The sequence below is a fragment of the Eptatretus burgeri genome, chromosome 15 (assembly GCF_056783735.1).
Source record: "Eptatretus burgeri isolate ZD-2024b chromosome 15, Ebu_testis_v1, whole genome shotgun sequence".
NCBI classification, from domain to species: Eukaryota; Metazoa; Chordata; class Myxini; order Myxiniformes; family Myxinidae; genus Eptatretus; species Eptatretus burgeri.
Window position 1 is genome coordinate 58,553,767 of NC_140975.1, and position 64,951 is coordinate 58,618,717.

The window sequence follows — 64,951 nt, forward strand, 5'->3', positions numbered from 1 at the left end:
CTTAATTTAGACCCAATTTAACATTGGGGGAGGGGGGGTTGAATGGTGGAGGAGGGGAAGGGGTCAGAGATTAAACTCCTGGTCCGAGCTTTTGAGCCTTGAGACAGAGTTTTTTCAATTCATTTGTATTATGCCAGTCTCCTATTTAGGGGTTTAGGGGTTAAATAAGAGAGCCCCCCCCCCATTCATTTGCATGGGAGAGGGGTAAATGGGGAGAAAATCAGGATCCTGTTTCAGGCTTTTTAACCTTAAATCAGCGAGTTTCCCCCTTTTCCCCCATTTATTTGAATGACTGCACTAGAAACCCCATTAATCTACTACTCACATCAACAATTATAAAAAGCTCATTTGTCCATCGTTTAGTATAACCTTTTTCAAAATGAGATTTCCATCTATATATTCTGACTATATCACCAACTTTGAACTTAGGCTTTTTGACATTAATCTCTTTTTCATATTTTAATTTTGTAAATGTTTCTGATGGTTTCGTATTCGTTGACGTGTGAATCGTGTCATTATACTTATCTACAATACCCTGAAGAAAAGATGACCATTGTTGTGAACCGAGTTGTGTGAATTTTTTACATAGTCTCTCTTTTAAAGTGCGATTAAAGCGCTCAATAACAACCGGTTTTCCTTCATTGAAGGTACTGTATAATATAATGCTGTTATTTATTAGAGAATTCATAAATATCTTATTATAGAACTCTCTACCCTCATCAGTCCACAATTTTTTGGGTTTTCTCTTACTTTTATTAAATGTCTGTTGAAAGGCTAACATGAGAGTATTACCTGTTTTGTTTTTTAAAGGGACAACCCACGCATATCTACTCTTCAAATCAATAACGGTTAAAGCATACTTGTACCCCTTATCATTGTTGAGTTCAATAAAATCAGCGGACCAGATATAATCAACTTCCTTGGAATAAACCTTCCTTCTATGAAACTTTGTGAATATTGGTTCGTGGAATTCATCAGATAATTGTTCTTCAGTCTTAATGACATCATTAGAGCCTATAAGTTTTTTGAATTTCCAAGCCCAAGTTTCAATTTAGTACTGATCATCTTCTTCACGATGAACCAATCAACTTTTTCTCTCAAGGTTGGATTTTGTATCAGAGACAAATTATACAACATTTCTCTATCGGCTTCATGTTTTTCTTCCAACGTTGTACTATTTCCATAATCAATATCGTGCCTCATGCACACTTCATCAACCCTATTGATAGGTTTGCTCCATGATTTAGGATTGTCTGCCTCATCTCATCTTTTATCCAAGTTTGTGCCTGGACCACAGAAAGAATACCCTGGTAGATGTCATTCCCCTGGCATTCCAGTAGTTGTAAATTTACTTCCTGATAAAAACTTTTGTATATCTCCCCGTCGTTTGTGTTTGGAGATAAATTGACTCTTTTTTTGGTCCACACACCGAACATATACCTTTTTGTATCACCCTGTTATTTTTACTTTTAAAATATGAGATATTTTTAGTGTTAGTTTTCTTTTTACATTTGAGACAATAACTCATTTATTTATGAGAAAAATTCCTGCAGAGTGAAAAAACCTTTTTGGTTTCCAACACACACATTTGAATCTTAATTTTTAAAACATAAAGAATCCTCAGAAATGTATTCACTCTCTCTTCCATTTATTGAAGAAAAAAATGAAAAACTTTAATCAGTCAATCATGCCAACATCATCTATCTTATCCCTGAAAGCAATGTTAATAGTCTTGTCGAAAATATTTCTAATAGTCTTGACAATTCTTTGTTTTCCTCCTGGGTGCGTTGAGATTTATTTATTTTCTGTAATACCCCCAATCTTTTTTTAATCTCAATGGTTTCCATATTATTATATTTATTTATTCTGTCTCTTTCCTCCCTCTTCTCTCTTTCCTCCTTCTCTCTCTTCTCTCTCTCTCCTCCTTCTCTCTCTTTTCTCTTTCCTCCTTCTCTCACTTCTCCCTCTCCTCCATCTCTTTCTTCTCCCTCTCCTCCTTCTCTCTCTTTCCTCCTTCTTTCTCTTCTCTCTCTTCTCCTTCTCTCTCGTCTCTGTCTTCTCCTTCTCTCTCTTCTCTCTCTCCTCCTTCTCTCTCTTCTCCCTCCCATCCTTCTCTCTCTTCTCTCTTTCCTCATTCTCTTTCTACTCTGTCTTCTCCTTCGCTCTCTTCTCTCTCTCCTCCTTGTCTCTCTTCTCCTTTTCCTCCTCTGCTCTCTCTTCTTCTGTCTCATTTTCTTCAACTCCTTCCTCGTCCATTACTATCCTTGAATCACTTACACCCCATAGAATATCATACATATATTTATCAGAATATCTTGTTATTCCTATATCCAAAATATTTTTTTTTACAACAGGAAACCAATAAAATTTATTCTGAATTTCTAAAAGAGCATTACGTTTTCTTAACTTTATAATTTTTTCATCATTTAACATTTTAATTAAATCCAAAGTTGTTGGTTTATCAACATCAGTATAAACCAATTTTTTATTGAAAATACCTCATTCTTATGTTGTAGAACATATTTATTAAAATATCGAATACCCTTTTCTTGAAGGTATGCTTGGACACAGAAATGATAATTTTCTTGAAGCTTTCTTGCTGTCATTTATGTATTAGAAATATATGTTAGAATAATATTGTTGTAGATTTCCCGCCCGTCGGCGTGCGAACGACCGCGTCTAACCAATAGCGGCCGCTTCGCCCACCGAATGGACAATCCAGTCGCGGCTTTCCGGATCAACGCCGGAAACCAGCCATGGGTGTGTTTTTAACTACACCACAACCTTGTCCGCACTCTACTCGCGCTACAGGGTCCGATCGCCAAATCTTCAATATACCTAATTATTCACGCGGGTAGGTTACCGAGAGATTGTACCTCAACGGGACCGCTTGGAAACGAGCCGATTAAGCAGCTCGCTTCCTTTTGGGATAACCGAGCGTGGTATTATCGCGCAGTCCCGTTGGACCTGATCACTTTACCGGCTATTTAAAAACCAACTATATTCCGAGTGCAAGATGGGGCAGTTCAATGAGGGAATGGACGCAACGAACAGGTTTACATTCACACAAGGACATTTATAATAATAAAGCAAGTATGTAAGTAAACAAGGCAAAACACGTATGCAATTATACAAGCATCAAAAGCACGACAAAAGAACTACAACCGTCTACTTATTATGTGCAGTCACTTGCACTTAACAGCAGTTCCTACTTATTAGACGGGCCCACAGACACACGTACGCACACACACACACCCAAGAAATGGTGACAGAGGCCTTTAATAACGAGCTCCAGCTCGGAGGACAGGTGAGCTGAAACCCAGAGCCTATCTCGAACCTCTCCACCTCGTGTGGTCTTCAAGTTGTTCGGACCCGGGCTCCAGCGAGAGCGAGCTGGATCCAAATCGCCGTGAGCTGCGATCCTTCCCGAGCTCCCGCAAATCCTCCCGCGCTTCTCAACACGTGCTGGTCGATCCTTCCCGTCGATGCATCGCTTCCCCGATGAACCACCTCCAAGAAGAGGTAGATTGTCTTTCCTCCTTCTCTCCCTTCTCCCTCTCCTCCATCTCTCTCTTCTTCCTCTCCTCCTTCTCTCTCTTCTCTCTTTCCTGTAATACCCCCAATCTTTTTTTTACTTCCTGACAATAAGGGTAGATAGATCGACGACCCAACAAACAAACAAACAGACAAACAAACCGGATGATTACAATATCCCGCTCCCTCCCTCTGGGGGGGGTGGGATAATAATATTTGTCTTGACTATTAAAAATACAAACCCACTGAGAACCGTTCCCATTGGAACGAATTTGGGAATTCGATTGCACACAACATATAGACTCATGCCCTCGTGCTCCATCCCCCGCTCTACCACAGGTGGGAGGGAGTTGTTGACATCATGAGTCACGGGACGGCAGGGTGGTTATTCCTCTTCGCAGAAGAGGTGGGGGATGTCTCCATTGTTCGTTCCCTAACTATTAAATCGATCCGCAGCGCATCTAATCGATTTCTGAACATTTAAACGATGAAAAGTGAGCTATCAAGGGAACAAGCACTTATCGACATAGCTGACTAATATAAAGGAACCTGTAGGCCTATGTTGTGTGCAATCGAATTCCCAAATTCGTAACAATATTATGACACAAAACACCTCCCCATCTTCCCATAGTTAAATCATTTTGTATTTCCTTAATTATTACAAATAATCCTGTTTTTTCGGTTTTCGTGATATAAACTAGGGCAAAACCATTATTATATTTACCCTTATTATATTCTTTTATTTGTTGTTTACTAATCGTGCTTCCACAAAGCTCATTCTCAGCACCAAGTGGATAATATTCTTCCTTAAGAGACTGATTTAATTGTTCCAGGTATTCTAGGTTAATTTTAAATGACCAATTATACCCTAAATCATTCATATCATACCCCCATTGTTATATTCTCATACAAACGATACACCCTTCTTTATAAAATTTTTTTTAATTGGAACTGTGAATTTTGTATGACCTGGAGATGAAATCAACACTTCTGTATCTTTGGAATACACGGCTGTTTTATTTAAGAATATATATTGTGATAAATCACTTAATCTCACCAAATCATTCGCGTCAGTCGGGCTTGGATAATTTATTAATTTAGAAGCATTTTTCATATTAATATTTTTTGTTATACTATATTTCTGTCGTTCAGCCTGTGCCTTTGTGTAATAATTTGATAAATCAATATCCAGTTGTTGGGATACACCAAAGATAGAACCAACTTTACCAACACAAGTCGTTTATATTAGAGTATAAATAGTCATTAAAAAACTTATTTTTTTTGAGTTGAAAAAACACATATAGACATCATTGACCACAACACTTGGAATTTAATTATTGGACTTGAAATGTTTGATAAACACCGTTCTGTAAGAATTTTATGACTTCAACAGGTGGTGGAAGACCAAAACTATCAAAACAAGTGGTGCCAGGCACAACAAATCCTGCCCATTTAAGGAATAAAGTTATTTTGGGGATCAAATTTAAATTTGATACATCCTTAACCTGAATGTTGATTATAAAGAAAAGAATAAGGAATATTTTAGTCTTAGTTTGAAGTCAATTGAACCATTTTTGACGAAGTTATGAGAAAAAAAACTATTTTGACCTTTTCATGATCTGACCTTGACCTTTGACCTAGTTGGACCCAAAAGTTAATGGGGTCGTCCGAGGTTCATTACCCACATGTGGATACAATTTGACAGTGTTTGAGCCAGCCGTTTTCCCGTAAAGTTGTATTTTCATAACCATGTTTTAGTTTTAATGGAAAATTTGTAATTTTGACCGATGACCATGACCCCCAAAATTTTGGACCCTACCGATATTCACAAATATGCATTTTTCACCATAGGAATGGGTAGGATTATAAGTGACAAATAGAATAAGTTTCACTATAAGCTTAGTTTGAAGTAAATCAGATCATTTTTGACGAAGTTATGAGCGAAAAACAATTTTCATCTTTTCGTGACCTCGACCTTGACCTTTGATCCAATTGGACCCAAAAGTTAATGGGGTCGTCCAAGATTCATTGCCCACCTGTGGATTAAATTTGATAGTGTTTGATAAAGTCGTTTTGCCGTAAAGTTGCTAACAGACAGACAGACAAGCCGGTAGGACATGGGTAGTCGATGAAGTCGAATTTAGTCGTTTTTCAGCCGTTACTAGCCAACAAAAGCGTCCATAGCAAGGGTTCTTTCTCACACATAACTAGGACATACCATGAACCTACCATACCAGTTGAATGTATGTCTGACTCATAGTCTTTGAGATATAACGAACTTCGTTTTTTTTATTGTTTTCGACCAGGGTTCATTCAAAGTCTATCTTCTCTGACAGTTTTCATGGGAGCGGGCTGAATTTTTTTGTGAAGGAGGCTGCATGTGTTGCCCACAAATGATCATAGTTTGATTTTTGAATTTCGATATTTTTATTTTTTTAGATTTTTTTGAAAATTTCAAAGGCCCGTTGCTAGGCAACTGAGGGATCCATAGCAACGGTTCTCAAAGGCACACAACTAGGTCATGGTATGAACCCACCACCAGAGTTTCATCAAAATCGGCCTACGATTAACGGAGTTCTGGCCTGGACAGACAAACAGACAAACAGACAGACATAACGACGGAAAACCTGACAATAAGGGTAGATAGATCGACGACCCAACAAACAAACAGACAAACAAACCAGACGATTACAATATCCCGCACCCTCCCTCTGGGGGGCGGGATAATAATATTTGTCTTGACTATTAAAAATACAATCCCACTGAGAACCGTTCCCATTATTATCTTCCAAGTTCATAATAATATTCATTGTATGTTTCGGCATGTTTGTTAATTCGTCTCTCATACAAATAACCACATTATGAATTTTTAATTTCTTACAATATTTGACAAGTTGTAAATTTGATGTTGTATTCTTTCCAAATTCTTTAAACCACTCATCAATGCTCATTTATTTATTAGAAAGATATAATCTATTACCCCTTTTAGTTAATTTTACACCTGCTTGTGCGATAGAAGAAAGCATATCTCCAACTAACAATCTCGCTTTATCAGGCAGACCTTCAAGTTTTTCAGCAAAATCTACAATTACACCACTTCCACTAATTTGTTTCTCCAACTCTTTGTTACGTCTTTCCAATTATTTTTGAGCCCAGAGTTGAGCCTTCCTTTCGTTAGAAGCTTTCACCGTTGCTGAAATACCACCCGTCAATGATCCAGCCACACTTAAACCAGCAAATAAAGGAATTAGAAATGGGAGAATTCCTCCACTCGTCTCTCTTATTGAATATTTTTTCAACATTGGTTTTGACATTTTAATTTTAAGTGAGCCAGTATCGTTCAAGATTTTCACCTGCTCTCTTGTGAGCAAAACATCAATTCTTACTGCTCCTTTTCTCTGAATTGCATTAATGCTAATCATACAAGGTTTTTGATTTTGAACACAAGATGATAATTTATGAAGATTGATTTGATTAACATATACCCCAGTTGGTACTTTACCACTCATTTATTTCACAAAAAATTATGGGAGACTTATCATAACACCATTATCTGTATTAATCTATAATTCTGTTTCTTCCAAAAGCAAACAATATGTATCAACTTCTTCACTCTCTCCTCTTTCAATGTCTAGGGAAGTATCTACTCGATTAGACTTTATAGTTTCCTTTTGAGCACTCAGGCCAAACGCATAGATTGTATACAAACTTTTAAATGCTGTCATATCCAAAATAGGTTCTTTATTTCCATTACTTTCACACACCTTTTGGTAAGGCTTGTATGCTTCAGCATAATCATTTTTATATGGATTCATTTGAGAAGTTTAAAGAAACACAACTTCCTTCAAGGGAAAGTTTCTATGGAAAGTTAAATAAAACTCATATTTCCGATTGAGATTATACACAAGCTAAAAAGGTTTGGGAGAAGTTTAATACAAAGAATCTTTGAGAATATCATGATTTGTATCTTTAAAATGATGTATTGTTATTGGTTGATGTGCTTGAAACTTTTAGAACAGTTGTCATAATAAAACTATTATGGATTAGACCCCATTCACTATTACACAGCCCCAGGCTTGTCTTGGAATTCTATGTTAAAAATGACAAAATAAAATTTGGAATTAATCAGTGATATAGATATGCTTTTAATGATAGAGAAGGCTAAAGGAGGAGGAATATCTCAAGTATGTTCCAAGAGATATGCTAAAGCAAATAACAAATATCTTCCTGATTATAATAAGAATGAGGACAACTCTTACCTGATATATTATGATGCGAACAATCTGTATGGGTGGGCTATGTCTCAATCTTTACCTCATGGAAAACTTAAATGGGTTAAAGAAAAACATTTTGAAAAAGTTTTACTTGACATTGTAATCTCCTCTCAAAAAGAATTGGATGAGGCTGAAGTTGGATATTATTTTGAGATTGATTTAAAATATCCAGAAGAACTTCATAACAAACATAAAGACCTACCTTATGCCCCTGACAAAGAAAGTCCAACAAAAGAATGGTTAAGTGATTACCAACAGTCATTTAATATGAAAGGGAAATCTCCAGAAAAACTACTTACAACATTAAATGATAAAGAAAGTTATGTTTTACATCAAAGGAACTTGAAACAATATTTATCTGCTGGGTTGAGAGTGAGGAAAATTCATCGAATTTTGAAAGTTAAACAAAGTCATTGGTTAAAGAAATATATTGATTTTAATACAAAAAGGAGAACAGAAGCAAGAACAGATTTTTAGAAGGACTTTTATAAATTAATGAATAATGCTGTATTTGGAAAGACTATGGAAAATGTTAGGAATCGACAAAACATAAGACTTTCTACATCTTGGAAACAGGCTTCAAAGTTAATTAATAGACCAAGTTTTGAACGAGCGGAGGTTTTTCAGAGAACTTTTGTGCTATTCATTTGAAAAAAGAGAGTATTGAAATGGATAAACCAATTTATACAGGAACATCAATTCTTGACTTGTCAAAGTCGTTAATGTATGACTATTACTATAATAATTTAAAATTAAAGTATAAGGATAATGTGTCATTGTTATATATGGATACAGATAATTTTATATTAGAAATTAAGACAAGTGATGTCAATGGGGATATGATCGATAGTATTGATGTGTATGATACAAGTAATTATAAGTCTGATAGTATGTTGTTTTCATGAAAGAATAAAAAGGTTATTGGTAAGTTTAAGGATGAGTTGGATGGAAAGGTCATGAGTGAATTTGTGGGTTTGAGATCAAAGTCTTATGCTTTTACGTATATTGATAATAATAACATTGAAAGATGTGATCAGAAGCTAAAAGGAATAAAGAAAAATATAATCAAGGAAACAATAAACTTTAAACATTATTACAACTATTTAACCTTAAAGAAGGAAGAGTACAGAAAAATGAATACAATAAGAAGTTATAAACATCAATTATATACAGAAGAGATAAATAAGAAAGCATTCGGAGCTTTTGATGATAAAAGATATATTTTAGAGAATGAAATCAAGAGTATCCCTTATGGTTATAAGTATAAGTGTTAAGGGGCATCTTTTTACTGATTTATAAATGATAGAATCAAGCAATAACCAAACCAAAGAGTGGAGATGTAATCAGCCTTGGTATTTAAATGGAAAACATAGCGAATGTGAAAAATATCAAATAAGTCTTATTGAAAAAATAACCGGGGTAAAAGTAAATAAAACAAATAAGCAGATAAATTTAATTACAAATACGTTTGAGGATGTAAAGGAAAAAATAAATATCCTTGAATGGATTGAAAACTTTGATGGTTATCAATTGGACAATGGAAAAACAATTTACTACAATCTCAAAATGATATGAGGATCAGGAGGTGGACAAACAAGAGCATTAAGAGAAGTTTATCATTTTATTTCTGCTCAACAAAGACATATAAACCAAGAACTAAGTTCTAAAATAATATTTGTGAATATACTCGATGGTGATGAATGTAATCGGAAAATTAATTTATTACCTCGAATAGAACATGGACAAATATTCATTGGCTCACTCTTTGAGTGGAGTGAAAATATAAAAGGAAATCAGTAAGTAATGGGGCAGAGATCGATCTCTTGTTTTGACCCCATGGACTGAGAGTCAGAGGGGGTGGGGTTGGGTTTTTTGGACCCTGAGACAATTTAACATGAGCTTGTATGGGAGAAAATCATTCTCCTGTTTTGTCCTGATTGACCTCGGGTCAGAAAGGTTTCCCAATACATTTCTATGGGGGGGGGGGGTTAGGTCTTGAGACAGCTTAACATGAGCTTGTATGGAAGAAAATCATTCTCCTGTTTTAACCGAATTAGCCTTGAGTCAGAAAGGTTAGCCTATACGTTTCTATGGGGGGGAGGGGGGGGGAGGAATCAGTCTCCTGTTTAGGGTTTTCAGGGTTTAATTCGCAGAGTTTTCCCCCTTTACCCCATGCATTTGCATGGATGCCTCAGAAGTCCCATTAATCCTCTACTTCCGTCCGTCCATCCGTCACATTTCATTTCCGGAGCTTAACTACAAATCCTCTCAAGATATACTGTATATACGAAATTTGGTACACATATCAAGCAAGTGGTGAAATGGTGCCTTTTAATATTTAGAGATTTCCCCCAAAAAATTTTCTGTCACTTTCCATGGAAACAAGTTGCGTATTAAGAAATAATTGAGGTTAACCTTTGTTTCCAGAGCATAGTTGCAAAACTATTAGCTATTTCTTTATGAAATTTGGTACACACATCAATAATAAATTGAACTGGTGCCTTTTGCTACTTGTCCTCATTTACTATGGCGGGGGATACCGAAGACTTTGTCTTCAATGGATGCTAGTTCCATTTGTTATGCTGTGTCCTGATCAGTTGTGTGTTCTAGCTCTTCCATGAGCCTTGAGTGTATCCAAAAACAAAAAAAACGAAGCGTCTCTGTCTGTCTCTCTCCCTCGCAAAGCAGTTGATATGAAATGATTGGCTTGGAATGCAATAGCAAGCCACTTGTTAACAAAACACACTGAGGGAGCCCTTTACAGAATGAAACGTGGACACACACCACACACACCACACACACACACACACACACACACACACACACACACACACACACACACACACACACACACACACACACACACACACACACACACACACACACGCACACACGCGCGCATGGATGGTCGGATGCTTTTCCTTTTTGTCACGGATGATTGCAATCTAATAAATAAATAAATAAATTATTGGTTAAGGGCAATCTAATAAATAAATGTCATTTTCTATCGGTCCATGTGCCAAGTTTGGTGGCAATTGGCCCAATCGTTTTGGCATGATTGGTGTTACATGGACAAAGTTCGACCTCTTGGTGAACATGGGTTACTTGGTTTCACCAGCAGTCATGGGGGTTCGGAAGGGAAGGTTGATAAAAAATTATTGATGAAAATGTGTATGGTGTAGCGCCACCCGGTGGTGGTGGCAGAGGGTATTACAAGTCAGTAGAGGAGATGACTTGCATTTTTGCACTGTCCACATCCCCAGAGTGAGAAGCCCCAAAGCCAACCTCCACGAATCAGGGGAGGCAGGGGAAGGGGCTTTCAGGTTGGAGTCCAAAGGGGGTTTGAAGTTGGAGTCCGAAAGTGGGGGGGTGGAGTGGGAGTAGGGTGGGGTCGGAGGAGGCAGAGGGAGGAGTGGAATGAGGGACCCGGTGTTTCCTGGCTCCTGAGAGATGAAGGACTAACTGCAAGGACAACAAGAGATGTAATACTAACCTTGAGCTTGAAAAACATCTGTGACGAGGTGATCGACCGTTCGATCAGTTTTCCTAGGAGTGATGACCTCTTACAACACAACACACCTGAGCACACTGCAGGTGAAGGTTTTTCCCTGTAACTTTGAATCCCATCTTGCACTCCACAACGTCACAATAGGTACAAACAAGCATGGATGTTTGTTGCACTGGGTCAGCGTTCTGAATGAGATAGATGCTGGTCATGGTTCGAGTTTCTCAGACATACAAGGTCCAATTTTGTTCAAACTTGGCACACGCACAGTGTATGAGGTCATACACGTGGCCCTCATTTTGTTTGGCGATTTGATCAAAGATGGGCGACTGACAGCCATTTTAGTTGAACATAAATATGGGCTCGCGGTTAACTCTGAAAGCCAAAATTACTAAAACAATGGGGACTATGACATTTTATCTTTTTTACTTGTTCAATACTCGATTGTTAAAATTATTTGATTAAAATACCTAACAGGTTGGTTAAATGGGTGAAACACAAGCCAGTGATGGTTGTGAGTTTGAATCCCATCTTTTTAGTCTATATTTAAGTCTTCCAAGGTTTTTTGATGATTAAAAAAATTGCCATCAAAGGCATTGGGGTGAGTGTTTGAAGACTCGGTTTCTTCAAAGAGATGTATGGAGAGGCAGAAATGGTTTATGGGTAAAAAGTTTATTTCCAGCTGAGGTGAAACAAATCCTCCTCTTCAATGCCGTAGAGATAACCAGGTGAAGCAAAGGTGGTGAGAGTGGGTTGTGGAAGAGGTGGGGAGGGTGAGGTAACTCCAACTGAGTTTGTCCAGTCTATGACAGAATGAAGAGATCTCAGATCATCCCCCAACCAAAAGCACGATCTTTTCTGCACCTGTTTAACCCCCTTCCGCCCAAACGTAATTTTGCTTCTGTGTCTCCATCTTCTCCACCCCTGCATGCTCCCCTAAGCCTCATCCTTGTGTCTAAGCAGGATGGATGCCCTGGATGGTGCAAGCAATCCCTAACCCCTATTTTTTTTTCCCATGCTTTGTTTGTCCATCCCTGTTTATTCCCTCCATATGTCCTGCTGTTGGCATTTCCTCCCCCATCTCTTTCTGCTGTTCCTCTTCTTATGTGACATCCTGATTCCTGATCTGTTCTGTGTTCTCGTTCTTCCACAAGCCTCGACTTTGGACACAAAAAAGGGAGGAAAGACATTCCAGAACAATAATGTGAAAAAGGAAAATGGTGTTATCCGCTTCATCAATATCAATTTCGAACCACATTCACACAGAATGTCACATAACACCAAACGGCACATTTGTAATCATCAGAATCTGTTTTATTTTTAAGTCATGATCACGAAATCCCTCACATCATCACAAAGTCTGCATGAAAACAATTTTTTTCTAAATAGCACTCAAAATACTAGAGGGAGGAAGTAGAGGGGGATGGTACTGCAGAACAGTTTTACAGTTAAGGGTTTGCAAACTTCGTATCCACATTTTAAAAGCTCTCAATGACATAGGATTTCACTTCAGGCCTGTTTGTTTGTTTTTGCTGGCTCTTCAACAAGATAGGGGTTGTCCAACATTGCGTCGCCTCTCAATATTCCACCCTCATTGCACATTGCATTCTTGCTGCGCAGCAGGTGTCCACAACAGGAATTGAAGATCATGTCTGTGCCACACCTGTAAGATTATAGTTCACACACTGATGCACATCGTTTGGACATCCTCCATCAACAAACGGTTAAGGCAGAATTTTTGAAGATTTTAGGGTTTAAGATACGTCACTATCACAACAAAGGCTGGACTGCAGGTATTTTAAGCTAAAACAGGAATCAATGTTGAACTTTCACCGCACTTTGAGACAATACTTGTGTTTTTTAGTTTGTCAGCAAGTATGACAACAATATCAACAGCATAAATATGAAGATAACTAGAAGGGTATTCTGTAGAGCGCGTACCTCTGCCCCACAATGCCTGATCCATGAGAACATATCTGGCCCAATACATTTTTGAAATATCATACGATATATCGATTTTGGCCCATCTCTCAATGGTGAAGAATCACTTAATAGGTTAAATAATTCTCGTATCCAGATCAGGATTCTGATCTTCACCAAAATCGAATCAATTTGTTGTGATCACACACCCAACCTGTCCAAGTTTCAACCGAATCCGTCCACAACTTTTGATATATCGTGCTATATATCAGTTTAACCCTATCTCTCAATGGTGAAGAATCACTGAAAAAAATTATCAGATGCAGATTCGGATTCGGCTCTTCAAAATCGAATTAATTCGTCCTTGTCACACACCCAACATGTCCACCAAACTTCATCCGAATCTTTCCATAACTTTTTGAGATATCCCGCTCACAAACAAACAAACAGACAGATGGGTGAAAGTATAACCTCCTTTACCTTCGGTGGTGGAGGTAAAAATCCCAATATCAGGCAAAAAAAAGTAAATGCTGAAATTATTTTGTTTAAAACTTCTTCTTTTTTAAAGCATGCCAGAATATACTAGAACAGCACTCAGTAGAGGGCATTCCTCCGTCCGGCTGAACAGTTTATGTTTTGTATCCCACCGATTGGCCTCATCTGCATCTGGATCTGACCCAAAATCCAATCGGCTTTTTCTTGTCACCAATTGAACTCGTCCACCAAGTTTTGTCATAATCTGTACATAGCTTTTTTAAGTACCTTGCTACGTATCGTTTTTGACCCCATCTCTCAATCGTGAGGAATCACTTAAGAAATTCTCGAATCTAGATCTTCACCAAAATCGAATCAATTTGTTCTTGTGACACATCCAACCTGTCCACCTAGTTTAGTTTGAATACGTCCATAATGTTTTGAGATATCGCGCTAGACAGTGTCTATAGAAAGTCTACAGCCTCCCCCCATTTCAAATTTTTCACCTTTTGTTGCCTTATAGCCTGGAATTAACTTGCATCAAATCAGAACCTTTCCACCTTTATGTTCACATCATAACCCACAACTTCCAAGTGAAAAACAAATTCCACAAATTTCAGAAAATTAATTAAAAATACAAAACTAGATTATCCTCGTAGGATAAGTGTCCACCCCCCTTATAATAACAATTGTAAGTTAGCTCAGGTGGAACCAATCACATTCAAAATCACACCCCAAGTTAATTGGCCTCCACCTGTGTTAAATTGTAGTTATTCGGATTATTTCAGAATAATAATTAGCTGTTCCTATAGGTTTCTTCTGCTGGGTAGTACATTTCACAGCAAAGACTCAACCATGAGCCACAAGGAGCTTTCAAAAAATCCTCCAGTACAAAGTTGTGGAAAAGTTCAGATCAGGGGATGGGTAGAAAAATATTTCAAATGCTTTGAATATCCCTTGGAGCACAGCCAAGATAATCATCAAAAAGTAGAAGGTGTTTGTTATCACCAAGACCCTGCTGAGATGAGGCCATCCCTCCAAACTGGATCACAAAGCAAGGAGGAGACTGATCAGAGAGGCCACCAAGAGGCCAATGGCAACTTTGAAAGAGCTACATGGCTTTATGGTAAAGACTGGTCACTGTGTGCATGTGACAACAATATCCCAAGCACTCCACAAGTGTGGCCTGTATGGGAGGGTGGCAAGAAGGAAGCCATTACTCAAAAATCCCACCTTGAGTCCTGTTTGAGGTATGCAAAAAAAACACTCTGGAGATTCTGAAGTCATGTGGCAAAAAGTTTTGTGGTCTGACGAAGCCAAGATGGAACTTTTTGGCCTAAATGCGAAACGTTATATTTGGTGCAAACCCAACCCAACACATAACATAAAGGACACCATCCCGACTGTGATACATGGTGGTAATAGCATCATGTTATGGGGATGTTTCTCATCAGCCAGGACTGTGGTACTTGTCAGGATAGAAGGGAAAATGGATGGAGTAAAATACATAAAAATCCCAGAGGAAAACCTGCTGCCCTCTCAAGAAAGTTGAAATTGGGATGGAAGTTCACCTTTCAGCATGACAACGACCTTAAGCACACAGCCAAAGCTACACTGGAGTGGCTTAGGAACAAAAAGACAAATGTCCTTGAGTTGCCCAGTCAGAGCCTCGACCTAAATCCAATCAAAAATCTGTGGCATGACTTGAAGATCGCTGTCCATCAACGCTCCCCATGCAACTTAATTGAGCTTCAACAGTTTTGTGCAGAAGAATGGGAAAATATTGCACAATCAAGGTGTGCAAAGTTGGTGGAGACCTATCCCAACAGACTCACAGCTATAATTGCTGTCAATGGTGCTTCCACCAAGTATTAACTCAAGAGGGTGGACACTTGGATTATCTGTTCAAGATATCCAACCAAGATATTGTAGTTTTGTATTTTCAATTAATTTTCTGAGATTTGTATAATTTGTTTTTCACTTGGAAGTTGTGGGTTAGGATGTGTCAACAAAGGTGGAAAAAGCCTGATTCAATGCAATTTAATTCTTGGCTATAAGGTAACAAAAGGTGAAAATTTTGGAAGGAGGTGTAGACTTTCAATAGGCAATGCATATCGGTTTTGGCCCCATCTCTCAATGATGAAGAATCACATAAACAACCCTCCCCTGTTATTAGTCCCCTACCAGTTTCACTGGATGGGACAATAGGTTTGCTCTCTGTCTGTCTGTCCTTGCCACCTGTGGTTTTGCAGATTTTTTTTTCCATTCCCTTTAACATATTCAACTGAAACTTGGTACATGGCTTTATTATGATAAGGTACAGAACAAGTTCGAGTTTCAGGGTGTTTTGTCAATTTTTCAGTTAATACCCTTTTTAAACTTCGACAATATCACATATTATACATGGGTCAGTGCTCAGCTACCCTGACTCCACCCGACTGCTTTACACCCATTGGCTGGACAGCTGGCCTGACTCCACTCCAATAAAATCATGTGCTGCCATTGCATAAAGCAGTACAGATCAGTTGGCCTCAGGCCTTAGGCCTGGGTGTTTCTCCATGGCACAGTGCAATTCCAATGATCCAGGTATATAACCATGTGTGCTGTATCTATCTATAATTCCAGCAGTGTATGTGTGTGTGTGTGTGTGTGTGTGTGTGTGTGTGTGTGTGTGTGTGTGTGTGTGTGTGTGTGACCACTGTTTCTCGACAACCACTGGTCCGATCTAATGGAAACTTGCTAGGTATATTGCTGGGGACCTGAGTATGTGCCTTTTCAAGGTTTGATATTAATCGGACAAGTGGTTCCCAAGTTATGGCCATTTATTTACCAAACCAATGACAGGACACGTTTCTGCGTAGGTGTGGCCGATGGGGAAAGGGCGCCATTTAGTTACCAATGACAGGACACGTTGCTGCGTTGGCGTGGCCATTGGGGAAGAGATCCTCAGCTGCGTTCCCCATTACGGGTTACAACGTACGGACTTCCGGATAGTGATGACTTACTGTATTCTAATAATTTCTCGATTTCTTATGCGCATTTATAGATAAACACAATGCCCCAATCCAGTCGTCGTTTGCGAGAGCAAAGGAACAGCCTGTGTATTTGTTTGAAAGTTTTTTTTTGTTTTTTTTTGCACGTACGGCCACCACGTATGGGCACGCGAGAGCGAAGGAACGGCCTGTGTGGTTGTTTGTAAGTTTTTTTTTTTTGCACATACGGGCACGCGAGAGCGAAGGAACGGTCTGTGTGGTTGCTGTTTCTGGCACGTGGTTTGAAAGTTTTTTTTTTTTGCACGTACGGCCAAGCACGTACGGGCACACACTAGTATTATAGATGCACATAAGCTGAATGCAAGTTTTTGCTCCATGTATGTACATCAGGTTATTTTTACTGAGGCAAATCCGAGAAACGAACAAAACACAGTGGGTTGGTGAGTTTCATCTTCTTCATTTTGGTTCCAGTATCAGCACGAGTGTGTTAAACACAAACAAATTTTTATCTCCTGAACATTCATTGGGACTGGTTCTGTTCCTACATATGGCAGCTTCGCTGCCAGGTAGCTATCATTTCTCAGTATGACTTGAAAGCATGGCTGTGCTCTCCCAGTACACTGGTACTCATTTTTCCAATCTCGGAAGGATGACAGGCTGAGCCAACCCCACCTCGTGTTAATTCAGCAGCCAACAGGGCTTAAACTCAGGACCCTAAAATCCTAGGCTAGCCACCCTAACCATTAAGCCAACACGAGGCTTATTGGGCCTGGTAGGGAACATGTATTGCAAAGCAATTCTCGCTCTTATTAAATAATGTCATCACATCGACGAATGCAGCACAACGATCTTATAAATGGCACTCATTGACCTTTCATCAGCGTATGATACGCTATGCCAACATGGTCTTCTGTTGGAAACTGCCAAACTTTTCCAGTGCCAAGCCACAATGCATGTCCTTTCTTCTATGCTTAACAATCAAAGATATTGGGTTTCACGTGGAGAGCAAACAAGCTCCATGAGGACTCCAAATGATAGACTTCCCTAAGGGCCTGTCTTAGCTCCAATCCTCTTCAACATGCCTTGTACCACCTCCAGAAGGTTTGTCTCTGCAGATGGTCTTGCCCTTGCTACCCAAGCAATCAACCTTGAAGATCTCAGCAGTACCCTTTTTCCAGGACTTTAAGGTAATGGAACAATACTTAATCGTCTGGCACCTCCACCCAAACCCAACTAAGACTACAGTCACTGCTTTCCATCTCAGCAACCAACTGACTCACAGGAAATTTCAGGTTTCTTTTTGTGGCAAACCAATCAACAACGAACTGTTCTCCAAACATCTTGGAGTCACCCTTGATCGCAGCCTCACATTCCACGAACACTTAAAATCGGTCACAGAAAATATCAGGACCAGGGTAAATATAATCTGGAAACTAGCAGGCACCAGCTGGAGATCAAGTACACACACTCTTCGCACTGCCAGCCTTGCTCTTGTGTACTCCACAGCAGAATACTGTTCTCCTTGTTTTGGCAGAGAGCAGCCACACAAAATACTTGGACACTGTCCTGAAAACACTGATGCGGATAATCAGCAGTACATTGAAATCAACACCCATGCAGTGGCTTCCAGTCCTGTCTAACATCCCACCCCCTGATGTGTGCCAGAAGGCAATAATGATGAGATAATTTGACTGTATCAAAGCAAACCCAGAGCTTCCAATCTATGACGACATTCAGAACCTACCAAATATGTAACAAGTCACACAAACTTTTCTGGGGCTCTGCAAATGCTTTGAGTGATGTGGGGGATTAACACAATGGATAAGTCGTGCAATCTTTGGACAGACAGCAACATTGCTCACAAGGAACTGGTGAGTGATCCGACAGAAGAGCCTCCAGATTTCGACCTCCCCTGGAAAAAGTTGTCTGCACTCAACATGATCCATACTCCCCATCCAAGGACATCACACCACCTCCACAAATATAATTTCAGACAGCCCAGCATGTGACTGGTCATCCAGACCAGACTATTTATCACATTGTGAATGAGTGTCACCGACATCAATTTGATGAAGGATTTAGAGCAATTCACCGGACAACAGACAGTGCTGTGACTTGGCTGTGCAACTTAGACTTAGATCTGTGAGCTGTAATTTGTCATACGCAAGAAAAGAAAAACATAAAAGAAATCTCCTATCCGCATCAGATGCAGAGCTTCACCAAAATCGACTCAATTCGTCCTTGCCACACACCAAACCTGTCCACCAAGTTTTGTCCGAATCCATCCACATCTTTTTGAGATATCCTGTTCACAATCAAACAAACAAACAAACAAACAGGGGAGAAAACAGAACCTTCATCCACTTTTGGTGGCGGAGGTAAATGTGTAGGGCCTGATTTATCCCCCATTCAAAAGCTGAATAATTTGTTTAAAAGTTGATCAAATTACTTGACAGAAAGGAATAGAGGTTAAATAGGTAGACTACTAAACTAAACATCACTTTTTAAACATACTGGTGTGCATTTCAGATTTGTTGGATGCCGATTTGTTGTGGATTTCAGATTCGGATCCGAGTAATGCACATGACATCCAGGTCCTCAGACAGTTATTTCCATAAATGCAGGTTCAGAATAGACTCATCTCCTTGTCTGGTGGGATTTTAACTCTTTGATATGTTGGAGAAGGGTAGAGAACAGGTTCCCTTCCTTTCTTATGGGATAACCTTTTCCTCTTTACGACACGTTCATGACGTATGATTTTATGTCGGTATTCCTTTCTTGATGAGCGATATTCACCGTTCGTGCACACGCTAAGATATCCATTAGCCCAATGGATACTCGTTCTATTCCCTTTCCATAAAGGCACATTGGCTTGGAAATACACGATTTATTGACATATTTCATTTTGGTTATCATTTTCACATTGGACTTACAGGACATTTGAGTCATGAATCACACCGCAAGCTTTTCCTGAACAGTTCATTCTGATGATCAAACATGGCTGTAGTCTCAGATCGTTTACCTCAGGCACCCACCTTTTTCCATTGATGTTCGACAACCCATTCAGCAGCTCTATGGATGCTAAAGAGATCTTCTTCATATCGGGCTAAACGAATAGGTGATAATTGCCTGTTAATGTTTTGTGAGCGCTTCATGTTTCCGCTCAGTTGTTCCGGTAAATAGATGCTTCCTGGCGTTCGTCCAGTGCCCTGAACATGGTGTCGTAAGCCAGGCCTGTGCAAATTGGGAGTTGCATCTTGATCGGTGGTCAGGAGAGAATGTCCTCGAGAATGGACAGTTGGAGGTCTCGTGCAGGAATGCGCGAATCGGGAAGTTGGGTTTGGCTGAAGTCTTGCTTGAGGCTCCGCCCACACTGGTCACCTATAAAAGGACGGCAGGACTGCCCTGAGGACAGTTGGTAAGAGATCCTGATGACAGTTGGTGACAGCAGCAGCAACAGCGGTTGGTGACATTTGGACTGTTCCTGCTGGTTCTGCTTGGTTCTTCTGGTTCTTGGCATTCCTGGTTCCTGTGGGTGATGGCGTGATGTCGATTGGTGTTCGAGCCTGTTTGCGGGTGGGTGCATGACGAGGCAGGGCGCTGGCAGCGGAAATGAGCAAAGCTGTGGAGAGGTAGACCAAGCCACGTTCACATAGTTCGGGTTATTTTGGAAGACGCACGATGACTTCTGCCTTAGTAAGCCGAGACCGGATTTATTTTCCCCCCTGAATGGTCTGATGGGTACCCATGTCTCGTGGTTAATTGTTAAGCAAGGCAAAGTGATAAGCATTTGCTCTTTGTCCATTTTTCTATAAATGCTTGTTGAATTATTTATTTCATTGAGATTATTTTGTTGATTGAACATCTACTTTAATTCATCAATTTAATTGACAAGGAAATAAAGTCCTTCAGTTTATTATTTTTTATTAATAGAAAATTCCTTATTGACATTTCAACCCGTCCGTGATTGTCATTTCCTGCCATTGATCCAGCATTGTCCGATCCTAGTTAGACTGGGAGATTATAATTTCCAAACTAATTAACCTGTCACAGTCGGTGTGCACCAGCGGTAAATGCTCAGCTGCTTTAACATCTAATCAATGTAAGATTGGTGCATCGCCAAGGGTGCGTTCCCCAGTCAGGCAGCCACGTGACCTCGAGTAAAACGGCAAATTAGACGGTGGACACTGGAACTCGTGATTAACTGATTGGCATTGGTGGTTGTTAAGCAACCCACCATACCACAAAGTTAATTGTGAGCAGTGGCCTCAGGTCCGGTTCTTCCGAGGAGAAACGAAGATTAACCCTCTCATCATACACTTGCTACCTGTGTCCGTAACAATACTATCATGTCGGAAGTCTAAATACCTCGACGAAAGACCAAAACTATGTTCATTTCCATTCACAATCCCCCCCCTCCACCCCCTCAATGATCTCCCAATAAATAAACCAAACTTGGCGGATGCGCACGCACTAAGGCAGGAAGGTGGGAAAATATTTCTTACAATTAAAATAGTTATAACTAGAATATGGGGAATAAGGAAGGACAGGACGATAAATAAATGAATGGAACAGATATAGCAGTCGGCACATACAGATGAAATGGGAAGCACACAAACTTTTATCAAGAGAAATAACCCCGCTAATGGCACCGACAATACCAGATTCAGACCACGAAGAGGAACACTCTTGCACTTCCTTGGAATTTTCTTTGTGTGCATGCAGTGTCAGGCTGCTAGGTTTTATGGATTTGGAGTTATGGAGGAGACACACACACTGACTGACACACACACACACACACACACACACACACACACACACACACACACACACACACACACACACACACACACACACACACACACACACACACATTGCCTTTTATTAGTTATGAAACGTTGCAATTGTTCTCATACCTGACATAGGCACCAAAGACTCCGAGCTCGCTGACACACAGCTCTGGACGAGGTAGTGTGTTGGGACGAATCGGTACATTCCATTCTGGAGGAGGTCGCAGGCGGTGCATGAGGATAAACGCAGCACGGTCTTTTCTTTGCAAGCCTCTCTCGTTGGATTCAAAAAAGTGTACAATGTCTTCGTCATACAAGTTGTTACCTGTGGACAATAATTACTCTCAGTGCATGTATACATCTATCCTACATATATGTATATATATATGCATATATGATTATATATGCATATATAATTATATATACATTTATATGTATACACACACACACACAACCTGGAAAGTCAACACCCCATTTCAAAACTTTCACCATTTGTTTGCCTTATGGCCTGGAATTAAATTGCATTAAATCAGACTTCTTCCAGACTTCCACCTTTATTTACACATCGTAACCCACAACTTCCAAATAAAAAAATAAATTCTAAAAATTTCAGAAAATTAATTAAAAATACAAAATTGGAATATCTTGGTTGGATAAGTGTCCACCCCTCTTATCATAGCAATAGTAAATTAGCTCAGGTGTATCCAATGACCTTCAAATTCACACACCAAGTTCATTGGCCTCCACCTGTGTTAAATTATAGTGAGTCTGATTATTTCAGAATATAATCAGCTGTTTTTACAGGTTTCCAAATAAATTCAAAATTATAATATTTTGGTTGGTTAAGTGTCCACCTCCCTTATAATAGCAATTGTAAATTAGCTCAGGTGAAACCAATCACTTTCAAAATCACACACCAAGTTAATTGGCCTCCACCCGTATTAAGTTGGAATGATTCTGATTATTTCAGAATAAAATCAGCTGTTGCTGTGCGTTTCCTCTGCTGGGTAGTGCATTTCATAGCAAAGACTCAACCAAGAGCCCCATGGAGCTTTCAAATGGCCTCTGGGATAATGTTGTGGAAAGGCACAGCTCAGAGGAAGGGTATAAATGTTGTTGCGATTCTGGTAACCGCATCTCTCCAAAGCAATGGCATCCATCATACAGTAATCCCCAGACAGTTATTTCATGAATATACGTACAGTTAGACCCCTCCTTCGTGTCTAATGGGACAAACGGGACAAGTGCATTGTGTGAATATCATAGTTAGGTATGATTATATCTCTGACTTCATTCCTACTCTTCTTTTTCTTTTATTCCTGAGATAAATTCAAGCAGGCACTGCACTCGGACAGCCATCTGAAAACTGCAGTCGCGCCGTTCACTGTAAGAATGGGTCCCCGCGAAGGCCAACCATGGAAAAACAACCAACCTTGCCAACGCTGTACAGTACGCACACGGCGCGTTCCTTTTTAAACCCCAATCTCCATATAAAACTTATATCTATCTTCTTTTTCAACCCAAACCGACATCAAATAATAATAATTATATCCAATCTTTTCCATCAATTCCTGACACAGATCAGGGCTGGCACCGCGCACACCACCGCCTTTGATAAATGACCGCATGCTCAATGGCGGCAGACCCACGAGTAGCCACGGGGTAATTTATTATCAAACACAGAGCAGAGCACGTATGGCACACATCTTGTTTGGGGATGCACATGGGTTTACCATATCATCTTACCGTCAGGCTTTGCTGACCACCGCGGCCGTGGGTGTCTCCCACAGACGGCGGACGTCTTCTTGCCTCTCCGCCCGGCGAGGCTGCTGCCAGGCAGAGGCATGCTGTACGGCTCGGGCCACATGACATACAGACAGGCAGTGCATTGACCAGCACTGACTGCTGGTCGCCAGGGCACGGCACAGCAGTTCGGTGCAGGGTGATTTGTTTCACAGTGTTTGGAGCGAGATGATTCCGCAGCTTGGAATCATCTTGCCGGATGTAAAGTGGAGCCGCTTCCGGCCATCACGGCTGGGCCGTGTGCTGTCCGGGGCCCAACCAGAGCGCCCGATTCGGGTGACGACACATCGTCTCGGGTCGTCACCCCTGCCCCGCACCGCAGGGTCTATGAAAGGATGGGTCGCGAGGCCGTTTGTGCATTCCCTGTCTGCTGGTGGTGTTCTGCTCCTGCTCGTTGTTCCTATCAACTTGCTCCTGCTGGTTCCTGCCATCCCGCCCATTCTCCTGCTGACTTCGCCCTTCTTCAGCAGCTTGCTGCTGACTCTGCCCTTCTTCACCGCCTCGTCGCTGGCTCCACCCACCCACCTGATCCTGTCTGCCACTACGCCCACTCACTTTTGACTCCGCCTCTTTCCACCCACTGGCTTCTGACCCCACCCAAAGTCCTTCCTTCATGCCTGTCGGTCGCGCCCCAATCTCTGGATCGACGCCTAGCTGCACAAAGTGCCACGAAGTGGGATACGACGCGCCAGCTGTCAGGGAGGTATCGCCCAGCAGAGCATCCCCCCACAACATGCTGGTTGGCACGGTTGGTCAATCGTGAAAGGTATTGAGAGACCGTTGGCCTCATCTCCTCTCCTATTTCTTCTCATTAACTCTTCTTCATCGGGATTTGTGTGTGTGTATGTCATGGTGCCTGTCCTCGTTTAAGTTAAGAGTGTAGAAGAATTATATCGGAATAACTCTGTTCTGTCTGCTTTTGTATGTTGCTTGTATTATTGTCGCACCTCTCACATTTCTTGCTGTCTCACACACAACAATAAACTATTAATTGTGCCACATATTTTTCCTATGCCTGGTGTTGGCTTAATGGTTAAGGTAGTGGGCTTGGGATCCTAGGGTCGTGAGTTCAAATCCCGCTCAGCTGTTGAATTAACACCAGGTGGGGTTGACTCTGCCTGTCATCCTTCCGAGGTCGGCAAAATGAGTGCCAGCATGCTGGTATACTGTGTCGGAGTGGCAACCCGTCCAGGATTGTTCCCAATAGCCAAGGAGACTGCTTCGGCGGCACCAACGCTCTGCACAGAGTATGGTCCTAATGGATGGATGGATGGATATTTTTCCTCGCCTGCCTGTAATAAATCCTTTTGTAGAAATGTTCCCAGCTGGTTTTTGTCTTTTCATTCATTGATCCAGCATGGTCCGTATCCTAACCTGGCCGGGGCTTTATTCCCAATGATCCGTTCCTTTTAGCCGGTACGCCTTTGGCAGTGTCGCTCACTGCATCTGATCCCGTAAAGTTATCCGGTTCGGACAAGGTGTACCGAGGGCATGTCCCCCAGTAATTAGATCGCGTGATTATTTTTTAGGTAACTGGATAAACTAGACGGAGGACCCTAAGTCACGTGGCTCAGTTTATTGGCGTTCACGGTCGGTTAGCTACCTGCTGTGTCACGGAATTATCCATGTGCGACGGCCTACAGTTCCGGGGAGTCTGGTAAGAACCCGAGATAGCCCCCCCCCAGTGGGGGGTTGGTGGCGATAAACGACCACTAGGTGGAGCAGTGGAGTCGTCTCCCACCGAACACTCAGAATTTAGGTCGTGACTCTCGGATAAGTCCGAGAGTTCACGGGTCCCTTAGCGGACCATGGTCGCCAATATTTCGATGGTGTGGGGTAGGGTTAATTGCCTAATTTCAATATACCTAAGTAACCACGTTGTCCAACTACTGGGGATAACCACACCCTCGACCGACTTTGTCCGAACCGAGTGGCTATCACCGACTCGGATCCGGCGTAACCGAGCGGAAGCTACCAAAGCCGCGCCGGACCAAATGAACAAATTACAGCACAAACGGCTTCACAAATTCTCAATACGCACCATGCTCGGCCAATGGGAGAAAGCACAGAAAACGAGCTGGTACATTTAACAGGGGTTTATTAATAACAATAATCGGGGAGGGGAAGCACAAAAAGAGCAGTTATCACGAATAAAAGAAATGTAATGTACAAGTAACAAGACACTTAACGATTCTACTTACAGACAGGGTCCACGGACACACACACACACACACACACACACACACACACACACACACACACACACACACACACACACACACACCCAAAAGAAACTGTATCCGTGGGTGTTCAGTCGGTAGAGCCAGGCCGGGGTACCTGTCCCACCTCATGCGGTCACACCGACCCGAAACACCACGGTGGGACTCGAACCCACGACCTTGGCGTTGTCAGCACCAAGACTGCAGACCGCTCAACCACGACCACAGACCGCGCTGCAATCGCCACGAAGACCCCCGTCTGTCGTCCTCTCGTCTCTTTCACTCTCTTGAGGTGGGATGGGTTTCTTTTCTCGCCACTCACCTCCTGATTGGATGAGGGGTTGTCGGACGACTCGTGGTCAGCCTCCCGATTGGCTGTGGCACGCGTGTGGTGCTCGCCCTCTGCTCATTGGCTGGAGGAAACGTCCATGCCCTGCCTTGGGACGGAGCCTCGATCTGAGGCGATGGAGGCTCCGCCCATGCCTTCAGCCAAAAACACGTGGGCAATGGCGACCGGGTCGAGTGCGGGACGGTGGTGTTGTTGTTGTTGTAGCTGTTGCAGTTGTAGTTGTTGTAGTTGATGTGGAGGATGTAATAAACCTGACTAAAAAATAACTCACAGCGCACACACGAAATTCCCACGAAGACATCGGGGATGGATTCTAACTATAAACACATACTTATCGAAATAACTGAACTATGGGGACTCTGGCTGTCTGTGTGCACAAGGTTTCCAAATCGGTAACAATATGTGGAAGCACAATTCGCAAACAACAAATACATGATTTCGGTAATAGGAAATTATTTGATGGTGAAGCAATAGTTTATATGACAAAGAAGGAAGGAAATTGGATAATTATACAAAGTCGAGGAATACAAACTGATTTAACTACAGGAAGATGGGGAGGTATTGTGTGTCATCATATTAATCTGTCATATATTTCTGATACATAAATGACAGTAAGAAGGCTTAAAGAAAATTATAATTTTTGCATTCAAGGATACCAACAAGAAAAGGGTGTTCGATTTTACATTCCTTATGAATTGGAACATAGACACGGGCATTTTTCAATTAAAAACTGGCCTTATACTGATGTTAAAAACCCACAAATAGAGATTTGATTAAAATATTAAATAGAAATGAACTTCTAAAAATGATGAAATATAAAACTCTTTTGAAAAAATCATCAACAAATCTTATTGGTTTCCAATTATGAGAAAATAATTGTGGATTCAAGAGTATCACAGAATCCAGATGAATATATGTATTATATTCTATGGGGTTAAAGTGTTTCAAGGATAGTAAGGGATGAGGAAGGAGTTGAAGAAACTGAGACAGAAGAGAGAGCAGAGGGAAAAGAGAGAGAAGGAGAGGGAGAAGAGAGAGAGAAGGAGGAGGGAGAAGAGAGAGAAGGAGAGAGAGAGAGAAGAGAGAGAAGGAGAGAGAGAAGAGAGAGAAGGAGAGGGAGAAGAGAGAGAGAGAAGGAGGAGAGTGAGAAGAGAGAGAGAGAGAAGGAGGAGGGAGAAGAGAGAGAAGGAGGAGAGTGAGAGGGAGGAGAGTGAGAGGGAGGAGAGGGAGAGGGAGGAAAGAGAGAATAAATAAATATAAAAATATGGAAACCAGTGAGATTATAAAAAGATCAAAGGTATTACAGAAAATAAATCAATCTCAACGCACCGAGTAGGAAAAACAAAGAATTGGCAAGTCTATTAGAAATATATGCGTCAAGACTATTAACATCGGTTTCAGGGAGAAGATTTAAATGAGGAAGTGGAGAGAAAGAAGAGAAAGAAGGAAAAGTTTATATTATTGATGATGTTGGTGTAATTGACTTTGATTAAAGTTTTACATTTTTTTTCTTAAATAAATGGAGGAGAGAGTGAAGACATTTCTAAGGATTGTTTATGTTTTAAAAATTAAGATTCAAATGTGCATGTTGGAAACTAAAAAGGTTTTCATACTCTGTCGGAATTTTTCGCATAAATAAATGAGTTATTGTCTAAAATGTAAAAAGAAAACCGAGAGTAAAAATATCTCTTATGCAGAGATGCCAACTTTTGGAAATCAGAATTAGGGAGGATTTGCAACTGACACCAAATAATGTGCGCGAAGCGCGGAGCGCTCGACCCTTGCGGCGGGGTCCAGGGCCCGCCTTAGGGCCCTGGAAGCTCTGGGGTTCTAGACGCTCTCTAGTGCCCTCTGAGCCCTATTTTGGAGCATTTAACATGTTAAGAAATCCCACTTTTTGAACAAAAAAAGGGGAAAATTGTGCACTTTTTAATGTTACATGTATGTTAATATTAGTAAGTTAGGGGACAATCAAAGATTAACAAAAAGCACAAAAGAAGCAATATTTTTCTTACCTTACTGGCTGGTACTACTGCTGCTTGCTTTTTCCATGGCAGCTTTGCTGAGGGACAGCTGTGTGGCTCTTTTAGCCCTTCTGATTATGTCTTTGCTGTATTCTCTCTGGTAGCAAGGGGTGCTATGAGCTAGTTTTTCAATTAAGAGAGCTTCCAGGGTTTTGACACTCAAATTGGGACGAAATTCAGTATGATTCTTCCGTACAAGACTGAGTGCCCGCTCACATGATGCGTTCAAATGAGGAATGACCAAGATTCCCTTCATCACTTTGCTCAAATTAGGATACTTCTTGGCACCAGTGCAGGGATCTGTGAGCTGTGAAATCCGATGCCACTGCTCATCCACTCTCACTGTCTCAGTAGCAATTGTAGCTATGGAGGTGTCTGCCTCGGTAGTGAGCGAATTCACTCTCAAGACTGTCTATGTCACTATCACCGCCACTGAACAGACAGGGGAATTTCTTGATGAAAAACTCCACACAGTCAAACCCCACTTCTTGGTGTAGCTTAACATCCAGCACCTGAGCATGCTTGGCTAATTCATCATCTAGCGGCCAGGTTTTGAAGATGTAATTGCAGGCTTTCACATAATATGAGCGAACTGCACTGAAGAAACCTTGGATGTCTGACTCACTCAGAGTGAAGGTGGATTTCTTTGAGACTCCTTTGTTCCCTTATATACAGTTTGGCATCGTTCCCAATCATGAGGTCCTCATCATTCTTCTGATGATTTCTGTCAGAGAAGGGTACATTTACCAGAGCAACCGATGACACCGATGGTTTCAAAAACCGTACGAAGATATCTTTCAGAAGACCATTCAATTCTCCGTGCAGGAGATGAATACAGGGTTCGTCTCTTTGGAGCAGAAGATTCCCCTTCTCAAAAAGCTTGTTAGCATATCGAAGGAAGAAACAATAGAGTTTTGTTTGTGGAGACAAGAACATCCTGTTGACACGTTTTTCTCTAGATTCCTGCACAGTGTTTGAGGAAGATGCGCTTTTAGTTGTAGAACTCGTAGTACACTTAGCCGCAGGGCGATCACACTTGCGTTTACTGCCAGCAGAAGAGGTCAGACTCGTAGTACCAGATCCAATTTTACGTTTGAGGAGAGAGCTTGAGGTAGGTGCAGCAAAGGAAGAAGACCTCTGATTCGAAGGTTTTGCTGAGCTTCTATCAAGTGATTTGGCAAAAGCAGAACTTAACTTGGGTCATTCTTTGCCTGTAGATGGGACTATCACAGTCTTTCTCGACTCTGAAGGGATCTGCTTTGTAGATGAACGTGATGAAGGGCCGGTGATGCTACCTGCTCTCAGCATTGGTTTTGGTGCTGTCCCTGCTGTCTTCTTCGCAGCAGATACTGCAGTGGTAGTGGTGAATGCTGCTCCACTAGTGCTTGATCCTGCAGTGCCAGTACTGGCAGTAGATACAGTGCCGTCCTTCTTGCTCGTTGTTAGAGTCTTGGCTACAGTTGGTTGCATTTTTCTTCGTACTTCTTCTTTGAAGAAGAGGCGAAGTGGCTCCCACTGTTCAATCAGCCTGTCTAGGCACTGACGAAGGGACAGCCACCTTGTTGCGACATGCTTCAGAATCTTGTGTGTCGGGGCATCACAGAGTTCTTGCAGTGCTTTCACTCCTTTGACGCGTTTACTACTTTTGTCCAAGTAGTAGTAAATATCGATGAGAAGTCATCTAATTCAATGGGTAAGGCCTGAGCCGCCTTCTTGGCCGTATTGTGCATCATATGGCAAGGGCATCCCATGATGTAGCACTCTGGATTTTGTTTGTGGATATAAGCAGCGACTCCTTTGTGCTTGCCCACCATGACAGAGGCATTATCAGCACAAAAGGAAACACAATTTCCCCACGGAATTTTCCTGTCACTGAACTCATGATCAAGCAGTTTGAAAATGTTTTCTCCAGTGGAATCTTGTTTGCACGCAGGCAAACTTAGCAAACCTTGCTTCACAATCCCAGCACTGTTGTCATAGTACGAAATCAGGACAGGATATAGCTGGGCCTCACCACTGTCATTGCTACCGTCTGTAGCTAGGCTAAATGGAGCTAGTCTAGCAATATCGGCAATAGATGAAGCAGTAACATTTGACAACTCACCAATTATTGCTGAAGTTTTTGTTCTTGCACATCCATACTTTGAAGCAACTTTTGAATCTGGAAACATCTTTTGAAATAGAGGTCCAGCATGATCTGAGACTGATATGGGCAAGTTATGTTCCACAATAAATCCACTAAAGAGAAGTTCCGTCGCGTAACATCCTCTTCCTCGCTTGTCCCTTGTTTGGTGAAATAATTCAGAAGTGTACCGGTACTCGTGCTCGAAGATCTCTCCTTTGCAATGTCTGTGTGCCGTTTGCTTCCAACGTGCTTCCGAATATCATCGCGACCTCCGTGCTCAACTGAAATATCAACGCTGCATACTGTACAATACGCATGATGAATTCCTCTTTCAGACTTTCGAATACACGGGTATTGGAGACTGTATTCGGTCTTGTACTTCTGAGACCATTTCTTGGTCTTCGTAAGCTTTTTTTCTGCCATTTCGTAATCAACATCGAGGGCTTGAAGCATCGGTAACTTCGAAGTCGATGTTCCACAGCTGCAGCGCGACTCGTAGAACTCTAGCGGCTGTTAAACACCGCACGGTGGTCGCGACCGCCGGGCTGGTACGGGGCCCAGCTGCATGCAGTGAGCGTATCGCATGCATATACACTGTGCATACATACCGCATGCACTGTATTGCACACATACCGCATGCACTAAATCTCAGTGCATGATCGCATAAGCGAGATCCAGACCCAATGTTTCGCTGCTCCTCATTTGAATTTGCAATTTTTTACGTACAATTTGGTAGCAGCGAACGTTATGGAGTTACCACATGCTATACGTAGCAGACGATGCTTTTCATTCAATTCTCATACTAGTACATTCTGATTAGTGAACAGTGCAAAAATATCAAAATTTCGGGAGGATAAGGATAGTGATCGTAAGGGCGGGAGTTTGGGTGAATTTTCGGAAGCCTCCCGATGAAATCGGGAGGGTTGGCATCTGTGCTTATGTGAAAAGTAAAAATAATAGGGTTATACAAAAAGGTACATGTTCAGTGTGTGGCTCAAAAAAGAGTAACATCATCACCAAACACAAACGAGGGGGAGATATACAAAAGTTTTTATCAGGTAGTAAATTTACAACAACTGGAATACCAGGGGAAGTACATCTACCAGGGTATTCTTTCTGTGGTCCAGGAACAAACTTGAATAAAAGATTAAATGAGGCTGACAATCCTAAAACGTGGAGCAAACCTATCAATAGGGTTGATGAAGTGTGCATGAGGCACGATATTGATTATGGAAATAGTACAACGTTGGAAGAAAAACATGAAGCCGATAGAGAAATGTTGTATAATTTGTCTCTGATACAAAATCCAACCTTGAGAGAAAAAGTTGATAGGTTCATCAGGAAGAAGATGATCAGTGCTAAATTGAAACTTGGGCTTGGAAATTCAAAAAACTTATAGACTCTAATGATGTCATTAAGACTGAAGAGCAATTAGCTGATGGATTACATAAACCAATAATCACAAAGTTTCATAGAAGGAAGGTTTATTCCAAGGAAGTTGATTATATCTGGTCCGCTGATTTGATTGAACCCAATAATGATAGGGGGTACAAGTTTGCTTTTACCGTGATTGATTTGAGGAGTAGATATACGTGGGTTGTTCCTTTGAAAAACAAAACAGGTAATACTCTTATGTTAGCTTTCCAACAGATATTCAATAAAAGCAAGAGAAAACCTAAAAAAATTGTGGACTGATGAGGGTACAGAGTTCTACAACAAAAGATTTATGAATTTTCTTTAAAATAACATTACATTATACAGCACCTTTAATGAAGGAAAAGCAGTTGTTTTTGAGCGTTTTAATCGCACTTTAAAAGAGAGACTATATAAAAAATTCTCTCAACTCGGTTCTCAACAATGCTTATCTTTAATTCAGGACATTGTAGATAAGTACAATGATATGATTCATACCTCAATGAAAATTAAACTATCAGATACATTTACAAAATTAAAATATGAAAAAGAGATTAATGTCAGAAAGCCTAAGTTCAAAGTCGGTGATATAGGAAGAATATACAGGTGGAAATCTCGTTTTGAAAAATGTTATACCAAGCGATGGACAAATGAACTTTTTAAAATTGTTGATGTCGTCGGTGCAGCTCCTTGGACTTACAAATTATGTGATTTTAAGGGAAAAGAGATTTTAGGTTCATTTTATCCACCAGCTGTTGAGTTGGACATCAGGGGTATTACTATCTCTATTGCTGACCCTCCGATCAACTGTGATCCACCTTCGTTTGTGGAAACACAGACTGTGGTGAACCGGTTGAAATGGGGGTAAAGCTCCTGGGATCTATGGCATCCATGCTGAACTTCTCAAGGCTGGTGGAAATGCTGTACTCATGTTGATGCATTCAGTTCTGTGCTCTGCCTGGAACACAGGTATCATCGCAAATGACTGGAAGAGGGGCTTTGTTGTTCCCCTCTGGAAAGGGAAGGGTGGTCATCATGACTGCAACAACTACCGAGGGGTGACGCTGCTCTCAGTGCCGGGCAAGGTCTTTGCTTACATAATTCTTTGTCGGGTTCACCACCATCTGCTTGAGCACCAGCACCCAGGGCAGTCAGGCGTTACACCAAAGAGTTCAACGATTGACCGCATCCTTGCCCTCCGGGTCCTCACCGAACGCAGACGAGAGTTTTGGCAGGGGCTGCTTGCAGCCTATGTTGATCTCTGCAAAGCATTTGATTCAGTGACTTGGGTTGTCCTCTGGAGGATTCTTGGTCTTTGTGAGGTGCCACCAAAACTGATCAATCTGATGTGTGAACTATACTCTGGTGCTGAGAGTGCTGTGAGATGTGGTGATACCATCTCTGATTAATTTCCAGTTGTAACTGGAGTTCGTCAGGGGTGTGTGCTGGCACCCACACTTTTCAGCACTTGTATGGACTGGATTCTGTGGAGGATGTCGGAGAGATCAAGCTGCGGTACATCACTTGGGAATGTCAGGATCTCTGACCTTGATTTCGCAAATGATGCAGTCAACTTTGAGGAGACTCTAGATGTCCTTTTGGGAGCCCTCAGGGTGCTGAATGAGGAGTCAGTGCCACTGGGATTATGGTTTTCCTCGGTCAAAACTAGGATCAAGGCTTTCAATGACATCTTGGATGCTGCTGTCTTGTCTGTACCAGTTTGTGGTGAGGATGTTGAGGTCATGGAGAGATTCACTTACCTTGGAAGTGATATTCATGTCTCTGCTGGCTGTGAGCCAGATTTCAACAGATGTCTGGGTCGGGCCTGGGGAGTCGTGGATTCACTGGATCATGGCGTGTGGCGCTGCCAATACCGATGAGGGAGGATGAAAGTCTGACTTCAGGTCCTTGGTGCTTCCAGTCTTGCTCCACGGATATGAGACTTGGGCTCTGACCAGGGATTTGAGATGGTGACTTCATTCCTTCAGTACCAGGTCTCTTTGTAGAATCCTTGGTTATCACTGGTCGGACATTGTGTCCAACGAGCGGTTGCTGAGAGAGACTCAAATGAGATTTGTTACCTGCATAGCCCGTGAGCATCAGCTGCAGCTGTATGAACATGTGGCTCATTTTCCTGACGCTGATCCTGCTCACAAGATTCTCTCAGTGAGGGAGCCTCGTGAGTGGAGGAGGCCAATGGGCCAACCACGTGCCTCATGGTTGCAACAGGTTGATCGGCATCTCAAGGAGATGGGGATGGGCCAGGCATCTGCCTGGGGGATGGCCAGACGGAGGCCCCTGGAGTACCGGCAGAAAGTGGACGCAGCGACATGCTTCTCCAGCCAGCGCATGCTCCCATACCCTGACCTGACCTGACCTGAGAGACAGAATGGTTTGGAATTGGAAAAGGGGTGAGACAAGAGGTTCATTCTCTCCCTTTACTTGTTCAATCTGTATCGTGAGTACATCATGAGGAAATCAAACTTATATGAGATAGAGAGGCTGAAATCAGGATTGGAGGAATATGTATCAACAATATAAGGTTGCTGATGATACTACTCCGTTGGTCGAAAATATCGAAGACTTGATGAAATTGCTGCAAAGAGTGAAGAAGAAAAGTGAAAACGCTGGTCTTCGTTTCAACAACCTCTAACCTCTACGTGATGATCGGAGTAAAACTGTAACCAGTAGGCGATTGACATACAAACAAACAGAATTGCCGACCAGACCAACTAATCTAGTGTAATTGTGAATTTTGGATTTCGCAAGTAACAAGCAGACAGACAAACAAATGGACCTGAATGTAACACCCTCTCCTCTGACAAGGGTAACAAACAGATCAGTGCTTGAAGAAATTACATCAGCATGTACATGAGAAGTGCCAATGCTAAAACAACTGTCTACTTTGAACACATCATGCATGCAGAAAAGGAAAGTCTGGAGAAGTTGACCATACAGGGAATGGGTGAAGGAAGAAGAGAAAGAGGCAGACCTCATAGGTTTTGGATAGATGGGGTGAAGGCTGCAACGAAGCTGGCAGATAGGGCTTCGGGAATCAGTGCAGGATAGGGATGTTTGGGAAAATATTGTTACGGTTGAAGAAACCGAGACCCCAAGGCAATGGCACACAACATATAGCGATTCCAAGTCCGTTATTTCATTTTTCCTGTTCCAAGGTAGGGTCTTTCCTTGTGTCTAGTGGGTTACAAAGGGAATATGCAGTGTGATGGATTTGTGAGGTTTTTCCCACTTTTTCCCCCATCTTCTACTGTTAAAAAAATCTATCATATATATATATATATATATATATATATATATATATATATATATATATATATATATATATATATATATATATATATATACATACATATATATATATATACATATATATATACATATATATACATATACATATATATACATATATATATATATATATATATATATATATATATATATATATATATAGATATATTGTTACTGATTCGTGCCCGCCGGCGTGCTGACGGCCACGTAACTCGAATCGCGGCACGTCGCCCACCGGACGGACAATCCAGTCGTGACCCTCTCGGACTAACGCCGGGAACCAGTCACGGGTGGACCTTTCGGTCTCACCGCGATCGAGCCAATCAGCCCCCGCGTGGGATAGGGTTGCTCGCCAAATTCGACCTACCTAAGTACCCACACGGAGGGTAGACCGGGCGATCGCACCTCGCCGCAGGTCGACTTCGGACACGGGCCACTTAAGCGACCCGTTCCGTACTATCGGGATAACCGAGCGGTGTTATTCGTCGACCTCGACGGTTCGATTAATTAATTATCGGGCGTATTCAGCCCACTACCAACCCTTTACGTGAAGCAAGATGAGGATTCAATGAAAGAAATGACGAAGCGAAGCGGGAAACAGTTCAACACAAAGCACATTTATTCGTGATGAACGGAAAGCACACATATTCAATTCCACCAAAAGCACATAGAAAAGAGGAAGAAACACAATGCAATTCCACCAAAAGCACATAGAAGGAAAAGACAAAAAGCAAATGCGACAATGCAGATCTAATACCGATTACGCGAGCACACGGCAACACTTATACAATTTTACTTCACAGACGGCGCCGACAACACATATCCAAAACCAAGAAAAAGAACAGAGAACCCTCAAGGATGAGGCGGGCCTGAGGCCGAGACCGGGTCGGGCCTACCCGTCTGGTGATGAGACGCGGAGCGGCGATGGTGCCTCAACTCCGCGGGCCTCGCGGGCAGTGTCTGGTAGGGGGTGGGAAAGGGGCCCCCTTGGTCGCACTATCTCAGCGCGGGGGGAAACAGGAGGGGGTTGCTGATGCTCGGGGTATAGAGGATTTCTACTCTGCCTCGAGTCCCGCGACGAGCGTCTCCACCTCGGCCAGGTCGCGCCGTCGGCCTCCCTGGTGTGCAGCTCCCGGCACAACGCGAGCACCCCCTCGTCTGCCCTCGCCGCCTCTCCACAGCTCCGTCCCCTTCGCTCCGACTCCAACGCACACGACGACGACCAACTCCTTCTTGCTTCTTCTTCCCAACTCCACCGACTGCGAAGTCTTAACTCTCTATCAACTTGACTGACGAACGCGGTCGCTTATATAAGCCCCGTGGCTTCGCTCTCTCATCTTTGACCCCCTGCCTTCGACCTTTCACCTCGCTCCCCTTTGGCCCGAGAAAAAGTGGGCGTGAATGCTTTTTGATCCATAAATTTGCATATAGCGATCGCCCTCCAACGCCCTGGAGGCGGGGCCAAATCGCCCCTCGCTCACCGATTGGATGGAACAAAAGTGGGCATGTGTCGTTTTTGATCTGTTTTTGAAGTGGAAAATCCGTGGTTTTGTACACGCTGTTCACGCGCGCGCCCTGCACGAGTCCAACACCGGTACCCACAAGCGGCGCAAGAACGGTGGCGATGCGACGGTTGCGAGGTGTGACGTGAAGCGGCGCCGCGGTGGGTGGTTGATGTTGTGGTTGGTGGTGGTAACAATGGCGGTTGGTCCAAAATAAAGATAGTAAAAGAAAAACGGCTATCCTGAAGAGTCGCAGCACGCATGAATAACATTTATTCCCTCTAGACAACGGGTTTGGGCCTAACTACACATATACTTACCGAGATACCTCACCTAAGGGACCTGAATGGTGGTTTGCGAATTTGGTAACCACAACAATATATATATATATATATATATATATATATATATATATATATATATATATATATATATATACATATATATATATATATATATATATATATATATATATATATATATGCATATCTGTCTCTCTCTCTCTCTCTCTCTCTCTCTCTCTCTCTCTCTCTCTCTCTCTCTCTCTCTCTCTCTCTCTCTCTCTCTCTCTCTCTCTCTCTCTCTCTCTCTCTCTCTCTCTCTCTCTCTCTCTCTCTCTCTCTCTCTCTCTCTCTCTCTCTCTCTCTCTCTCTCTCTCTCTCTCTCTCTCTCTCTCTCTCTCTCTCTCTCTCTCTCTCTCTCTCTCTCTCTCTCTCTCTCTCTCTCTCTCTCTCTCTCTCTCTCTCCATTAGAATTTGTGCACCAGCACCTCATTTGCATATGCATGCCAGAACCAAACTGCCATTCAACCGCAGTAGCACCCTCACCACCATTCAGCCACCACCATAGTAGCGCCCTCACCACCATTCAGCCACCATCATTCCAACGCTTGCTCGCTATCCAAATTCACCATTGTCCGACCAAGTCGCCTCAACCACAGTTCTACCACCACAAGACTACAACCACCACAACCACTTCAAACACCAACCTGCGCCTCACTGCTGCAGCCATCTCATGCTGCTCGACGATGCCATATCGTCCACATGCACAGCACCACCACCAACAGGGCTTGCAGCCAGTTAGCACAAACCTGCACCAAACTCCCCACTGTCCCCTCTTGTCAGCAATGACCCTCCGGGTGGCCACAATGCCATCCGCACCTTTCCTGGGTATTCACGCCATAAATGGGGAACAATATTTGTCAGCCTAATGTTAAGTTGGGGGCTCACGGCCGTGGCATGTCCCGAGAGTGAATGATGGCATTTTCAGACCTGGTCTCCGCCTCTCCCGAGACGAATAAAAGAAGGGAGATCATAAAATGGGTTTTTCATTGTTTTTAAATATTGGCGTTAAAGGAACAATTGTCACAGGCGCTAACCTGCAGCATTCGATCTGCCTTGGAACAGGCAGGGAAAGAGAGAGAGAGAGAGAGAGAGAGAGAGAGAGAGAGAGAGAGAGAGAGAGAGAGAGAGAGAGAGAGAGAGAGAGAGAGAGAGAGAGAGAGAGAGAGAGGAACTGCTGCACAAGGCGGATAGGGCCACTGGAGTGAAAGGGTCCAATCCAGGCAATAAATGCCAACAGTATGACTCCCCATTGCTCCTTCCCCAGCACAGGGAAGTGATGGGCTCATCGGTCCTCGCTTTGTGAGACAAGAGATCACCAAAGCCTCATCCTGCCCTTTTATTTCTTTACTCTCTACCCTTCCGCGTGATGATCCTGATGGTGCCTGTTATGGTAGTATTGGAAATAAGTCTGTATAAGCTGGATAGGTTCTGGTTAACTCTGCTCTGTATCCCTTTTACTCTTCTGTACATCGAATGCATTATCTTATGTCACACCTCCCGAATATTGTATGTCTCTGGTGCACGGACACTCTGTAAATAAACCCTTTTCTCTTTAATGTGCCACATGCTTTTCCTCGCTCCCCACCCTGTAAATAAACCCTTGGTGTTTGTTCTCCAAAATCTGCCAGTAGCATCCTTTCTTTCATTGGTCTTGCATAGTCCGCATTATTGTTAGACATGAAGTTTTGCCCCACGTGATTGGTTCCAGTCTAGCCTGTGGGTACGCACGGTTCTCGCTTGGCCATACTTACATCGATAGACCATACGTACTGAGGGCACAGACCTCGATTGATTGGGTCAGCTCACCAACAGGTAAACGGTGTCAAATGGGGAACCCATTTAGAGTTGGCAAGTTTAATTGATGTTTGTGGTTGCTTAGAAACTCGCCGGACCGTGGAGTGATCAGTGGCACGTTGGCCTACAGGGCTGGGTGTTCAGGATGAATCCGAGTGCTTCCCCTCGTGGTAATCCCCGAACCCCGGTTCCGTAACAATATGATTATGAATGTCACTAGAATTCGGCGAGACAATGCAATGAAATAGTTAGACAGTTGCCTTTTTGGATCTATCCCTGCTTAAAATCAAATATTGTGTTTGTTCATCTTTTGTTTTCTTTGAACATGTTGTGCTTTATATTTTTTTTGATTTTTCTCATTTTTCTGTCATATACTTTGCACTGCATATATTTATTAATGTTGGTTTTTCCAAATACATAATCAATCAATTGTCTTACTCTGTCACCACACTATTCCATGAGCCGAGATTTTATCAATGAAAACCAAGTTAATATTCCACCCAGTGTATTTTGGCTTTCACATGAACCTTTTGAGATCTGTAAATAAATGAATAAAAATTATTGCTCTGGTTTGCTAAAAACAAAAAATACATAATATCTCTATTGCACCTACCTCCTCCGTCTCGCTGTGGTTTCAGCACGTACCCACTGGGGTTGGCAAGTGCCTTCTGGACAGCCTTGTCTCCATCCTCACCCTAGGATATAAGTATTGCAAAAGGAGAAGGTCATGAAGGAAATTATGAGATTCCTCTTTAATAATCGAACCCAATCACAAGGTATGTCAACACAACAAGTGACAATTATATATAAACGAGTAAAAAAAAAATACCACGAGAGAAACCAAGAATAAGAAAAAAAGGAAATCCTTTTATTCTTGCGCTGGTTGGAAGAGCTCAAAATGGGAAGTTCAATAAGGCTTAAAAATGCTTCAAGAAAAGAAGAGAGTAAAATGAGTTTAACAATTTCATTTATTGATTTATTCAAAACATTCGTTTGGGGAAATCTCTGTTCCAAATATTGCACGATTATGCACTTTATATGCAGAAAGATACAACCTCTCATGTAAAGTAATGATATTTAATATCATTTTGCCAAACGTTTGGATTAAATGGGAATCAACTTTTACTTAATCATTGTTTCTCTCCAAGGAGCGTTTCAGTGTTTCAGGATGGGACAAACAGATACAGTGTCTTCAGAAATAGTATTTATATCCCTCGACTTTTGTTACATTTTGTAGTGTTACAGCCTAAATTAAAAATGGATGAAAATTTTTTTTTTAATTATCACCGATCTACGCAAAATACCTCGTAATGACAAAGTGAAAACATGTTTTCAGAAAATTTTACAAATTAATTGAAAATGTTGTTGTTCGTCTTTCGGCTGCTCCCGTTAGGGGTCACCACAGCGGATCATCCGTTATGATCCGCATACTGATTTGGCACAGGTTTTACACCGGATGCCCTTCCTGACGCAACCCTGCTCGCCTCTTACGACACAGGGATAAGGATTGGGTTTCGCCATGATTCCGGGCTGCCCTACACACTCTCATCGTGCGGCCCAGCGCAGAGCTCCCGTCCTCAAGCGATCCTCCAACCCTAGCCTCCAAGTAGCCGGATTACAGGCGCACGCCACGACGCCCGGTTACAAATTAATTGAAAATGAAAAGATGAAATGTCTCTTTTTTTGCATACAATGTCGAGGATCGTGTAAGAGCTAATGCAGATGTAACAAAGGGAGCAGGAGACAAGAGGGGCAGTAAAGGGAAGCGCAAACAGTGGGGAACAGAGACATGAGGAGATCTGTGGAAGGGAGAGGGACGGGGTGAGGTACACAGGGTAAACAAGATGGACACTACAGGGACTTTCAGGAAGGAAAGCAGGGAATTTGAAGAAGGTGGGTTTGGGGTGGATTAATGGGGGTAGAAAAGATCAAGGATTTGGATGGTGGATGATAAGAGGTGGTGGTGAACAGCTGTTGTGAAAACCTGGAGAGAAGAGTGGGATTGAAGAGTGTGGGAGTTTGTTCCAGAGGTGGGAAAAAGAAGCATGAAAGAGTGAAGGTGAGCAGTCATCCTGCTGTAAATGCATTGGTTTCCACAACGTGAAGCTGAGAAAGGTTAGAGGTGGGACCACCGACCTAGAAGGGAGAGCAGTAAGTACTCCATCAGGCTGTGGATGAAAGATTTGTACGAGGCCAGGAGCTCAGGTGTGCCAAGGAAGGACTTTGTATGATGGAGGATGCTCAGTCAGCAACTGGCTTTGGAGGCCAGGTTGGAAATGTTGCTTTCCCAAGAAAGATCATGGCAGATAGTGAAACCCAAAATCTTGAATGACAGGACTTCTTCAAGAGGATAATTGAGAAAGAGAATGTCGATGGAGGGTGGGGGGGAGGAGGTGCGGAAGGGGTTGGGGGAGGGGGTTCCAAACTGTCCTTTCAGAGAGACTTGCTTGCCGATCTGAGGGATGACTGCTGGAACGGCAGAGGGTGGGGTCATCAGCAAAGAGATAAAGAGGATTTTCCAGAGAGTCGGACAGATCATTGATGAAAACCAGAAAAAGTAAGGGCCCAGAACACTGCCTTGAGGATCTCCAGCTTGGACAGCAAGAGGGGATAACAAATGTCCATTAAGGGCCACAATTTGACTGTGGCAGGAGAGGAAGTCTGTGAGTCATGAGTGGAAATTGCTTTGGATACCATAGGAAGAGAGTTGAGCTAGGCGGGGTGCCAGATCATATCGAAAGCACGCAATATATCTGGGGAGATGGCACTGATCTCATGTCTGGCATTGAGGATCTCCATCCATTGTTGGGAAAGCAGAAGCAGCATCTCCAGGGTAGAGTGACCTGGTCTTCATCTAAATTGATAATCGGAAATCCAGCCATTGGAGAAGAGGAAGGATTTAATGTCAGAAGTGAAGATGGACTATATCACCTTGCTGGTGATTTGGAAAAGGCGGATTGGTCTGTGGTTGCACCTTTTTTATGCAGGGTGGTAATGCTTACTAATGTCCAAGCAGATGGTAGATGACCTTCAGTGAATGAGAGGGCAAATAGAACAGAGAGAGGGTGAGCAAGAGCAGGTTTTTCGGACACGTGGGCTGATGCCATATTGACCGGTTGCAGAATCTGAGTCGAGCTTTGACAGAAAACGCTCCACCTTGTCAGGAGAAAAGGACAGAGTCCAGGAACAGGTGGATGTGACTGGGTAAGGTGGGTACAGAAAGAGGTGGGTACAGAAAGAGGTGGGTTTGGGACACAAGATTTAGAAGCAAACACAGAGTTTAGGCATTCAGCCTTTTTGCATGCAGTATCCGCTGTGCAGCCATTTGAGGTAGGGGAGGGAATGGAGGCGGAGCATACACCAGAAACAGATTACCTAGAAGGGCACTCGGAAGAGCACATAGCTCCACCATGCAATTGCTGATCCACGAGGACATATCGGACCCAATACATTTTTGAAATATCATGCTATATGTCGTTTTTAGCCCAATCCCTCAATGGTGAAGAATCACTTTAAAAATTAAATAATTATCGTCTTCAGATCTGGATTCGGATCTTCACCAAAATCAAATCAATTATTCCTTGTCACACACCCAACCTTCATTGTTATATATTTGGGAAAACCTTCAACTTCTACAATGACCATAAGCCTCTGGAAATGATCGCCAATAAGCCATTGCTGTCTGCTCCAATGAGACTGCAGAACATGCTACTACGATTGCAATGGTATAACCTCAACATTTAGTGCAGAAGAGGGGAGGATGTGAAACTTCCAGACACCCTTACTAGAGCATACCTGACAGTTACTCATTCAGAACTGGACAACTTGGAGCATATTTCAATGCTGGACTTTCTATCCCTCTCTGACGAGAGGTATGCGGATCTTCAAAAAGCAACTCAGTCAGAACTCGGTCATTTACAGTCCATGATTCTTGATGGATGGCCAGAGGCCAGGCGAGATGCATCATTTTGTCTTCGACCGTACTAGGATTCCCGGAGTGAACTTTTGGTTATGGATGGCATCATATACAAGGGCATGCGAATTGTCATACCACCTACTCTGAGACTCCGCATGCTGAGCCTGATTCATGAATCGCATCTTGGAATAGTCAAGTGTAAGCAACAAGCTAGGGAGGTTCTATACTGGCCCTCCACGAATACGAACATGGAGCAAACTGTTCAGAACCGTTCCAAGTGTGCAGACTGACTGCTGAGCCCCTGAACCCGACTCCTACACCGAATCTACCTTGGAGTGAAATTGGGACAAACCTGTTCCAATTTTATCCTAAGACATACTTGATAACGGTTGACTATTCCTCCAAATTCATTGAGGTGGATGAAGTGAAGGATTTACGCTGCAGTACAACTCTTGAGCGGCTAAAAGCACAGTTTAGTCGACATGGTCTACCAGAGATGCTACGGAGTGATAATGGGATGATGTACAACTCACAACTTGTGAGGAAATTTTGCAAAGATCATGAAATCATTCTTAGAACGTCTAATCCCAAATATCCACGTTCAAATGGAGAGGTAGAGAGGGATGTGCAGCAATAAAACGACTCTGGTGAAAATCTACAGACAAGCACCTGGCCTTGCTGGATTATCACACAACACCACTGGAAGGCATTCTTCTATCACCGGCTCAAGTACTGATGGGAAGACATCTGAGGAATGCCCTTCCCATTGCCTGAGGACTTCTGGTGCCTATAGCTGATGACCATGATGCTGTAAAAAGGCACTTTGACCCGGAAAAAGCAAAACAGAAGTTCTTCCATGATCGTCACTCATTCAAAGATCTTCCACCATTACATCAGAATGATGAAGTTAGAATGGAGTCTCCAATGTGTTCCAAAAGGTGGATACCAGCTGTGATTGTGAAGCAGCATTCTGAGCCACGTTCATACATTGTTCAGTCGTGAGAAACAGGTGACACTTATCGCCATAACTGTCGACATTTATGTAAGAGCACCAGTGTCGCCAATGAGGGTGTTACTCTCGATCAGTCTTTCGTTGATACTGATAACGCTATCAGTGAGGACCATGATCGCTCAAGCTGTTTGTCAGACATGTAGCCTCCAGCTGGTGACACTGCACCTACTGTAGATCTGGGTGAGCCAGACAGAGCAGTCACCCCATCAGTGTGTACAGCTCGCCCAGTTACCCCATGCGTAACTCGTACTCGAAGTGGTTGTATCAGTCGTCGACCAAACAGACTTGACTGGTGATGAACTGTAAATGTTACCCTTGTTAAGTTTGGATGTTTTCTCACACCGAATTGGATTTGATTTGTTGCAAGGTAATGTCCATCGAAGTGCTTGATCTGTTGTTTCGTTTTGGGATGAAGTTGGACTTTGCAAGGGATCAATGTTTCCATTTATTTTATGATCTCTGATTCTATTTCTCTTACTGAATTGATTTGAGTTCTCTACTATTTGCTCGTGTAACAAAAACTTGTTTAATGCTCTTGTCCATCTTGAAGGGGAAGATGTAATGCATGTTTGAAGGGGAAGGGCCTGCAATTCAGAAACAACTTTGGTGTTGTTGTTGCTGGTTTTCTGAACGGAAGTAGAAAAAAAAATAAAGAACACACTTCTGGCGCGGCCCGGAAGGCTGACAAGCTGGAGTCTTGCTTATGTTACACCAAACACCCAATTTTCATTCATGCACTCCCTTGGAGTTCTCTTTGTCTGCATGCAAAGTTTGGGGCCCCAAGGTTTCATGGTTTTGGAGTTATGGAGACACACACACACACACACATACACACACACACACACACACACACATTATTATGGATTTTCTCATCCCTTTATATGGGTGGTGTATAATGCCACAGATTGCTGCTACAGTTGTCCTGAAAAATAAAATAACCCAGTGTACATACAGGGCATGAAGCAAAAACATGTGTACTGCTTATGTGCATTATGTGCATATGTATGCATCATGATTATATACCTGGGACAATTCCAATTGGACTGAACTATGGACTGACCTCCGAGATCTAAGACCGAGGCCTGCAGCCTTTGGTGCTTCTTGAGATGGTGATGCATGATTTTGATTGTGGTCGGAGTCAGGGGAGCTGTCCAACCAATAGGATGAAGGTTGGCGCAACGTCACTTCCGTGAACGTGAGGTCACTTATTCAGTCACCGAAAATAAATAGACAGCGCTTTTAGGCTAAGTAAAATTAAATCATCAGTTTTTTGTCACCACCCGCTTCCCTTTTGACAGCCACCTCTTTTTTGATATCTACTATTTTCTCTCCAGATATTAAAAAGAAAAGAAAAGACAAAAAAAAAATTAAAATTGCTTTAATTTGTGTGTACATCTGGAAGGCTGGCAGAAAGTTTTTGAAGCCATGGTGCACTTGAGTACAGCTCAGGTTAGGTCAATCGTGCAAGTCCTCATGTATCTAGAAGCACACAGTATAGCAGACAGTGCCACTGCTGCAGTAGATGTTGACCTATTGCGTATATGACCATTGTCATTTTAATGGTTTGGGGTTTTAATGGTTTTAATTAACCATTTTAATGGTTAATGTCTCTGTTCCCCATTGTTTTGTCCTTCCCACTCCCGCCCCTCTTGTATCAAGCCCCCTTTGCTGTGTATTGTGTGTGTGCTCTCATACGAGCCTCGACAAGGTATACAAAAAAAAATTGGTATATTGGATGTGTGTTGTTGGTAGTGCTTGTCTATGGTCTGGTAGACTTCACCATTTGGTGGCCATCTTGGAAAAAATGTCAAAAAATTGGAAAATATCAAATCGTGAGGCACCCACTCATCCATTTTTTTTGAAAAGCCCAGATGAGAAACTAATAATTTATTTAACTTGGCTATATATTTATATAGATAGAGATTATAGACAATTGAATAATCAAACTAGAGTTCATAGAACACCTTACCTTGTAAAGTCTTGAGAAAAAGGACATTGGATGGGTCTTTTCAACTCGTGCTTTGCATTTCCGAGCACAATCTACATTAGCTTTGTTCATGAACTTGGAATAACAGGTGCAATGGCAACAATATGAAGCCGATGGGTCAAACGGAACAATCCAAAGCTGAACCTTCTTCGAACTCTTCTCAGATAAACTGATGATTTTGGAATGATCTTTGAGAAAAGGATGCATTAAACAAACATCTTTTGGACAGAGTTAGCTCTGTCGTCGCTGCCATTTTGGGGGCACCGCCATCGCCAGACGCCACCATTTTGTCTGAATCTCACTGTTACTCCACCCTCAGAGGGCGTGGTAAATTTTATTGGTTTTATTGTTTGAGGCAGCTCAAATTATCGAGAGCACTACTAAACTGAATGTTTTTGGATGTGCAAACAAGGCGATTTGTGTTCTACAGTATTCAAATATACAATTCAATTGAAAAAAAATGAAAGTTTTAAATGCTGTCAAAAAAACCCCAAAAATATTCAATCAGAAGTTTATGGCTGATGATATACCCTATTTACACCACATTATTCAACACGTTAAATACATTAGTCATGCCTGTTGTTTGTGTCCTTTATGACTTCTCGAAAACAGTAAGTTTCCTGTTTGGAGTTATTTTTGTTTGACTGCCAAACAGACTGATTTTATGGTTTTACTGCACTGTGCGCATGTGCGCTTGGAATGAGATTCCGTACAATTTGCCAAATTCAAAGCAAAAGTACTGCAAAACTGCAGGTTCGTGTTCCGATTCATGTTCTACAGTGTTCAAAACATGAGACTTCAATTCAAAATAAGTAATTCCTCAATAATATAAGTCGACTGAAAGATTGAACCAATTGTGTAACCTTGCTTTGCATTACGTGTGCAGGGTAATGAGGGTGGATGTACTGAGTACAAAAACGTCAATGAGAAGTGGATCAATAGTGATAGGAATGGCAAATGAATGAGACGAATGAGCTCTTCAAAAAGCGAAATGTGTTTGGATAATTGTTATTTGGAGAATATAAATGCAGGACAGTGAAGAAATTGACCCATAGAGGATGTGAACCCCGAGAAAGTTGTGGCCACACGCAGAGCATACTTTTGTGTTTGGAGTTTACCTTTGCATACTTTCCTGATATGTCAAGTTGATTGAATAATGGTGTTCCCATGTAGATTCATGAAACGTTTTACAAACATATTGCTCTGGTTGTGGGGATAGATGGAAGAATTTAATCGGGAATTTAGCATTGTGTAGAGTTGCTTGGTCCGTGGACGAGTAGAAAGCATCTCGATGTAACTAAGTTTGGGAATCTGTGAGCTTAAGTGTTACGTATCACCACACAAGGGGTGGTGTGGTGTTAATTAGCCAAGGGAGTAAGAATAAGTTCCCCAGTATGTGATTGCTTTCTGTGATGTTCCCTTTGTTTTTATATTTCAAGCCAGGCAATAAAGGCGGGAAATACGTCCCTGAAACCACAGCAAACGGGCAGAAAGCCCCGCCTTCCCAGGTTTGCTGTGAGCAGGCCATGCCCCGGGAGACGGAGAATAAAAAGAAGGAGCACACAGGAGAGGCGGAGGTGACGGATCTGAAGAGAGAGATCGATGTGATTGAGGTCGAGGGTAGGCAGGCTTGCGCACTTGTGAATTGTGGAAGGCTTCCATCTGGATAAGACAGATCAGCAGAGCGCACACATGAGGTCAGTGTGAGGAGCGCACAAGGCAGGTGGCACTTTTGGAAAGAGGAAGGCAGGCACATTTTGAGCCTTCAAGTGGAGAGCCATTCATGGATTGCCTGGCATGTGTCTGCCCTACTCCTAGAGAAGCACCATTTTGTGCATGTGTGCCCGTGCTGATGGAAAGCGCCTCGATTCCAGTTTGACAAGGATCAGCTCTGGGCCAAGCTGGGTACGAGTCGACATGAAAAGGAGGGTTTTTCTTCTTTTTTTTTGGATCCCCGTTGTTTGTATTTGCGTCTGTGTGCGAGGCCTCGACTGTACGAGTTATTTCATGCCATTATCATTATTACCTGCTGAATTATTGTCCTTGAAAATATTTGTGTATGTTCATTAAATGTGTTTATTTTGAAGAAACTGCATTTGGGTAATTGTAGTGGGTTCACGGATAAACCCCCTGTGTATCCATTCCATTCTCCGTACTCCTCTGCAAATCCGCCATTTCCCTACACCATTCCCTTCGAGCACGTTTTAAAATCTCCATCGATCAACGTGTCCCCCTCCTCTTAATAAGGAACCGCTCAGCCATCGGGGGGCTGTCAGTGTTAACCACCCGGCACCACAATTTGGGTCAGGGGGTTAACTTCGGCTGGCCACCCCCGAGACAATATTTTTGATGAGGTACGGTCTTTAATTGGTCCATATGAGTGTGTTTAAACTTGTAATAATGATGAGTGGGATAGTGATAAGTTGAAACAAGGTAGTTGAGAGGATGAGAAAGGTTAGTTGTGGCTTCAATGAGAAAAAAGTGCCTTTCAGTCGGTATCTCCTGTTTGTGTGATTATTGGTCGAGAATGGAAAGTCACACTCACGTCATCCAAACTGAACATAGTGGTGAAGGTTTGCTGCAGGCGAGCAGCAGTCGTGGCTGAAAATCCAAGTGAGGATATCAGGACATCAGAAGACGCTAACTCTTGCTGAACCTTTTTAGTTCCAGCCAGTTGGGTGGCTATGTCTGGGCAGCAGGAAGCACGTGAACGTTCCAGCATGCGGCGCACTCGCCAAGCCTATAAATACAGATGAACAAATGTGAACTTCTGAACAGTGACTCATTGCCCTGGGAATTATTATTACAAAAATATAAATGTAAACGTCTATCCTATATCCAGAAGTGGGATGAGGATCCAGAAGAAGGAAAATTCAAATATAATTCAAATATAACATAGTGGCTAATAATACCCCCTGTCAGCAGCAGGGGTCAGTAAACCACTTGCACTGTGGCACATGTACAGGCAAAAATTGTAAGCCGTTTCCCCCTCCCCCACCAAGCTCTGCTGGCGAAGTCGTTGCATCAGCTCCATCGATCGGGTATGAACTTTGCAGAGCTATAGCCCCCTACATATGCATAAGATTGTACGGCAGCCAATTCCAAGAAGATAATTTAATTCTCAATTTTATGAACCAGTCCACCCTCCACCAGGGAGGAGCTCCTGTTCCACACTGATGATGGCCAACAACCCCGAAACATGTGCCCATGAATATTCTCTCTCACATGAAACACATATCCACGGTTGGAGAATGACCATATTTCATAATGATCCTCTTGAGAGTGTTGGGAAAGTTGTGGGCTACAACTGTGTCTGCATCAGTTTTTTAGAGATACAACTGGAAATGCACTAATATATTAGGCTGCAGTGCAATCCGATGGATTCTAGTACCCATCAGTTTCCTGATGGGTTTAATCAAAAGACATGTTGTACTTCATAAACATTCTGCTCTATTCACTTTATAATTTGCCCGAGGTCATCTTCCATCTGTTTGGAAGTCAGTTAACATCACCTTCATCAACCATCCTTGCTGCTTGTATATGGCATGAGCAAAAATCTTTTCTACTTCCTTGCGAAGCTCAGTGTTGGATGCTTTGGTTTGAACCTCGCTAAATATAAGTGAAATGAAACCTTTTGAAAATTTTGAATTATTCTCACTCAGATTTCAACATCACCGTAATTCATACTATCAAGTTGATCAAACTTTGTTGATATAAGATGATGATGATTTGTTACACCGGACATCACTGAATGGGACTATACAACACAGATTTACAGAGAGAGAATTGGGGTCTTCCTCCCACTCTGAACCCCCTTTCCCAGATATGTTACCCTGACAGAATCCAAACTTGGGGTACCCTTAGGCAACATGCATAATTTGGTTCAGTCGTATTTTTTTTCGTTTTTGAAGCATATACATGTTTCTTCATTATCTCATCAAAAGAGCAGAATATATGACTATTTCCCCTCCTCTATCATGCTATCACCAACTTCACAGAAACCACGATCGAAACAGCAACAGCATGGCTTCTACATGTCATGGGTCATCACGGTCACTTGTCCAACTCACAATCTCTCGAGATATGCAGAAACCCCATGGAATTACAACTCTCAAGTGACCATCAGCAGCCTAATTGTGCCGATAAATGACCCTCAACCAATTATCACACACACGTAGTTGAAAGTAAATTATGAATGATGTTCTCTTTCACCATATCGTGAGATTCCCGAAAGTCCTCGGACAAAGACCTTGATAATGACATGGGTTTTATGGTCTCTTTTCAAGTCGTTTAAGAGAAAACATTCGGAAATAATAGCAAGGACGTGCTGACACTCCACGGTAAAGGCCCTTACCACACCTCAAGAGAATACCACATCATTATTTGGGTGGTACATAGGCAATACACCACTGCCTCAATCACTCCTGAAAATATAAATGACCTGGGTTTGAAGCAAAAAACGTGCCCAATGCCTTTTTGCAGATGTAATACATTGTGATTATATAGCTCAGATGGATTCCAATTTTCCTGGCCCATGACAACAAATAAACAGACATATCCTCTTCCAAGAGCCCAGACTTTGTATGCAGAGATATCGACTCTGGAAGTGTAGGGCCAAAGAAAACAGGCAGTGAAAGGACGTGAACAAGCTTCAAACATGCAAGACAAATGGAGTAAAAGTGTTCAGAAAACAGCAGGTGGACAGGGAGCGGTTGTTGGAACAGGGGGGATAGAGGAGTGGGTTGGGGGGGGGGTGGGAGGAGTCAATGGTAATATAATAGGTGATGAGTACAAATGGGGAACAGCATGAAATGGTTTTACATGACCATCTTGAACGAATGGATGAAAGATGTGACCTGGCAGACCCAGGAAGGTGGTTCCAGAAACCCGACAAGAGGGGAGAAAAAGGAGAGGATGGTGAGCAGGAGGAGTCATAAAATACTGTTTCTCTGACAATCAATACCATGGAGGACTTACTGAATCATCATATTGATTGGGTGCATATCCAGTACGGAAGTAAACAACAGCAACTTCATTTCCATTTCTGCGTGAAAAACCAAGACCATTGCCCCAAAGTTATGAAATATTCAGAAAATATATTATGACAAAAATGCAATGGCTCAATATTACATGGGTCCTGAAAAACACCAAGGGGTTGAATTGCATGAACATTTATGTGACACAATGCAATGGCAGATATTTCTCAAATGCGTTCACCGCAAATTGGCAGGAACAATTCTGGATTTTTAGTCCCTGTTGGACTTAGTCCGAAACGAAGGCTTTTGGATCTGGTCTCGATTTTCATTTCCGTGCGTGCGTGCGTGCATCCACAACCACATCTCAGACGTGTATAGACCGATTTTATTTGTACTTCACACACAGATAACACATGATGGTATACATATGCACGTCATTTTTTTATCGATATCAGATCTAAGATGGCCAAATGGTGGCAATTTTAGTTCTCAAAAAAAAAAACGTTTTCGAACACGTCCTCAACCATTTCTCGGACAAGGCTTTAATGATCTTTTTCAAACCCTAACATAAGCATGTCATTTTTTTCGAGGTCAGATCCAAGTTGGCCGACTGGTGGCCATTTTCTTATTTAAACGTGTCCCCAACCATTTCTCTGATATAAAGGTCTGATTTTGTTCAAACTTGGCATAGGCACAGCAGTACACAATGGCATACACGTACACCTCACTTTATTTTTGCAATCTGATCAAAGATGGTCGACTGGTAGATTGGCGGCCATTTATTTGTAAAAAAAACCCGATGTTGGAAAGTCCTCAACCATTTCTTGGTCATGCACATACCGATTTTGTTCAAACTTGGCATACAGATAAGGAATAATAGCTTACCTATGCACGACATTTTTTTTCGACATCAGATCCAATATGGCTGACTGGCGGCCATTTTAGTTGTTAAAAATAACCTGGTGTCAAACACGTCCGCATCCATTTCTCAGACAAGCAGTTACTGATCTTGTTCAAACTTAGCACACAGATAATGAATGGTGGTTTACATCAGGCCTTCATTTTTGTTTCTGGATCAGATCCAAGATGGCCGACTGGAGGCCATTTTGTTACTTAAATGTGTCTCCAACCATTTATCAGACATGCATGATCCGATTTTGTTCAAACTTGGCACAAGCACAGTACATGGTGGCGTACATGTGCACCACGCTTTATTTTGTGATCTGATCAAAGATGGCTGACTGGTAGACTGGCGGTCATTTTAGTTGTTCATAAATATGCGTGAACCCTATAAGTCCACATTGCAAACTTTCTAAAACAATGGGGGCTATGACATTTTATGTCATTTTTTTTTACTCGTTTCCTGTGGTTAAAGATAATATATGGTTTTCTTTCTGAGTGTTCATCAGCCACACCAGGAATCATGTGGTTGCAACAAGTGCCTTGAGTAACTTTACCCTTTGATGAATGATATCTGCTATTATTAACCATTTATTGTATTCCTTTCCTCTCTGGATGTTTCTTTTCTATTTACTAAGCTATCTCATTTAAATTACTTGGTTGTGTTGATTCCTTTTTACTTGTTTTACGCAAAAAGCTGTGGAAGCATCACCGCTAATGTAACGCTGCAACGTCAGTGCATTCTGTAGATGTTCGACCAATGTTCAATGCCAATGACATCACAATTTTTTTGCTTCAGGGGCCTAAGGAGTGGAGCCCAAGGTTCTTTTAAGCAGAGAAACCCATCAAGTCACGTGTGTGAGAAAGGAAAGGCTGATAAGTGGTGGGACATGGTGTGCATTGCAGTGATCCTGCCTGATCTATTGAAGTGCTGTTATCACGTTGGGCAGATTGAGTTATTAAAATCGTTTGCACTATTTCACACATAACAAGGCCAAATCAATACTTGTTAATAATTGTGGAGTTTTCCAAATGAGAGTCCAATTGAGTCACGGATGGGGTGAACTTCAGCAATTCTCTCAGTAATTCTCTCAGGGGCATGCAAAAAAACACTGGAGATCCTGAAGTGATATGGAAAAAAGTTTTGTGGTCGGATGAAACTTAGGCATGTGGTCCCAGGCATGTTTCCTGACTAAATTCATTCACTTCTACGACTCTGCAGGGATCTCATGTGCATGAGAGTGATGCCAAGGACTTACAGTAATCTATTAATATCTCGAAATTAAAAAAAAAACATTTATCCGAATCGAACCATTTTTTAATTCCTTTGGTGTTGAGTGTTGTGATGCTTGTTGGTGGTGATTTGATAGTGAATGCAGGTTATGGAGTTACACAGTTATTTTGTGTTTTTCTATTTACAGAGTCAAGGCTCTTGGAAGTGCTAGAACACTGAATGGATGAGGATGAAACAGGACAAAAGGAACAGTAAAGAGAGGAGGGGAGGGACACCAACAGTAGAGATGAAGGCCAAGATAGAGGGAGACTTGGACAACCAATGGATGTGGGGAGGAAAGGGGGGGCAAGAAAAGACACATTGTGTGGAGAGGATGAACACAGAAGGAAACTCTCAGGAAGGAAAAACTTGAAAACAGGAAGGAGGATGGCTTTGGGTGGGGGTGGGGGTTAACGAGGGTAGAAACGATCATGCGGTTTTGGATTGGGGATTATCTGAGATGATCTCAGCAACATTTAGTTGCTAAAACGTATCTGTCAGGAAAACTTTTCATCTTCATGTTTGACTCTTAAGTATTCAATTTTGGTAACTGTAGAATAAAAAAATATTTTGCATCAATTTGACTTGCAGCTTGAAGCTCGGTTTTGGTAAATTCATAATGCTCACTAAATGATTCACTTTAAAGAGCCTTTCTTGAGCTACACAACAGTGAAACACATCAAGAGTTAAATTAACGGGCAGGCAAATTAGACACAAAATATCTCTGATGCTACAGTGCCAATAGAAAGTCTACACCCCCTTTCAAAGTTTTCAGCTTTTCTTGCCTTCTCGCCTGGAATTAAATCAGACCTTTTCCATCTTTATTTACACATTGTAACCTACAACTTCCAAAGTGAAAAACAAATTGTACAGATTTTAGAAACTAAATTAAACAAATAAAAACTAGAATATCTTGGTTGGATTAGTGTCCACCCCACTGAAAATAGCAATTGTAAATTTTCTCAGGTGTAACCAATCACCTTAAAAAGCACACACCAAGGTAATTGGCCTCCACCTGTGTTAAATTGTTGTGATTCTGATTATTTCAGAATAAAATCAGTTGTTCCTGTCGGTTTTCTCTGCTGGATAGTGCATTTCACAGCAAAGACTCAACCATGAGCACCAAGGAGCTTTCAAAAGACCTCTGGGATAAAGTTATGGAAAGACAGATCAGGATGTGGGTATAAAATATTTCAAAAGCCTTGGAGTAAAGAAAATCATTAAGAAGTGGAAGGTGTATGGTAATACCAAGACCCTGCCTAGATCAGGCTGTCCCTCCAAATTGGATGACCAAGCAAGGAGGAGACTGATCAGAAAGGCCACCAAGAGGCCAATGGCAACTTTGAAAGAATTACATGCCTTTATGCAAAGACTGGTTACTGTGTGCATGTGACAACAATATCCCAAGTATTCCACAAGTCTGACCTTTACAGAAGGGTGACAAGAAGGAAGACATTACTCAAAAAATCCCACCATGGGTCCTGTTTAAGGTATGCAAAAAAACACTGGAGATTCTTAAGTGATATGGAAAAAAGTTTTGTGGTCGGATGAAACGAAGATGGAACTTTTTGGCCGAAATTCAAAATGTTACATTTGGCGCAAACTCAACACAGAACATCACCCAAAGAACACTGTCACTACTGTAAAGTATGATTGTGGCAGCATCATATTGTCAGTGTAACCACTCCTTGGCTTTTTCACAAGATCTTGGCTATTTGTTGTTCACTTTGGCGTCTTGGTTTTCTATAGGTTTTCTTGGCATATAGGTTTTCTTTTATCATCGCTTTTCCGAAACCTTGTGAATTCTTAGCTTTTTTCATTGGCTCACATTGGCATTTATGAAAATGAGGAGTGGTCACACTGCATATTGTGGGGATGTTTCTCTTCAGCAACAATTGGAGCACATGTCAGGATGGAAGTGAAAATGTATTGAGCAAAAAACAGAAAGAGCCGAGAGGAAAACCTGCTGCCCTCTGCAAGAAATCTGAAATTGGGATGGAAGTTCACCTTTCAGCATGTCAACGACCTGAAGCGCACAGCCAAAGTTACACTGAAGTGGCTAAGGAACAAAAAGGTAAATGTACTTGAGTGACCCAATCAGAGACCTGACCTAAATCCAATCAAAAATCTGTGGCTTGACTTCATCAACGCTACCGCATGCAACTTGACTGAGCTTGAACAGTTTTGTGCAGAAGAATGGGAAAATATTGCCCAATCAAGGTGTGCAAAGTTGGTGGAGACCTATCCCAATAGAGTCACAGCTGTAATTGCTCTCAATTGTGCTTCCACCAAGTGTTAACTCAGGGGGGTAGACACTTATCTTATCAAGATATTCTAGTTTTGTATTTTAATTAATTTTCTGAAATTTGTCGAATTTGTTTTTCACTTGGAAGTTGTGGGTTTGGATGTGTCAATAAAGGTGGAAAAAGTCTGATTTAATGCAATTTAATTCCAGGTTATAAGGTAACAAAAGGTGAAAATTTTGAAAGGGGGTGTAGACTTTCTATTGGCACTGGATGTGTGGAACTATGAAAGCTTCATAAATTTCAAATATAAAATTAGGTTCATGTATAATCAGTGAGTCAATGAAACCAGACTGAATCTGGCTCACTGTCAGCGCAGGTGGCACAGAGCCGATCTGGCATCATTGGTTACCTGGCATGCTTATTAGCAATGAAACTATTTCCTTTCCAAAGGTTGCAGTAGTCTCGGAAAAATAGATACATAGGATAGAACGGGTTCAAAGACTTTTTTTAGATTACAAAATTATGACATTGTTTGTTTTTCCTATAAGATGTTTAGTGTTGCTTGTGTCACTTACAGGTAAAGTTTGCGATCTTCATCAAGCTTTGCTTGTTGGTCTATCTCATGAAATGTTCGTCGAACAACCGGGATGCACCTTTGGCAGCAGAGGACACAAGGACATCACCCAGTTATTTTGGAAGCCTCTTATGTAAAATAATCAAACATTGCGAAAATAATTGTGACCTAGATATCTGTGATCACGAAGCAATCGCCGAGGGTAAACCTCCCCCACATGGTGAGGCTTACCCTCAGAGATCGCCCGCGACTTCCCCATGGCCCGGGATCCAAAGATGGCCATATTATTTTTGGACCACCACATCTTGACCTTCAACATTTAGGACCATCCCACATTGATCCAGGTATGCTCACAGCTGTGGGAAGCAAGTAGATGCTGATATTTCTAGCAGTAACCCTTTGTCAGAGCAAAAATAATCCTCTTTTTCCTCAGCCATAACTTACAAATGTGGGTGGGGAGAAGGAGAGTAGTCAAATGTGGATAGACAGAAAAAGTAAGAAAGAAGAGCTTAACATGTATTTTAAGGCAGTGAAATCAAATGAGGAATATACCAGGACATAAACGTTTGTGAAGTCACTTCGCAGAGGTTGTATCACATTGTGTAATGCTTGGGGGGACTCAACTTCAAAACAAGGACACGCTCTGAGGCTCGCCATTTTTCAGACCTCGGCTTCATTGGAGACCAACTCAGCAAATTGTAGCACCGTTAGTTGGAGGCACGCTGTTACTACAAGTCTTGTGACCTCCTTCCTGTCCATTCATGATGCAGGTGATATCCAACAGCAAGGTGAAAGTCTTCGCTGTGACGAGGCTAACATTACAAATATAAATGGATACTCGTTGCATAGACATTCTAACTAAAGTACCTTTTCTTAGCATCATTCTGCAACACAACTTGTGAGATATAATTCTGATACTGCTTTGTCAATTATACCTGGTGTTGGCTTTATGGTGAGGGTGATGGGCTTGGGAACCTAGGCTTCTGAGTTCAAATCCCGCAGGGCTGTTGAAGTAATACCAGTTTGGGTTGACTCAGCCTGTCATCCTTCTGAGGTTGGCAAAAATGAGTACTAGCTTGAAGATATGATTGAGCCATTTGAGTATCCTGTGTCGGGGGGGGGAGGGGAGGGGGGAGCGACCTGTCTAGGATTGTGCTCAGTAGCCCAGGAGACTGCTTCAGCAGCACTGATGCTCTGCACAGAGTATGGTCCCAATGGTTGGTTGGTTGGTTGGTTTGTCCACTGCTTCACAATCCATTGGGGTAACTTCGTTGTAATTGCTTTTAATGCTCAGGACACACTCACGCCAACTGAGTGACATAATGGTGAGAGCATTTGCTCTGAGCCTGGGAAGTTGGCCGTTTGAACCAGACCCAGACTGAGTCATACCAAAGACTTTAAAATTGTACATGATGCTTCCTTGCTTAATGTTCAGCATTTACAAAGGAGAGAGCATGGATAACCATAGATTGGTCACCATTGTGCAGGCTTGATGGGCCTAATTGCCTCCACCTGGGTTGAAGTTCCTTGTATGTTAACTCATGTTGTTATTTCAAACACTGCTTCATTGAAAATGATGGTTGCAACAGTCTCTACTGCTCACTACACCATCAAGTCAATCAAAACATGCTTGATACAGCATCTCAATGTGCATAAACAATGTGACTGCTGCCATGGTTTTAGAATTCAGAGTATACCGACAAATTTCATGAGCTGTTCTTCTGTGCATTTGCTTGGTTAAGGATAGGTTTAAGATAACCTGAGTCATTTGGTTTCAGTGTAAAAATTGAAAATAGTTTTCTGTCAACAACATTATGGCACGAGCCATTTCACGGTTATTTGATGAACCAAGCTCTTTACTTTACAACTGATCGGAATTCAGACCGCAATCAGCTCTGTGATTTGGGCTGTAGTTGCCACCTTCTTGTGCGTTGTCACCTGATTTCACCTTATGAGTGGTCATGACCCCCGAGCATTTGACGATATGTACCACTCTGATGAAACAAGTACTATGTCTCCGGATACCGTGTGAATACGTTGATAAGTCATGTAAATGTCGTGCATTAAAAACTGAGTTGTAAACATCAGACGCCTTAAATTCATACCTTTCTTGTAAGATGTACTCCAGGCAATGTTGGTCGAACACATTCCTCTCGGTCATTTCACAAACCACAAGCACCATCGCTCTGCTCAAGACATAAAACTTAGACACCACGTGACGTAACACGTTCCTACATGGCGTAATACATTCAAAACAGTTTGCACACTAGTTTGTTCAGATAAATATAAATGGGGAAATCAAGACAAACATGAATCACTGATGCAGCAAAAGATCTCCACACTGAGGACAGAACCCAGAGTGAAATGCAGGATTTACATGGATTTGGATAAAAGTCTTCATATCAACGTCAATGTCGGACAGAACTACGTTTTTTATGCCTCCACTGATGAAGTCGCCGGTGGAATTATGTTTTCAGGTTGTCTGTCCATCCGTCCATATATACGTATGTACGCCATCCATGCTAATTTTCTCTGATTCCTTTTGCTCATGTGATCATAGGCTCAGAAGGGAGCTTGCACATGTATCGCATGCAGTACCAGAAGGGCACTCGGTAGAGCGCATACCTCAGCTCAGAACCGGATTTGGATCCCAACCAAAATCTAATAATAATTTCGTTCTTGTCACAAACCCAACCTGCCCACCAAATTTCACCCGAATCTGTCCAAAACTTTTTGAGATATTCTGTTCACAGTCAGACAAACAAACCAATAAGAAAAAGACATCGTGCAGAGCAAAATCCACCGCCATCTCCAAAGGTTGCCACGGATACATCATATTGTCCATTTCATTAAGATTAAAATTGGCAATATTAATCAAAGCTCAGGTTAATCGGATGTAAATTGACGATTTTTCAGTTGAAAATTGATGATTTTAGATGTTTACTCTTGAGTTAACCTTTGACCTTTTGATCTCAAAAATAGTTGGTTTTCCAATTCAGTAATGTACAATGCAATTGCTGTTTAATTATCAAGTCAATCGGATGAAAATTGATGATTTTTCATATAAAAATTGGTTTTAGAAGTTTGACCTTTTGACCTCACATCGTTGTTTTTTCCAATTCAATGATGCAATATGTAAATTCTGTTAAACTTTTAAGCTAATCAGATTTTTTAAATGACGATTTTAGAAATTTGACCTCAAGATGACCTTTGACCGTTGACCTCAAAGTCAATGGGCTTCTCAGTTGGCGACTACCTCTACAACTTGGTGAAGTTTCATGATGATTGGTTTCGAATTGTGACTTGTTGGCGATTGACAAACAGACAGACAGACAGACAGAATAACAAAATCGACTGACCAATATACTTGAAAATCGATTTTGCAAGTGACAAACAGACAAACAGACACAGGTGAAAACATTACATCTGTCCATCTCAGATGGCAGAGGTAACAAAGACACTCACAGACATCAGTGGACTTCACATGAATTAAAGACAAGTCGACAATGGACTAACATGGTTTGTGGGATTTAGACCTAGGTTGCCTGCATCATGAACCAGAGGTTCAAATGGGAACGTTAATAAGCCAACCCACCTTTGAACATATTGTCCTTATCTACAGGACAAACCGGTTCATATAGCAAAGGAAAAAAGTTGTTTTACGACGACTAACTCTGGCACTCTACCCGAAGGCAGATTTAGTAACTCCAAAGCAGCCTCATAGCAATGATTACACTGGGTGGTTTGCCATTCACTTTCCATTGGGAGTCAGTGCAGGATTTTTTGGATTTGTTCAGGGTACTATCGCAATAACTCGCCCAACTCTTCATGGAAAACACCGTTGGATCTTTAACATCTACTAATTTATGCCAGTAAACAGGACACGAGGTTTAACGTCCACCCAATGGACAGCACACGCAATGGGAACACATCATCGCCCTGCCTGTGAAACACCAGGATGGTAGTTTAGAGCTGGACCCAGGTTAGACAGCTCAGAAGCAAGTGTGCTATACCTCTAGGACATGGGCTCCAAACTTTTTTTTATTATCCACGACCAAAATGTTGAAATCACATTCACCTCGTGACCCAAATGATACCGGTAACTACCATAACAATTGTCGGAGAAAAAGCTTTCGACGTGAAACCTCCCACCCCTCAAAAACCGGGATTTGTGAGAGGTTGGTAAGCTGCCAACGTTTAAATACGGGATATTGCTGGAAGATCAATTGGTGTTTATTCATCCACGACCCATCGGAAAGCCCTCATGACCCAAGTTTAGGTAGCGACCCTGGATTTGGGAACCCCTGCTCTGGGGTGACCTGCCAGCCAAAAGTAGTTTCACCAACCCTTAACGTGAAAGTAATTGGGAAAGGAGTATGATGAGGTATCAAAGACATCAGGATGAGATAACCACATACATACTGAGGATTGTTGAAGAGATTCCAGGCACAAGCAATGGCGTCCGCAATGGCAGAAGCCGGATTGTTGTCAGGCATAAGACTGACAAGATGGTGAAGGCCAGCAGAATGCAGTGTATGTCTGAAATACAAGGATTGGGAAAACACAGATGAGCAAGCTGCATCAGTGGCGATGTTTCATATGAGCAGGATCACATGTAATCATTGCAGATTTCATTGCGTTATGAGTGTCGATCAATTAATCAATAAATAGTACTAAATAAAATGGAATAATTGCATTTCACTGAATCACTGTGAAACTGCTGGCATTGCAGTTGCCTATCATGCTTTATGAGTGTATTACAACCTTACTTATCTATTACTTGGAGCTACAACAACTCGTTGAATGGCAACAAGCAAGTATTTACTCATGCTGCTGTCATCGGCTGAGCTCGTGAGTATTTTGTTGATCCCGTCTGTGTGTTTGTCTGTTTGTCGGCAGAATAACTGGACAACGAGGGCAGCTATAATCCCCAGATTTGGCACAGAGCTTCATACTGTGAATGTCTCACACAGGTTAAGTTTTAACTAAAAGGAAAAATGTAAAACGAAATTTAGTGCAGGAATATATTTACTCACACCGTATTGGTTCGGTTAGCAAGCTCTGGGGACAGTATTGCATGATGAGAAAACAACGGGGTGAGTCAGCACCTCCATTGAGTTTTTAGATCCTCGTGGAGGATCTCTGTCTTACTCACGTTGTTGTTCTTGTGGACTTTTTTGTTTCACAGCCTACAGTTTTCATCGAAACTTCCTGAAACTTGGCGTATATATGTAAAAATACCCTGCGCAGACAGTAACCATCCCCGATTTTGAAAATTCTTCCTAGAAGAAAAGTTATGACGTCAAAATATCTCCGCTAATGGAAATCGCCTAAGAAATTGTCTCCGAAACTAGGCAAGCTTTTTGAATTCTGTTTGCGGGAATCGAACAGGGTATTAGCAGAGATGAATTACCGCACATATGATGCATCACTATGACATCATATCAATTTTTATGACGTCATTCCGAGTTTTGGACATTTTTTGTTTCACAACCCAGAGTTTTCATCGGATCTTCGTGAAACTTGCCATGTATATGCAGAAAGCCCACGCGCAGGCAGTAAGCATCTCCGATTTTGAAAATTCTTCCTAGAAAAAAGTTGACGTCATAATATCGCCGCTAATGGAAATCGCCTATACCATTATCTCTGAAACTAGGCAAGCTGTTTGAATTTTGTTTGCGGGAATCAAGCCGGGCATAAGCACAAATAATTTATCGCAAACCTGATACATCGCAATGACGTCATATTCGTTTTATGACATCATCATTAAGAGGAAGAGGATCTTAGCTCATTTAAGCTTGTTTTTTTCCTTTTCTGTCGAGGCTCGTATGAGAGCTAACACACAGAACGTACTACAAGGGAGCAGGAGACAAGAGGGGTGGGAGAGGGAAGGAAAAAACAGTGAGGACAGAGACATGAGGAGATCTGTGGAAGGGAGAGGGATGGGACGGGGTACACAGGGTAAACAAGATGTTTGGGTGGGGTACATGGGGTGGGATACACAGGGTAAACTACAGGGACTTTCAGGTCCTTACACGACAGGGAGTTTCAGGAAGGAAAGCAGTGAATTTGAAGGAGGTTGGTTTGGGGTGGATTAGCAGTGGTAGAAAAGATGGTGGTTTTGGATGGGGGAAGATAGATGGTGGTGAATAGCTATTTTGAAGACCTGGAGGGAAGAGTGGGATTGAAGAGAGTGTGGGAGTTTGTTCCAAAGGTGGGGGAAAAAAGAGGAATGAAAGAGTGAAGGTGAGCAGTGAATCTTGATTTTGGTAGTTTTACTAGAAGGGGTTGCTGGCAGACCTTGAGCACCCTGCGGAAATATGGGACGGGGGGGGCAAAATATCTCAGACAGAGCGGGGGGGGTGGGTGAGGCCAGAGAGGAGATGGTAAACAACAAAAAGACCACCAGCCTGCTTGCGGTGATAGAGTGAGAGACCCAAAGAGTCAGCCTCATCGCGGGAAATACCAATGATCCAAAATGCCTTGGTTTCCACAATGCGAATCCGAAAAGGTGAGAGGCGAGAGCACAAGCTCAAAGGGGAGAGCAGTACTCCATCAAACTGCAGACGAAGCTTTGTAAGTGGTCAGGAACCTATAATGTTAGCTCTTCTACAAACCTAAAAGACCCCAAAGACCTCAAATACCCCAAATGCCTAAAATAACCCGATGACCCAAAAGACACAAAATACCGAAAAAACCTTTAAAGACCCTGAAGACCCCAAAAACCAAAAACGTAAAAGACCCTTAAACACCCAAAAGACTCCAAAGACCGAAAGGACCCCAAAGACCTAAAAGGCCTTAAAGACCCAAAATGCCCCAAAGACACCGAAGACTCAAAGGACCCTTAAATACCCAAAATACTCGGACGATCCAAAAATTCCCCAAGCACCCTAGTAATATCAAAAGAGAGGCTTTGCCGCAGTAATGTCTACCATTTCTCAAAGTCGCAATATTCGCTCGCTTATGCTCACTCATATTTCTCCTTTTAAAACTGGTACACATTACTTCTTCACAGCACTCTATTTTAAGACTACTCCCCTGCTGGGGGCTGGGTTTCGCCCCCCTTTCATATGATCATTTCTTTAATCAAATTGAGTAATCATATAGAGATACTATTAATATTTGTGTTTTATTTTCGGGAATAACTTAATTTTCTTACAAGACTCATCACCATCGAGTATTCCCTGAACTTTGTTTTTGGTTTAAGTATTTTTGTTGAGCAGAGATGAAATGACATCTCTCTTAATGCTCTTGTCCTGAGCACCTCCTGATCCAAATATTTTTCATAAGCTACGCCCACTTTTCTATGAGCCACGCCCACTTTCCTAAGCCCCACCCACTTTTTTAAGGACCACCTACTCTGACATCATTTGCAGTTCGGTCCTGCCCCACAAGGCTTGCCTCGGGAAATTATCAAGGAGACCACACCCACCATTCTTATATAAAGGGCTGCAACACGGCTAAATTTAAACATATTTTTACTTTCATTGAAAATGGAGTGCTGTGCTGATCTCAAATGGGATGACTTTGGAGTTCCTTGGAGTCCTACTACTTGTATGGAACTAAATCTTCAAATTGATGAACTGGATTCAAACCTCTGATCTATTGAGGTAAGATTTTCTTTTCTTATTTACAGAGTTTGATTTAAGCAAATAATAATTTAATAATTAAATCACTTCATTAATACCTTAGTATTGTCTCTCACAGGAAATTGTATCAGAAATACAAAATGAAAAAATTACTTTTGCCACAACTTGTGGTGAAATTGGTGGTTTGGTTGAAGACCTTGTAAGCGACAAAGACCCACAGAACGAGCTCTACCTTGATAACCCAGCCAAAGAGTTATACCTTGGAGACCCACAAAATCCTGAAAAAGAGTACGATATTGATGGTACTCACTGTGAGTTATCAAGACAATAACGGCTGAATAATTTCTACCTTGATGAGCCAGAATACAAGTTTTACCAAGGACACTCACAAATTTCAGAAATTTTGAAAAATGGTGTTTTCCTTGATGATCCACAGTTGTACTATGTGCGATCTATCACTGACACCCATAAAAATTGGAAAAATGGAGTTTTCCTTGATGATCCACAGTTGTACTATGTGAGATCTATCACTGACACCCATAAAAATTGGAAAAATGGAGTTTTCCCTGATGATCCATAGTTATACTTTGTGAGATCTATCACTGAAACCCATAAAAATTGGAAAAATGGAGTTTTCCCTGATGATCCATAGTTATACTTTGTGAGATCTATCACTGAAACCCATAAAAATTGGAAAAATGGAGTTTTCCCTGATGATCCACAGTTGTATTATGTGAGACTTGTTGCGGAAACCCACAATATTTTTGAAATTGTGGTTCTACCTACCTTGGAGTCTTGGATAGATGGTTATATTTTTGGAGGCTTGAAATGTGGGTTCTGGCTTGATAACTCACAATGTGATACATATCTTGGAGACTCAACAGGAATGTGGTTATACCTTGGAGGCTTGGAGAGTTGGGTTTATTTTGGAGACTTGAAGTGTGGGTTCTACCAAGCCAACTCTTGGGGTTCTAAACCTATTGATGTGGTTCTTTGTTGGATGGTGCCTGATGAGAGGTAAGTTCAGTTGATTAGAAATAAATTAAATTACATATTATTTAATTCAATGTTAGATAAGTATTACATTTTTTTTTCAGCAATATCAAGAAAGTTCTGAGAAGAAAGTGCAGGAAAATTCTTCCTCCCCATTTCCACTTATTCAAACTTGAAAGGCTTGAAATACAGATTTGGAAGAAGAGGAAAAAAAAACTTATTAAAAAAATTTGTGAAATACATATTTAAAAAATATATAGATATTATGTTGGGTTCGGGATAGGATTGGTTGGGATTTTGAATGTGAGGATTAGGGATGGGTTGGGATTTTAAATGTGAGGGTTAGGGATGAGATGGGTTGGGATTTTAAATGTGAGGGTGAGAGATGGGTTAGGGTTGGGTGATGGATGTGCTAGGGTTGGGATTTTAAATGTGAGGGTTAGGGTTGATTATGCTCCCTGTTATTCTTTCTCTCTCTCTCTCTCTCTCTCTCTCTCTCTCTCTCTCTCTCTCTCTTTCTCTCTCTCTCTCTCTCTCTCTCTCTCTCTCTCTCTCTCTCTCTCTCTCTCTCTCTCTCTCTCTCTCTCTCTCTCTCTCTCTCTCTCTCTCTCTCTCTCTCTCTCTCTCTCTCTCTCTCTCTCTCTCTCTCTCACACACACACACACACACACACACACACACACACACACACACACACACACACACACACACACACAAAAGTTAAGCCTTGACTGACTATTCAGTTGAGGATTCTGTGTTTGGGGTTCACAGATCTCAGAACGTCCCCCATTACACACACACCAACACAAAAGTTAAGCCTTGACTGACTATTCAGTTGAGGATTCTGTGCTTGGGGTTCACAGATCTAAGAACATCCCCCATTACACAGACATATTATACATAGTACTGTTTATTTATTATTATTTTTAATTTCATGCCTCAGCAGATTCCCCCAACTATACTCCACAGAGGTGTATAAGTAGAGGATTGAAAAACCTATTTCTTCCAGGGGTATTATTTGCTTAGTAATTCCTGTGAATAAAATGAACCTAAAATCTCTTCTCCTTTTGCATCACATAATTTGAAAGTCCAAAGAACTGTATTTTTTTGTAT

At 41.9% G+C, this 64,951-nt stretch overlaps 1 protein-coding gene and 1 pseudogene across 1 annotated transcript; both read right to left on the reverse strand.

The window, feature by feature from the left end:
• Positions 1-12,603: 12,603 nt before the first annotated feature.
• LOC147012275 (glutathione synthetase-like) lies at positions 12,604-59,841 on the reverse strand. The gene is made up of 8 exons (XM_085856179.1): positions 59,679-59,841; positions 57,362-57,442; positions 55,258-55,335; positions 50,265-50,331; positions 47,833-48,027; positions 38,986-39,067; positions 21,617-21,815; positions 12,604-12,976 (listed from the first exon to the last, which is right to left on the reverse strand). Exons 1-8 carry the CDS (start codon positions 59,750-59,752, stop codon positions 12,823-12,825), a joined length of 930 nt encoding a protein of 309 aa, XP_085712305.1. The 5' UTR covers positions 59,753-59,841; the 3' UTR covers positions 12,604-12,822.
• On the reverse strand, positions 39,874-40,014 carry LOC147012276 (signal recognition particle RNA; annotated as a pseudogene).
• Positions 59,842-64,951: the final 5,110 nt, after the last annotated feature.

Bases quoted from the DNA above. Each gene is read 5' to 3' on its own strand.
- LOC147012275 (XM_085856179.1), bottom strand. From the start codon at position 59,752: ATGCCTGACAACAATCCGGCTTCTGCCATTGCGGACGCCATTGCTTGT. The intron at 50,332-55,257 runs GTAAGTGACACA...TTTTTCACGCAG, and splicing joins GAAGATCGCAAACTTTACCT to AAATGGAAATGAAGTTGCTG. The intron at 21,816-38,985 runs GTAGGTGCAATA...TATTGTCCACAG, and splicing joins ACCACAGCGAGACGGAGGAG to GTAACAACTTGTATGACGAA.